Raw genomic sequence first — 72,089 nt, 5'->3', positions numbered from 1 at the left:
CCACTGGCTCTTCTGTTCCAATCACATGCATTGGCACCATCTCCTTTAACTTTGACATCATGTTAGACAACGTTCTATGTGTTCCATATTTTTATTTAAATCTTATGCCCACCAACAAAATCACTAATTCCCAAAATTGTTGTGCCATTTTCTTTCCCACCTTCTGCGTTTTGCAGGACTTGGCTTCGGGGAAGATGATTGGTTTGGGTAGACAACATGATGGTCTTTATTATATGTCACCTTTGCAGAGGACTCTTGTCTCCCATCAAGTTTCCCACACTTCCACTTTGTGGCATCTGCGCCTTGGACACCCCTTACCATCTTGCCTCAAACTTGTAGCTCTTTCACTATGTTCTAGCAATATTTCTTGTAATGATCATTGTCATATCTGTCCTCTGGCCAAGCAGACCAGATTACCATTTCCCATAAGCTCAATAACAACTAAAGCACCTTTTGATCTATTACATTGTGATCTTTGGGGTCCATATAGAATTCTTACATATTTTGGGGCATGTTTCTTTATTACTATTGTGGATGATTTTAGTAGATGTACATGGGTATTTTTAATGGCCCACAAATCTGAGACTTAACATATTTTACAATCCTTTATCACTTTTTCCAAAACTCAATTCCAGGCCATAGTTAAAACTATCCGAGGTGATAATGGATTTGAAATACTCTCCATGAGAAGTTTCTTTCAAAACATTGGCATTGAATTCAGCGCACTTGCATCAAAACTCCACAATAGAACGGGGTCGCTGAACGTAAACACCGTCATATTTTCACAGTTGAGCGTGCCCTGCGTTTTCAATCTAACGTCCCCTTACCCTTCTGGGGTGATTGTGTCCTTATTGTTGTTTATCTTATCAATTGTCTTTCTTCACCTTTACTTTCAAAAAAATCCCCTTTCGAAATCCTCTACAAATGTTCGCCTTCCCTCACTCATTTAAGCATTTTTGGGAGCCTTAGTTACGCCACTAATATTCATCCCACCAATAAGTTCGCTCCACGAGCCCGCTGGTGCATTTTTGTTGGCTATCCAGTAGGTCAGAAGGGTTATAAACTTTACAATTTGGACACCAGCAAATTTTTGGTCAGCCGTGATGTCAAATTTCATGAAACCATTTTTCCTTTCTCCTAACCTTCGCACTACACCCTTTTTCCTCCTCCTACACCTGTTGAACCCACTATAGACCCCTCTCTCACTTACTAAAAGTTCACTCGACCACATGTTGACCACACTCTCACCTCCCCACCCTATACTGACCCTGCCCCATCCCTCACCCTACCCCCACCACCAGCTTCCTCTCCTTCTGCAGCCTCTACTCCCAACACTAACACTGTTGTTTCTTCCATTCGCCACTCTACCTGTATCACACACCCTCGCCCTGGACTAAGGGCTATCATTTGTCCTACTAGGTCCCTCATTCTTCCTCCCTTCTTTATTCTACCAAAGGTATACGCTATCCCTTGTCTCATTTCCTTTTCTACTCTCGTTTTTCTTCCACCCACTATTCATTTTTAGCTAACATTACCAGCCCATCTGAACCTACCACCTATTCCCAAGCTATCCTTGATCCCCATTGGTGACAGGCTATGCAGATGGAGTTAGACGCTTTATAGCAAATGGACACATGGGATTTAGTTCCTCTCCCAGCTGGACATAAACCTATCGGTTCCAAATGGATTTTTAAGCTTAAGTACAAATCTGATGGCTCTCTTGAACGTCACAAAGCCAATGTGGTTGCCAAAGGTTACACCTAGATTAAGGGTGTTGATGATCAGGAAACTTTCTCCCCAACTGCCAAACATACAACTCTGTGTTGCCTTCTTATCGTTGTTGCTGCCTGCGATTGGTTCATTCATCGTTCAAAATGCATTTTTTCATGGTGCTCTTGATGAAGAGGTCTACATGGGACCTCCTCCTAGTCTTCGCCAATAGAGGGAGCATCTTGTATGTTAGCTTAAGAAATTTTTATATGGGCTCAAACAAGCATCCCGCACTTGGTTTTCCACTTTCTCGAACACTATTCAACAGGCTCGCTACCATCAATCAAAGGCTGATTATTCTTTGTTCATCAAGGTCTAAGGTACTTCATTTATAGTTCTCATTTATATTGATGACATACTTATCACAGGTAATGATATCCAAAAGATGGAACAACTCAAATCTTTCATTCTTAAATGCTTCCGCATCAAAGACCTTGGAGATTTAAAATACTTTCTCGCCATAGAGTTCGCATGATCAAAACAGGGAATCTTTATGTCACAACGCAAGTATGCACACGACATCTTACAGGATTCGGGACTTCTTGGAGCACGACCATAATCTTTTCCAATGGAACAAAACATAACTCTAACTCCGACTGATGGAGCATTGTCGAAAGATACAATTAAATACAGGAGGGTAGCTGGTAGATTGATTTATCTCATCGTCACTAGACCAAACATTGTTTATCCCATCCAAACTTTGAGTCAATTTATGCATGAACCACGAGTAACACATTGGGATGCATCTATGCGAATTCTTAGGTACATTAAAGGCACCCCTGGTCACGGTTTGTTATTCTCGGCCAACAACAATCTTGATTTGAGAGCTTTCTGTGACTCAGATTGGGGTCGATGTTGTACTACAAAAAGATTAGTTACAGGATATTGCATTTTTCTAGGAAATTCACTCGTCTCATGGAAATCTAAGAAGCAAGCTAATGTGTCTAGATCGTTTTCTGAAGCAGAGTACCGTGCAATGGCAAACACTTGCCTGGAACTAACTTGGATACGTTATATATTACAAAACCTACGAGTTCCTCAAAGAGTTCCTGCTTCATTATTCTGTGATAACCAAGCTGTCTTGTATATTGCAGCAAATCCTGTTTATCACGTATGAACCAAACATATTGAAATAGACTGCCATATTGTTTGTGAAAAATTGCAAGCTTGTATGATCCAACCTTCTTACGTGCCTACGCTTCTTCAACTAGTAGATATATTCATAAAGGCTCTAGGAAATAATCAGTTCATAAAGCCGCGAAACAAGTTGGGTGTTCATAATCTTCACCTCCCAACTTGAGGGGAAGGATTAAGGATATCTCCGTAACTAATGTAAAGATTGTGTATATCTAAACTAGGTAGGTCTTCTCTATCACGATAATTTAAGCTTAGAAAGAGGCTTGATTTCCTCATTTTATTTAGTATAAAGATGTACTATATCATTGATATATATAGAAATCCTCTTCTCCTTTCATTACTTTTCTCATTCAATCTTCTTTAGAAAATGAGGTTTTTGGGTTTGGATCTCCCAAATATATTGAAAATAGTGTTTTTTAAATAATTTAAGCCCATTCAAAAAAAAAAAAAAAATGACTGGTCCAAGTTTGGTTTGTAAATTTTTTGAAAATACTATTTTTGTGGAAAATTGATAACAATCTCAAAACGACTACTAAATCTTCATTTTAACTTGGATTTTTGACGAACTTTATATCATTATAAATGTATATAAATATACTAGAGACTAAAGTTGACCGTTTTTGAAATTCATGAAAAATTTCTCATAAAATGTCGTATGGAACCAAAATTGTTTTTTGGGATCACCATGGGGAGAAAGGGGTTTTGAAAGAATATATGAACCCTATCATTAAGGCTCAAATTGATCTAGAAAAGATAATCACGAGCTTGTGGCTCAGTGGCTTGTCCACCGTTAGGTAAGGCTCTGTGGGGTTCAACTGGGTTTGCTCTCCAGTTTGAGTCTGGGTAGCTACAACACCTCACTGTGAACAAAAATTTATTGAAACGCGTGTTAAGCTGGTCTAGCCACCCCGTGAAAAGAAAAAAAAAGAAGAAAAAAGATAGGTTAAGGAGTTTGGTTAGACTAAAGTATGTCCAGACACATTCAATTTTTGGTGAAAGCGGGCAATTCAGAAGTTCTGGATCATCTGCCATGTTCGTCAAAGAGGAAGGGAGGGAAGGGCCACGGGGGTTCCCTCGAAGTTTTTTAAAATTTTACTATCACCCCCATAACTTTTAAGAATTTATCTTGTATGTGTAATGCTCCTCTAAAATTTTAAAAAAAATTCTAAAGTTTTTTAGTTGTATAAGCGCAAAATTGTATATAATAATTAAGTATTAAAAAAATTCTGATATGATTTTATTTTATTTTCTAATTTTTCATGACATATTATTTTTCTAATTTTTATTTTATTTTATTCATTTTTTATTTTATTTTTTTCATTTACCAAATATGACTGGCTTCGTCCCTTGTGTTCATCATTGGGCATCGTTCCCAAAGAAGGGTCAAACATTATAGACAGTTAAAATGCGAAGTTTATAATTGTCTATTGGAAACAAAAATAAATATTGTTTAAACTCAGTTTAAGTTATAATAAGAGTTACACAAGTCCGTCTAAATTCGATTTGAAATTTTAGATTGTATGTCTAAGTCTGACTGGAGTTAGGTCCGAATAACCAATAAATTCAGTTTATTTACTTATTTATTTTGTAGCTAGATTGATTAATTTGTTAAAAATAACCTTTATTAATAATTTTTTTGATAAAATTATTAAGAATGTCAAAAAAAATTATATAATATGAGAGATAAAGGAGAAATAAAAATTGAGCAACCAACGTGCCGCTTCAATGATAAAAAAAAATGATACGTTATGTTTGGTTACCACTTTTCAAAAATACTTTTCAGAAAATTTTACTTTCTTATTTTTCGTGTTTTTTTGTTTTTACTGAATTTTTTTAATATTTTGAGCAATTTTTTTAATTTTTAGACATACCTAACATAAATATACCTAAAAAGTAAAAAAAAATTGAAAAAAATCTTTTAAAAATTCACTAAATACCAAAAATACAAAAAAAATACGAGAATTCAATACATTTTTTGTAATTTTATGTATTAATTAATTTTTAAAAATATTTTTTCACAAATTTTTTACTTTTTAGATACATCTAAGTAAGGTGCATCTAAAAAGATTAAAAAAAATGTTTAAAATTTTAAAAATATTCACTAAAAAAAAAACACGAAAATTAAAAAACTCAATTTTCAAAAAACTTAATTCAAAAAACTCAAACCAAACACGTTTATATTGTGTACTTGTGAATATAATAATATATATAATGAATATGATGTAACAATCAAAATTATTTTATTATCATTAATGTATATTTAATGTATTTTTTATACATTTATATATAATTTTAGCTTGAGATTATTCAAGTTGTTTGATATCTTTATCCACATTTGAACGAATTTAATTCAAATTTCTAAATTTATCTAAATCCACACTAAATTCAAAAATATATTGCCTAAATTCTAAAAGTTTTTGGATTGGGTTCACCTTATTCGGATTGAGCCCATCCAAAAAAAAACACTCCTAAAAATAAAAGATATAAAACTAACTGCCATAAATTAAAAAAACCATAGAGTTTTGAATAACAAAATTTGATTACGGTTTTTAGCAGCCTCTCTGATAAATTAAAAAAAACCCTAGAACCCAATATTTACCTCTATCCACACTCTACAGCTCTCTCTTATCATCTCAAACTTGCTGTCTTACGAAGATTGACAGGTTAGTAACTTTTTTTCATCCATGGAAGTATTGATTGTGAATGAAAATAGGATTGATTAATAATATGGCAATAACATTGCTGTGTCCCTCTTCATTGAAGAATTTTCATTGTCAAACGTTGTTTACATTAAAGATATTCATCTAACTACTTTTTCACAAAATATATAATTGGCAAATACTAACGAGTCTCCTTAGAACTTTGTTTAATGCTGGGATTATTCTAAAACGTGTATTGAAAATTGCTGAAAGTATTAAAAAAATATATTGAATTCAGTTGAAAAGTATTTCATATTTTCTAATTTGTCCTTTTTCTTATAAACATTTGCTATCATAACCTTTCGTTCGAAGATTTTATTAGAAGTTTGTCAAAAATTTTTTTTCTTTGCTTCGTTGTTTTCAAGTTTGAAGAAAGAAAAAAAGTTCATTATCCTAGACCTCTATAAGTCTAGAATATTCCTCAATTGTATTATACAAAATAGTGTAGAAATAGATGATTTCGTATTGTGGATGCTCTTCGTTTCAACCTTGAAATCTTGAGAAAGAAGAATACTAAAATAAATTTGCAGAGTAAATACAATCATGGTTATCAAAATCATTACTTAGATTGTATGATCTTACAATTCTAAATTGCTAGCAAGATTGTGAGTAAGATTGTGTAGGATTATAAGTAGGATAGTTGGTTTAGTGATTTTTTACCTTATTTTTTGTATGTATCATCCTAGTTTTATTTTTACCTCTTTTAAATGTAAAATCTTACGATAATTGATTTGATTCTCGAGATCCACTCACTGTTTGTACCTAAAATCTTCGTTTTAACAACCTTGAATACAATGTAGATGCTATTGGAAACTATATTCTCTACCTAATTAAAAGTGATCTTTAAGTCTGTCAAGTTTTCTTTGACATGAGTAGGTTGTTCAATTCTATAATCAAATTACGTAAACTTAATTTTTTTATTTATTTATAGAAATAAGTAAATAATGGAAACAAATCATATCATATTTTCTCTATAAGAATATATATATATATATATATATAATTATTTCTCCTTCTACATCCAAATTGGAAAGAATGGTCTAATTCATACATATATATTATTGGATTAATTTGTGAAAGTCCACACTTAGGGGGCAATATATTATTTGATCCAAAATTTAATCTTTTTGAGTGATATGGTCAATGGAAAAAGCGGCCGAAAAAATTGTTGGAAAGTCAGTAGTGGGTGGCGGTGAGATGGACAGATATGTGACATTTAGATATACAGGTTTAGATGCAACTTGAGTGGGTTCGAATGGGTTGAGAGGTTATTTAAACTCAACCCGAGTGGTGCTAAGAATTGCTTAGGCCCGCCCAAGCTTGAATTGTAACCCGAGGATGTCTATTCAAACCCGTCACGAAGTAGACCCGAATTGTACATAAATTCATTTTTTTGGTGCAACTAGGTTAATTAATTTGTTATAAGTAAACTTTATTAAGATTTTAATATGAAATCATTAATGATATGAGAAATGCTCTGTTGTGCAATGCATATCGTATGCAATCGTATCACAAAATTACGTAAGTTTTCACGAACTTACATAAGCAATCTCACAAAATGAGTAAGTTGAACACAAATTTGTGTAAGTCTTAAGTTTTCATGAATAATTTATATAATGTGAGAGAGACGATAAAGAGAGAGAGAGATAAAATTATATATATATATATATAGAGAGAGAGAGAGAGAGAGAGAGATTAAAGAACCAATATACCATTTCGGTAATCTTTACAATTTTTGAGTGAGAAAATAAAAGAGTAAGATTCTGTGTTGGGTTATTTGTGTATATATAATATGTATATATATTGAATATAATCTAATGATCTAAATTATTTTAACATTATTCAACGGCTAATAGTTTATATTTATATTTATTATTTTTATATATTTATATATATATATATAATTCGGGTTTTGAATTATTTGAGTTGTTTAGTGTCTTTTTGCAAGCTTGTCCAAATTTAATTCGAGTTTCTAAATGTTTGTTCAAGCCCGCATCGAATTCAAAAATATGTTATCCAAGCCCTTCTAAAAATTTGGACTGTGCTTAGGTTAAGCCCATCTAAGTTGCACCCTTAGATTGTTTACATTTGAACAAATAGACAAATAAGTAAGTTTTTGAACAAATAATATCTCCTTGGGATAATTACTATCCAGTCTCATTTAACGAACTCAAATATCTATAGGTCCTACACATCTTTTGTATGCACCGATAAACCATAATAGTCTTCTTTTGCCTTCATCCTCCTCCTCTCTCTCTCTCTCTCTCTCTCTCTCTCTCTTTACAACATTTCTCCAAAAGCCTTACACTACCACCACCATCGTCGTCCACTGATCACTGCTATCGTCGTGACCTACCACCAGTACCATCATCTTCCAATGCTACTGTCGTCATTGACCTACTATGAAGCACACGTACAGATATGGGTACGAGTATTGGTATTAGTACGATACGAGTACGTTGATACGGTAAAAATTTTAAAAAGTAGGGTATGAGTGCAGCTTGGTACGCTTCTAAACAAATATTTATTTTTAATTTAGAGTAATGCAAAAATTAATTAAATAGTTTTATTTGTTAAGATCCAACCTATAATTAACATTTAATGCCAAAAGTAAAGATATAAATCAAAATGCCAAAAGATTAGATATAAAGCAAAATTAAATGTCAATATATTAAATAATTTACAAATCATAATTTAATTTTAAAATAATGTTAAGCATAAAATTAAAAATAAAAAAAAAATCTAGTAAAAGGAATTTTATCTCTGTAGTAGAAGAAAATATTGTTTCAACTAAGATAAGGTACAGCTTGGGCATATAGTAGGGTAGGTCTGGGTACGCCAAAAAGTAAGAAGAAATTTTTTTTTGGGTACGTATTTCATGTATCCGGTATGTATACAGAAATATCATACGAAATACCATACGCCGGTAACTACATGGTACGGGTACAACATGTTTTTCGAAATACCCATACTTCATGGTCGACCTACCTCCTCTATGCCTCTTTATCTGTCTCATTATTTTTCAAACCAGATATGCTGAAAAAAAAAAATAGTGATAAATTTATCATTTTTTATTATGTTTGTGTATGTTTGGTGTGAGTGTCTTATGAGTAAGTGTAAGTGTAAGTGTAAATTTGAATAAGTGAATTGGTGTCTGTAATTTTTTACAAATCATCCAGTGATAAATTTATCACTTAATGCATCTTTAATTCTTTTATTGATCTTTATTGATTTGTGATGGTGAAGATTAATGTGAACTATTTTCTAGCACAACTTTATTTTTTTTCTTCTCATCCTCTCTCTCTAATGATGTGGTGGAGGTGAACATTTGTTTTTGTTGGAAAATGGTAAAAAAAAAATCACCGAAAGTCGCTTAAGATTAGAGGTAATTGCCGATTGTTAGAAATGACAGTTGGAGGTGGCTACCAGAAGCCAGAGGTGGCTATCAATATCCCCAAAATACCCTTACATTATCTCATTCAACACCTCAACCATCGCACTACTATCATGATCCTGCTGCCAGCAATTACCTTTAGTTATCGGTGACGACTTTCGACCTCCGGTGGCCACCTCCAATCTCCGGCAGCCACCTCCGACCGCTGTCTCTAACTACCAGCAACTACCTTTGATCTTCGGTGACTTTGGATGATATTTTTCCAACCATTTTCCAACAAAAACAATGTTCATCTCCACTATATCACCACTTCCTTAGTTCTACCAGCAACAAAAGAGAGAGAGAGAGAGAGAGAGAGAGAGAGAGAGAGAGAGAGAGAGAGAGAGAGAGAGACATAAATATTTAGATATGATGAGGAAAAATAAAGTATTTACCAAAAAATAATTCACATTGTCTTCACCATCATAGATCAATACCAGATCAACAAAAGAATTAAAGATAGATTTAGTGATAAATTTATCACTGATTAATTTGTAAAAAATTACAGATGATAATTCACTCACTCACATTTACATTCACACTTACACTCATTTACTTGCAAGACACTCATCGTATATACACACATAAATAAATATTGATAAATTTATCATTGAAAAATAATTTTATAGTAGATCTAGTTTGAAAAATAAAGAGATAGAGAAAGAGAGAGGTAGAAAGGAAAAACAGAGGTAAGATTTGTAAAACAATATTGCTTGAAGTCATTTGGAGTCGATTGGTCGGCAATGGTAGCGATGGTGGTAGTAGTGTGAGGTTCTTGGAGAAAAGCTTTAGAGAGAGAGAGAGAGAGAGGGTGTAAAAGAAGAATATTAGGGTTTATTGGTGCATTCAAAAGATGTGTGGGACCTATTGGTATTTAAGTTCATTAAATAGAATTGGACAGTAACTACAATATTACGAATCTAAACTTAACTATTTAGAACTATCGTGTGGTTCAAATTTATTTTACATATGGACCCCACATTACATAAATTTATCGGTGAATTATAGCCATACTCCCTCAAGTTTGACACTTGTTTCATTTTAGTCCAATTAAGTCCCTCAAGATTCAATTCCAAATCAATTTAGTCCTTGAAGGAATATAGAAAAAATAATTAATTACCTAAAAGTCCTATTTACATATTTGGTGGTAGCTTAGGTCCTGTCAAAAAGTTTTTGAACCAATTAGTCCCATTTACAAGTAAAAAGACATTTTGCCCTTTAATTCCAAAACTGAGAATGTTCTCAATTTCAAAACTGAGAATGTTCTCAATTTATAATTATCAAAACTAAGAAATTTCTAAATTTTTTTTCTAGTATGAACTGAGAATATTATTAAAACTATCAAAACTAAGAAATTTATAATTATCAATTTTGAGGAATTTCTCAATTTTTTTTCATGATTAAAATTGAGAATATTATAAACTGAGAAGGTTCTCAATTTCAAAAAACCCTAGATCTCTCTCTCTTTCTCTCTCTCTAATGGCAGTGGCATTTGTGAACTCAGTGAAAACTGAGATCTCACAATCAATGAACTCATTGGAAGATTCCAGGAGCACGTTGATCTCAAAGGAGGATTCCTTCCAACTCGATTCTACGGAATTAGAGTGAAAAGCTAGCGAGAAGCCTGCAAGTCCTTCTAAGCTCCAGCTGCCTAAAACCTTGCTCTACACCCATACATAGAAAAAACCATAAATGAGTCTGACCAATGGCTTTAGAAAGGAAAATGAAAACGAACCAAAGGCGACTGACCCGGTGGGTTTGGCGGTACCGGTGGCGTGATGGGTTTCTTCCACGGCTTTGCTGGAATCTTACGGACTGAATGGAGAGTAGAATGAAAAGAGGACAGAAGGGAGAATGAAGATGACATCGAGACAACTTGCCTGGAGTTTGTTGGAATGGTAGATTGGTCTATTAAAAAATTAATGAGACTTGAAGGAGCAAATAATTTTACCTAGAACTTAATGGATTATAAGTTCACAAAATGGGATATGTATGTAAATGGCCCTAGAAATAAACTATAAACCTAGAAGTTCTATTAATTACTATAAGGCCCTATTTCCCTATTAATATAATTATATAATCCCTGTAAAATTGTGTGTTTAAAATTGATATCAGAGCCTGGTTTCTCAACCTTGCCAATATAAATATATGAGTATTAAATATACTGAAGAAGTTGAATCAGATAATTTAAATAGTAGTATTTCACTACAAATAATAATTAAACAAAATAATACTATAATCAAGTTAGTAAAAGAACTTAATGATAATCTTAAGGAAAATCAACTACAAATTATACACAAAATTCGACATCTACTATTAAATAAATGTAAACAATTAGCTATTGTAGAAAGTAAGTAAGAAAAAACCGCAAACAATTATCTTTATCCTTATAGGAAGGATTCTCCAAAGGAACCTTTTAAATTAATATCACCAGAAAAACGAAAAATTAATGTCTAATAAAATAAAATAAAAATTAAAAAAAAAATAAAGTTATTGTTATAATATGACAAGACTTAAGCGGCAAGAATATAATAATTAAAATCTTAAGGCCAATATTGTAGGAAAATGTTTGAGGGCCATAGTTTTTGTGGCCACAACGGCCAAAACTGTCAAAACGACGTCGTTTTGGGTGCAAAACATGCCAAAACGACGTCGTTTTGACAGTTTTGAGCCATTGTGGCCACAAAAATTGTGGCCCTCTAGTATTGTTGAATATTGTAAAGCAAAAAGGATCAAAGTGGAACAAAGTATAACATATAAGGACCAAATTAACAAAATTCAAAGGATAAGACCAAACAAGGCTAAGTTTGGAAAGTCCCAAAAAAGTCAAAAAGTCAAAAAGTTATTCAAAAAGTCAAAAAGTTATCACTATTCACTAAAAGTCAACAATTATGGCTGCACAACTCTCAATATTAATTTTCCCCTACATATTAATTTATTCATTTTTTTAATACACATTTTTCCATAAAAAGTCAAAAAGTTAACCCAAATATTCATATTTTCAATCTCAACTTTTCAGTCTAAAAAGATAAAAAGTGCACTTATTTAGGACACCCCAAACAACCCCTAAAACTGTGAGGAAACTAAGAGGGATCATTGATGTAATTGGCCTTAAATTTAATCTTCACTGCCCAATCACCAACCTAGAAAATTGGCAGACTTTTTTCGAACAGTAATTATCCCTTGAATTTGGTTTATTGGCCCAAGTTGCACCCTTGGCTTTGTTTGGTTTAGTTTTCTAAAAATTATTTTTAAATGGGGCATTTATGCATAAATTTTAATTTATGAATTTATACTCTATTAAGTTCTAATTAAGATTTTTTAGACCTTCAAATCTCATTAAATTTTTAATAGTTGGATTGTTTATCATTTATGATTATCTATAAAGAAACATGATGATTTGACATTTATTTTGATTTTCAAAACTTTAAAATATCAACTTTCAAATTTAAAAAAATAAAAAAAAATTATGTGCAATTTTTTGAAAAAATTGTAAAAAAATATTTATTTTTTGTGCAAAACTGAAAATTTTGTACCTATAACATAATGATGGAACATTAATGTGCAAAACTGAAAAAAAAATTTAAAAATGAAAAAATTGATAATGTTATGAGCTTTAAAATTGAAAAAACTGATAATATATTCAGTTTTATTGGATAGTCGAATCAAACCAATAAGTAGAAAGGCAAAAAAGTTTAATCTCATGTTCTGTTTTTTTTTTTTTTTTTTTTTTTTTTTCTATTAGTTAGTGAAACAATTATTTGGAACATTACTATGCAAAATTGATAATATTCTTAGTTTTAGAAATTGAAAAAAATTGATAATATTCTCAGTTTTACTAAATAGGACTTATTAGTTCAAAAAATCTTAAATATGACCTGACTTACCATAACATTTGTAAATAGGACTTTTAGGTAATTAACTCTTTTTAAATAGACTTTTGTTTGTTTTTAGTGATTTTATTTCATATTTTAGTCAAATTTTTTTAATACTTTTTAGATATATCAAGATTAAATATATCTAAAAAGAATAAAAATTGACTAAAATATGAAGAAAAAAAATTACTAAAAACAAATAAAAACTCGAAAAAAAATACACACACATTTGTGTTTATTTTTAGTGATTTTTTAAAAATAATTTAGCCAATTTATTTGTCTTTTTAGATGCATCATCTAAAAAATACAAAAGATTGATTAAAATATTAAAAAAATCATTAAAAATAAATGAAAAATGGTCTAAACAATTTTAAAAAAAATTAAAACAAACAGACACATCTAAACTTTGATTTGTTGGAGCAAGGATCCTCTCCTTGGCTTTTTATTTTGGTGGGTCATTAGGCCTATTTTTGAGTCCAAATTCGATAATTTGAACCATTCGTATTTTAGAATTTGTTATGTATAATATATGTATAAAATTAAGTTTATCGAATATCGAAAGAATTAAAAATCATTTATTACAAAAAATTTAATAAACAATTTTATTATTTAATAAAACTTTTAATTCACGTAATTTTTGATATTTAATTTAATTAATTTTGTACAAATATAATATATATGACAAATATTAAAATATAATCTATTCGAATCATAAAAATTAAGTTAAAAAATAGACTCAATAACAATAACTCACCAAGTAAAGGGCCAGAAAAGGATCCAAGATAGAATCCTTGCTCGATTTGTTGGCCAAAAGTTTTAGAAATACACGTGGCTTACTCTTTCATTATTCAAAAAAAAAAAAAAAAAAAAAAATCTAATTTAAAGAATTTTAAATGTTTAGGGTTTTGTGGGTGATTGAACGGAGTTATACTTGCTGTCTGCAATTATAATCTCTCTACTGGGTTTGTATTTTCAGAAGGCAGTCGTCATGGCGATGTTCGTTTATTCGTATTCTTACACCGAAGACATGCCTACCGTGAGTTCTTCTCCCTTTCTTTACTTGCTTATTTTGTGATTTTCTTTTTGAAAAATAATATACAAACTCATTTTTTGTTATCTATTTTTTAGATTTAAGGATAGGTAAGTGATATAATTGATTGATAATTAAAGAAAATATGAGAGAGTGTTACTTTTAGATCAAGTTTGGCTACTCAAAATAAGTACACACTTTTTATTTTTTTATCTTTTTTTTATCATATCACTTCTCTATTTTTCTGCACATCTTTTTATAAAAAGGCAAAAAATATACTTATTTAGATCATCCTAAACCACCTCTAATATTCTAATGACTGTCACATTACTAGCAGTAAAAATTGAAAGTTTGTTTGGCATGTGTTAAAATAATATTTTACCACTATATCTTATTTGGGTACGTTACCTCCATACTACATCATTTTAATTCTAATAATATTTTACATTTTTCGTAAAAAAGTTAAAAAAGTATATCAATCTTACATTTATCAAATAAACCCCTGGGTCTAATTTTTGATTCTGAATAAATTTTTTTTTAATCGCATTTGTTCTAATCTAATTTTTTGTTTTGTTTTGGGGGTATAATTACTCAGTTGGAAGGAGTTAAGAAAGAAATATCAAAGATAGTTGGGTTGTCTGAAATCAAGTCACAACTAAACGAAATCGTCTTGAAAATAGAGGCCAATGAGAGGCGTTGTAGCTTGGGGTTCAGACGTCCTCCTCCAAAGCTTTTCCATATGGTTTTTCTTGGCAATTCTGGAACAGGTATGCTTGTAGATTTCGCTTTAATTTTTCTTTTTATTAATTATAGATTGTATGATTCAAATGTTAGAAAGAAACAGTCTATAAACATGCAACAGAGAATGTTATTTCTAGTTACTATAAAAATTTAATCAATCAATTTATTTATTTATTTTGGAAAATTACAAAAAAATTCTACAATTTGATCTATGTAACAAAATAAACTTGAATTTTTAATTTTGTTGATTTAAACTTAAACTTCTGATTTTTTTATATTTTTTTCAATCTAAACCATCTGTGTCTATTTTTTGATAGATAAAATCTACGAAGTACAAACACTTCTAAGAAGGTAATGTGTCCGTATTGGACACTTTCTGACATGTGTCCGACATTCTTCAAAACATGTCACGTTTTATGTTTATTTTAAAGATCTAGACACTCACTACAATAAATTACACATTTGGCAACTAAATTTGGCGACCAAAAGAAATTTAGGCTCCAAAGTGACATTTTTAGCAACTGAAAAATTTATGAGTCGGTGTTGGTTTAAGGTTTAGCTACTATATTATTTTAGTCGAGATATATTATTTATTGGCGACTAAAAAAAATTTAGTCACTAAATATGAAGTAATAGGCGACTAAAAAAATTTTAGTCGGCGATAGTCTAGATTTTAGGTTACGAAATCTTGTTTTAGTCGTCGTATATTTGTAATTGGCGACAAAAGGAAGTTTAGTCGGCAAATAATAGGCATATTTTTTGGGTTACTCTTTGCCGACCAAATAATTTCGTTGGCAAATATGAACTTTTGGTGACTAAACAAATTTAGTTGTCGTATATCAATTTTTGCCAACAAAAAAAAAATAGTAGCCAAACGATACTTTTAGCTACGAATATGTTAGTCACCATTAAAAAATCTTTGGCTACAAAAGGTTTAGTCATTATTTACATTACCTTTTCCGACAAATAGTAGTTTAGTCGCTAAAGGTAGAAAAAAAAATTTAGAGGGAAAAGAATTAATATTGGCGCCCCTTCTCTTCCTTGTAGACTTGAACACTTTTTTCTCTTTGTTCTCTCTCACACACAAAAGAACAGTCACCACCAAACCTCACCCCTGCTCACCCCTGATGCTTGCTACCGTCGCTGGCCACCGTCGCTCGTCACCGTTGCACATCATCACCGCCACTGCTGCAAATCACCACTGCCACTGTCGGAAATCATAGGTTTTTTCTAGACAAAAACGGCCTTTTGAGGCAAGAGGTTTACCGCAAACCCTCCGTAGACCACGACACGCCTTGGATGTCTTGGACGAACTTAGAACGTTGTTAGAGGGGGTGAACTCTTCATAAAACTCGCCAAGGATAGGGAGGCCGCTAATGCGACGAAGGTCCTATAAAGAGATCCCAAGTTCGCCGTAAATGGTGTTAAAGGTGTTGGTGTCTGGCGACCATCGCTCTAAAAATCCTTTGAGTAGGGCGACATTCCTAGCATAAGAAAATTGGGATACATAGATTGCGGCATAAATTTCACACTTCTTTAAAATAGGAGAAAATGTGGAAAGCACGTCATTCAACCAAAAAGTCCATATAGGGGATTGAAGATGCGTAGAGATGCCGCGGACATTAAAAGAATTATTCCATTTCAATTTTTCATTTTTCATTCTCCTAAGAAGAGTATTAAATTTAGAGCAATCAAGGTCTTCAGAAAATGGACAAAGGATCGAGACAGGGAATGAACCGATTGATTTGGAGTGCCTTTTCTCAAGAATCTCGCAGCAGTTTCGAATTTCTGTATAAACCAAGTCTTCGGAAGCCGTATGTAAATGGATGTAAGGGTCCAACTCGGCGGGTGATAATAAAGCAGTGATAGGTTTGTGCCTAATTATTTTCGGACCAGATTTATCCAATACATCCCTCTCTTTACGTCGAAGATATTCAAGTGTCTTTTCCAGGTTGCCTAAAAAAAAAATACTGCAAATCTATATGAGGCTGTTGCCCAAAGTAGAGTTGCAGGAGTCATTTGGAAAATACAAGAGCCAATAAAGAGGTTGGTAGCAGTACTAGTTTGCTATAAAAAGAAGAAAGGGTTGGCCTATATTAAAAAAGGGTGCTTTCTGCTGTGTTGGTAAAGGACAATGAGACAAATATAAATGCAAGGCACGGTGTATACCCGATATAAGAAGGCTGCTTCTTTTCTAATTCAAAAGAAAAATGGACTGCTCTAAAAAAAAAAAAAAAAGAGAAGAAAAAAAGGGAGCTTCAGCTTCTGAAAACAGGGGTTGAGACTTCATTAGTAACAGGTGTTTTTTGTATCAGAAAGGACATTACTTGGGCTATTTTAAAGTCATGCTTGCATGACTCCAAAAAAAATAAGGCAGTAAACAGATCTTTACCATGACAGACAGACTCAAAACAAAAAAAAAAGAAAAAAGAAAAAAAGAAAAAAAAAAGGCAGCAGCCAAAAAAAAATTTTGGCTGCAGTTTTTACATGCTTGTCTTGACTTCAAGAAGGGTCTTTGTTTGACTATTTGGGTTTGTGGTCTAGCAAAATGGGATGTCTTTATTCATATTTAGGCCACATCTGTTAAACAAACATGGCAGTAGGTTATACACACCAAAAAAAAAAAAAAAAGGTTCAAAGGTACGTGTAGGAAAAAGTTTTTACTGGAGGGCTAAGTAAAAAAGATGTCTCAGCTTTAAAAATTTCTAGTACTGGCTTGAATCCTTGTCTTTCAAAAAAAATAAAACATAAAAAATTTTGTTGTTAAAAGAGGAGGTTCTAGATTCTAAAAAAAAGGGGGGGGGGGGGGGGGGTTGCTGCTGTTTGAAAAAAACAGAAAAAGAAAAAGAAGAAAGACAAACAAAAGAAGGAAAATTACCTGATATGACCTTCTTGTGTCTTCTTAAAAATATAAGAAGAACAATTTCTGCTGGAAATATGAAGGGATTAGAAGGGAGTCTTTTGTATCCTCCAAGAACAAATTCTGCTGGAAAGATGAAGACCTAATATGCACTATAAAATCTGCAGGAGAAAAAAAAGGTTGCAGGGAAAAAAAATACATGGATAGGTGTTATGTAAAGCAAAAGGTCTTGCTTAGGAAAAGATGTAGTGGTCTTCTAAAATACTCCAAAGAAGCAAGAGTTTGAAGCAAGAGTTCATGTAGGATTTGAAATATATTTCAAAATTTTGACTAAAAATTCTTATTTCAAGAGTCTCCTCTCATAAGGAAGAGTCTCATTGAAAGCTTGAGAAGATTATGAAAGTTTATTCCTATTTATAGAAAAAGATTTTTCAAAGAGAACCTACAAAATTCTATGTGGGATTCAATCAAATTATTTGAAACATATTGATTGGAGGGAGAGTTGAAAATTTCATTTCCCTCCAAAATTAAATATAGCATTCAATCAATTTATTTGGAGGGAATGTTTAAAAAAATTAATTTCTTTAAAATAAGTGACTTTTTTTTTAACAATTATGACTTTATTAAATATTATTAATAAATACTATGCAACAATTTTTATTTTAATTTGATTATTTATATATATTTTTATTTATTTATAATTTATAATTATATTTTTTAATTATATAATATTAATTATGACATCACGGTTCGACCGCTTTGACCCGACGGTTGAACCGGTGACCCGTCCACCTGGTCCCTTTTTCGGTTCGCTCACCGGTCCGATTTTGAAAACATGGGGACTAAGAAGCATGGATACGGACACGTGACACGACACATGTACGACACGGACACGCCGACACGTTAATTTTCAAAAAATGCAGGACACGACACGAGGAGGACACGCATGAAATACATAATTTTATATATTTATTATCTGTTATATATATATGAATATATCATTCAAAGATAATAAAAAATACAATATGACACTAATTCTTATAAATTTATATGGTTTTTATTTTGTTATTGTATCTTAAGTTATTTTGTTCAAACTTATAATTAGTTTTACGTATGTCTAATCGTTAGACATGTGTGTTTAAACGATTGACACGTGTGTCCTTCAAGTGTCCAAAGAGTGTCCAAGTCTTTCAACAATAGGACACGTTTTGAAGAGTGTCGGACACGTGTCCTGAGAGTGTCCAAAGAGTGTCGGTGTCCGACACGTACCCGACACGGATACGTCACCTTCCTAGAAGTGTCCGTGCTTCTTAGCATGGGGATGTTGTAGCTGATCACTTCCTATATTGATCAACTTGGTCAGTAGAAGTGTATAAATAAAATGATGTTGTATCATAGCGATATTATTTAAGATACTCAAGTGACACGTGGAGCCTACGAAAGATGACACTTGTAGAGCTTACAGCAAAGACACCACACAGGAGGGTCGATACGGTTAATCAGATATACGATTAATCACCCAAATTCATATGGCGTTATTTTGAAAATCAAATTGAGGATGAGGCCCTCTTATAAATATGAGGGATCGGAAATCAGAGGTTAGAAGATTAGAGAGAGAGAGAGAGAGAGAGAGAGAAGTCACTACAAGTGTAAGAGAAGCTAATTTGAGCCCACTAAATTAATTAGGCCCAATAGTCTAAGGTTGGTGGGCCCGAATTTATCGCAAGTCCAAGATTGGTGGGCCTGGATTTATCGCCATCAAACGGGCTGAATCGCTCTAAGCCTCAAAAGGGTTTGGATCCACGAACTTAGAGACTTGGGCCCGGACTCGAAAGGGTATTGAGCAAGCCTAGAGATTCGAGGCACTCGGACTCGAAAGGGTTCGGATCCACGAACCTAGAGATCCGAAGCACTTGGCTTCGAACAGATTCAGATGCAATTTAGAAGTCGCTTCGTTAATGAGTCCCAGAACACTTGCGGGCTCGGAGCTTTCCGGGATCTACGCACCAGAACCATGGGCGTAATGGAGTTCGAATAAAAGACCTGATCCCGAGGACGGTGAGTGAAGATAAATTTACTCTTCGGTTAAACTAGCTTATACCCGAGTCGAGGTGGCACGATCTAGGGGGTCCCTGAGACTCGGCAATATTTGCGGCAGGCGTTCTCTTGAATCACCCCTGACCCTTATGTGGCAGGACGTCCTCTGGGACTACTCTTGACCCTTTGGGATGATTAGGGATCATTGGTTAGGTATGGCTAAGAAGAAGGGTTTGCCGAGAGGTTGATCTCCTCTTCGAGGATTTTCCTCATCCTTAGAGAGGTCACCTCCTCAAACAAAGTGGTTAGAGAGAATATTCCCCATGTGACTTGCACATGGGCTCCATTCTACATCATAAGGTGCTTATAAATAGCACCCACCCATAGCTTTACAAGGGATGGATTTTTTGGAGAGAAAACTCTTGGGAAAGAACTAATTTCCCTTCTCCATTATCAACCTTGAGAGTGAAAGTGAGAGATCTATGGGAGAGCCTTGCCATTATTCTCTCTCTAACTATTTTGCGTTCTTCTTCACCCAATCTCTTATCTCCATCATCTCATTTCTTTTGTGTTCTTAGTTGAGACTATTGAAGAATCTAAGTCTCTCATCATCTTCTAGAGAATTCAAATTTTTCTTCAAGGATCTTCGAAGATCTTCTAATTTTCCAACAACTTTCTTGAACCCTCTTATACAACAAGAAAGAAGAAGTCAAGAGCTTACACTACACTACAAGTATTTGATACAATGGTGAGCATTAGGTAAAGGGTTCCAAACCCAACTATTGTATTTTTGTATATAAGGGCTCTAAATCCCTACAATTTCAATAAAATATTTCTTTTTCTTAATTTGTCTTTTGGTCATGGTTTTTTTGTTCTTCATTAATCAAAGGTCTCGTTTAAATAAAATTTGTAATTAACAATCAGAAATATAGATTAGAATTTACCATAAACCTACCACCACTACCACCTCACCTACTCCACTAAACCTAACCCACTACACCACTACCACCTCCACTTCACCTACTCTCCACCACTCACTCCTCACCTACTCCAGAATCATCTCCTATATAATAGGCATTCTTGTACAAAATATAAAGACAACAATCTTGTAATGTATCAAGACATCAATCAATAATAAGATCATCAGAAACATTTATTCTCTCTGTATTTTTCTCTTTATACATTGATTTTTTACATGGTATCAGAGCAAGGTTAACAACCTAGTCATTCTGCTTCACCGGCGGGCGGCAGCCTCGCCTTGGCCGCCCGCCGGACCTCTACACATACCTTCCATCCGCTGCCACGAATCCCATAACTGAATCATCGGAATAGTCGCTGTCGTCCACGGCTTCACCAATTTTCTGCTGACCAGCAGGCTGATGCCCTCCTCAGATGCATCTGCATCGCCTCCAAACATCTGGCTCAAAAGTTCTTCTGGCATGCCACCTCCAGCATGTGTTATCCTGAATTCCAAATGCACAAGCTGAACAGATTGTCCTAAACGATCTTTGGTCAAATTAGCAGCAACAACGATCTGGCCTCCATTTGGTGTAAAAGTCACCGACATTAACAAGAAATCGGCTAGGACCTGTTGAAGCCTCAGACTATCTCCATACAGGGTTTCAGACATGGTCTCTTCTGTTAAATTATTAACTATTCTAATACCTTTCCCATTGCTCTTCATTGTTACTTGGCTAATGGAAGCAACCAATACTTCATGAAGAGTAAACTGAACCATCTCAAGATCGGAGTACCCGTCAATGATGGAATCAAGATCTGTGTCATCAAGAATTTTATTCATCTGACTCTGGCACTGGGCACTGGTACACAGAAGCTGTGTCTGTCCTTCTCCCAACTCCGTTCCCTCCATCAATCCACTGCTTCACCGGCGAGTCAAGCTGGCTCATTCAGCCTTTACAGCTGCACCTCCATCAGAAGGATCTGCAAAACCTTTGGCCTAACCATGGTTCTCTTTTTTCATCTCTCTTTCCTTCTCTCACTCTCTCGGCAGCTTTAACAAAAACAAATAAAATAAACAATACTCACCAACAACAAATAACATAAATAAATATATCAGCACATGCATCGAACCTCCTCGGGCCACCCATTCACTATTCTTATTTTAACATATTTTCCATTTTAACATATTTTAACATCTTTTCCACCCAACACCATCATCACATTTTCCACTTTTTTTTTTAAATATATATATATATATCTATTTTTCTTTTTCTTCTTTCCACATGGCGAAAAAAAAAAAAATAAAAAAAAAATAAATAAATGCTGTCTGTCATCTCCATCATTTGCCTTCATTTATTCCACCCACCAAGCGCCTATGCTTTCCCCATTAATACATTTTTTATTTTTATTATTCTTATTATTCTTCCCACCTTTCTGTTTTTTTTTTTTTTTTTTTCATTATCTATTCCTCATCACCATGCTCTTCAACAACAACAGAACACAAAATAAAATAACATAAAAATAAACAAACATAAAAAAAAAAAAAAAAAAAAATTACAAATTTGCACACCAACTCATATTTTATTCATCTTCGGGATCACTCCCGATCACAATTTTACACATAAAAAAAAAAAAAAAAAAAAAAAACAAACACAAACAAAAACAACGGCTTTGTTTTCTTTTCTGCAGACGGCCACACACCGACATCCCTTCTCTACTCTGCCGCCGGTCTCTTCTTCTTGCCTCCGTCCTGGACGGCCCTTGCCGGTGTTGCCTCCGTGTTTCCCACTCCACTGGGCATGATCACTACTCCCTGCTCCTCTACTGCAGCATATGGCGGCCCTCCAAATCGGAACATCACGGTGGCCTTCCGCTTCAGCTCCTTGTTTTCTGCCCTTAGCACACTTATCTCTGCTCGCGCATCCTTATACATGCGTTGGAGCAGAGCCAGTTGGGCGTTTACATGCTGCACCTCATTTGTCCTACTCTGCAGCCGGTTCGACAAATTTGTAACCGCCGTCATGCTTTCCACACATGCCTTCAAAGTATACTGATTGGCCTCCACATCTGACTGCATTGCCATTCTTTGCTCCACCGACCGCATCGGAAAGTTCAACGGAGCAAACTCCGGGGCGCTTGGTTGAGTTTCCAGTGCCACCGCACCAGTTCTCTCTCTCGTTGACTCGTTGAGGTCGGGAAAGAGGGTGAGCAGCCCGCGGGAAAGACGATGAAGCCATTTTCTGGGCACCAGAGTGTTACACAGTATCTCTCTCAGAAATCTCTCAGAATATCTCTCGCAGGTTTTTTTGCCTCAGCCTCAGCCTCAGCCTCTGTCTTATAGCCGAGGCAGCCACGCGCATCGCGCGCCTCTTACCACCAGCCGACAAACGGGCACGCAAGCCAAGGCGCCCACGTGCCTCGCCATCATGTCCGGCACACCTTTTGATGAATTGGGCACGCCTTTTGACAAAATTGGGCACACCTTTTGAGGGTGCCACTTTTCCAAGGGTCCGACAAGACTCTATAAACTGTCCCGACATTTGATACTGGTTAGCTTTTTCAAGGGTCCGACAAGACTCTGTAAACTGTCCCGACATTGATTCCGGTTAGCTCCTTTATGGGTCCGACAAGACTCTGTAAACTGTCCCGACATTGATTCCGGTTAGTTTCTACAAGGGTCCAGCAAGACTCCGTAAACTGTCACAACAACTGTCACAACATTGTCTGCTACAACGGTCCAACATGACCCCATAAACTGTCTTCTACAACGGTCCGACATGACCCCATAAACTGTCTTCTACATCGGTCTGACACCACCATACAGTGTCCTCTACAACGTTATGACACCCCCATACAGTGTCCTCTACAAAGTTATGACACCCCCATACAGTGTCCTCTACAACGTTATGACACCACCTTTCAGTGTCTTCACCAACGGTCTGACACGACCATACAGTGTCTCCTATCCTTTTTTATTTTTATGTATTTTTCTTGTTTTGTTCCTCTCTTCAAACTCAAGTTGGTTAGTTTCTATCCTTCTTGAGTTTGCGGGGGGCTGTTAGAATTTACCATAAACCTACCACCACTACCACCTCACCTACTCCACTAAACCTAACCCACTACACCACTACCACCTCCACTTCACCTACTCTCCACCACTCACTCCTCACCTACTCCAGAATCATCTCCTATATAATAGGCATTCTTGTACAAAATATAAAGACAACAATCTTGTAATGTATCAAGACATCAATCAATAATAAGATCATCAGAAACATTTATTCTCTCTGTATTTTTCTCTTTATACATTGATTTTTTACAATCGGAAATAGAAACTTGCTATTCAAATAATCAACATTGTTTAGTCCCAAAAAAAAACTAAACAGTAGACATTTGTAACATAAATTTTGAAATGTGTTGAAATACTTCATGTTTCCAAATTTGTGTCTACAAATTCTGACACACCTAATGGGACCTACTTCTCTTCCCATCTTTTGAAGAACAAAAAAAAAAAAAAAACATATATATACATATATATTTGAAATCTACTGACGTATTATTTTGTTATAAGAATGCTGAAGCAACTATCAAGAGGGTAACCTACACTCTGGTGGTTCTGAAATCCCGAAGGGTGGAGATAGCACCCGTCACCTTAGGGGCTCCGGAGCGAATGCTCTTGGCTGTCCCAAAGGTAGAGCTAGCGAAATCCTGGAAAGATGCACTTCTTTCCCCAGCACTTGTCGCCTAAGGGGCTCCGGAGCGAATGCTCTTGGTTGTCCCAAAGGCAACTGGCATCATGAAGGTCACACTTCTTCAGAAAGCTGAAAACTTGAAAAAGATTGCTGAAGATTATGAGAAGGCATTGAAGTAGTACGCAATGGTGAGGGCCACAACCCAAACAAAGAGCTTCCCAATCTGGGCAATGGAGGCTAATCGAGTTGCAACTACGACCTTTGTTGCAGCTTTAGCAGGGGCAACACAAAATGTTGTAGCCCAGCTACTCACAAAGGTAGAAGACTGCATCAAAATGGCACAGTTTGCCCAGATGAGGGCCTTTACTAAAAACATGGCCATCATTAGGGCCATTGGGAGGAGGGTGATGACCCAGACTCCTATTGATGGAAAAACAATTGCCTCTGTTGATAAAAAAACAACTGAGGCTTACAAACCAATAGTTCTGTTCAAAGCACAAAGTTTGCCTATTCAGAACCCCATCATTTATGAGGGTCTAAATCAAAAAAAGGAGCACCCGTTGGCCCAACAGGGTTTGCATCAACATCAACTCGAGGAATTTGCAAAAATGCAAATGCATCCTTTTATGCCCCTAGGGCTTGACTTGATATGTCATCAAATGGTCCAGTTTCGAAAAGACAAAGGCCAAGAAAAAATAAGGCCTTAAAGAAATTGGAACGAAGAACAGTGGCGACAAATGTTATAGGAGTTGTTGAAAAGGTTCTCTCGAAAGATGAACGCCAAAAACAAATGGAAAGTCCTGTCTTCACTGGAAAGCCAAACCTCTCAAAGGCAGAGGGTAAATAACCCTTGGAAAATATTTTTGATGACTGATGTTGAAAAGAATGGTGAAAATTCGCAAGGCCAACAGGACCAACAAGGTCTCATGGACAAAGTGGTGGCTTTACAAGAACAACTTAAGAGAAGAGAACAAGAAATGGCTGCTATGTTGTAGCATATGCAACAGTTACAGACCCAAATGGCAGGAACAAGAAGTGCACCCAAACAAATGGCACAACCTGTTGTGGCAACATCTATAGGTGTACAAACCACACTAGCCCCAGGGGGCAATGGTCCTTGTTACTCTTATCTTACCGGTGGTGCCATGAATTCAATGCTCATGCCTATGATTGATGATATGGTAAGGAAACAAGTAAAGAAAATCAAGGAGAAAGATGATGAGAACTTTTGAATAATTACAAAGCCTTACCTAGCATGCGTAGATGCTGTTTCATTTCCTTCTGGTTTTTCCTAACCAGATTTCAAAAATGTTTGGTGGGACAGAAGATCCAAGACAACATATGGCTCATTTTCTTTCAAGATGCAGGCCAATAGCCCAGAATGAGGTCCTTTGCCTGCAGTTATTTGTCCAATCACTCGAAAGTTATGCGTTTACATGGCATGCCAACCTTCCTGAGGAATCAATCTCCAATTGGGATTCCATGGTGAAGGAGTTCCTTAAATAGTTTTGCAACACACAAAGGCAAGTCAGAGTACCAGAGCTGATTGAGACCAAGTAACATGACAATGAGCCTGTCACAGATTTCATTACAAGGTGGCGAGCTTTGACATTTGCCTGCCCTCAAAAGTTCACGCAATTAGAGTTAATTCGGATGTGCCTTAACAACTTCAGACATGAGCTCTCTATGACTCTTATGACTCAAAATTTTGAAGGATTGAACGATCTATGCACTAAAGATCAACATATGGAGCTGCATTTGTCTAAGAGTAGGAGGTCTAGAGCAGTTGAAAGGGTTGAGTCCTTGACTGTAGCCATAGTTGAAACCAAAAAGAAGGGTCCCGTTGTAGTTGAGGCTAAAAAGCCATAGGAATTCAAAAAGGTGACTATGAAAGAAAGGCTGGAGAAGAAATATTCTTTATAGATGATTTGGTCGAAGAGTTGTTTGAAGATCAGTTGGAGCAAAAGTTGATTGCTCTCCCTAAGGTGAAAAGACCACATGAGGTTAGAAGAACGAACGATCCAAAGTATTGCCCCTATCATCGTTTGAATAGCCATCCAATAAAGGAGTGCTTTGCTCTAAAAGATAGAATTTAGGAATTTCTGGACTCCAAGATTATTGAGCTCCCTCCTTAAGAGAAAGCATCTGTTAACCTAATCACGATCAACAATCATAATAAAGGTGAATGAGTCATTTATCAATCGAAAAGCATGAAGAAAAAGCGAAATGCCACAGTGGAAGCTAGAAATGTGGTTGTTTCTACAATACAACAAAGACCAAAAATTTCAAAGAAGAAAAAATCAAAAGTTTCCAAGAAACAGAAAAAGGCTAAAGTAGGTAAAAGAAAAGGAAAGGAGGACCCAAGAAAGGAAAAAGGGGAGAAGTGGGTTCCTGATGAACAATTAGAACAATGTCTCTTTATCCCAGTCACATTAGAGGAATTCATGCCTTCAAAATTTGAATCTTTGGGGTTGCAGACATATTTTGATGAAAGGAGTGAGGAAAAGTTTACTTTGGCCCCTTGCCTAACCATCATTGTTTTGAGTGATGACGAGGAAGATGAAGATGAAGATGAAGATGAAGTTTGTTAGGGAAGGAGATTGTATCACATCTCCTATCTATACACCTGACTCTCCAGAGTATACACTAGCTCCCCAGAATACGCACCAGCCTCACCAAAGTATATACCAACTTCTCTGGAGTATACGCCAGCTTCTCCAGAGTACACGCCAGAAGCCTTTTCTCTAGAATATTCGCCAGTACCACCAATGAACTATCAAAACATTCCAGAATATATAAGGGGAACAGAACAAGAAGATACTGGGTATAGGCTTGACTCTGAGCTTGTGAAGAAGGCGAAAAAACAACTGCATTTCAAGGATGATAAGGTGAATGACAAGTGTAGGTCAGATGATGAAGTATGGAAGCATTCAAATAAACAAGCAAAGTCATCTCCAATTGAGGATCCTAATGAAGATTGAAAACTTGACTTTTCTCCTAATAGTTTGCCATACACATCTCCAGCCAGGACATACGATAGAGAAAGTGTAGCAAGTGACCACTTTGACTTTCCTTGTAATGTAATCATTATGGACATAAATTTTGAAGAGCGAGAAATACATATCATTTGTAATCCAAGTGATGATAAGAAAACAAGAATTGAAGCTAGAAGGAAAGCGGAACATTAGGCAAAAGTAACAGTCTCTTTAAAAGATGAGGGTTTTGAAGCCCATTAAAATTTGGTTATTGAAAGAAATCAAATTTTTGGACACCCTTTCCTTAATTGGGTCGAATGGGTCTAGTTTCCATGAGGATATATAGTACCTCGTTTTCCCTTATATAATGGGATAGGTTGTCCAAGGCGCCATTTGGTTTGTTTCCTTGCACAATGTGGAAACACAGTAAAAAGCCAGGCGTTACTTCTACTACAGTTCGTTCTTTCTTTGGATAGGTGAGAGCAGATTGGTACTTCATCCTTCCATCTAATTCAATCCCAGATTGGGACACCATGGCTGATCGATTCTATAGGACATTTTATAAAAATGGCCAATAGAAATTGAGATGTCAGAACCTTTGGAGGACAAGGGTACATCTGCTCAAACATATGGTCTCATAGAAAGCACAATTGAGGAGAAGATTGAAACTACCCATGATCTTCGAGAGATGGGCACTTATCGCCCAAGGGGTATGTTCCTTTCATAGGTAGAGCAAACACCATTTCCCGAGGGATGCGAACTTCCAAATTTTGTCCTATATGAGGGGTATGGAGATCCTCAAAAACATATTAGGCATTTTTTGAAACAGTGTGGGGAAACAGCTCAAAATCAAGCACTTTGCCTGAGACGGTTCCCTCCTTGTTTGGAGGGGATCGCCTTTGATTGGTATTGCTCCCTTGAAGGGATTGTTGTGCCTAGTTGGGAGGCCATGAAGAACGGTTTTGTAGAATCCCAATGCTTTTATAGGCATGACTCTTGGTACCTAAGAAATGGGAGAGTAATGCAGTTCTAGGAAGATGAAGAAGTGACTGATGATGATGATCACTCTATAGCTCGACCAGTTAACATGGTCTAAATAAGTGATGGAATAAAAGAAGTTAAGGTCAATGAAAAGGTGGTTGCTGAAGTATACCAGACTTACTTGACCTACCGGACGAAATTTCGAAATCCTCAGGACCCTTAAGCGTCAGAAGTTCCACAGGTTTTGTTAGAGGAAGAACAAGTGAAATACGATGTACTAGCTCATCTAAAGAAAATTCCAGCATTGTTGAGCATATATGATGCACTGAAAATGTCTCCAGAGCTTCGAAAGTCTTTACTATATGCCCTGTCTAAGCTAGAGGACTTCCACAAAGAAATTGTGGGTAGAATTCAAGAGAAGACAACTACATGCATGGCTATGGTAACCTTTGGTGACAATGACATGTGTGCTGAAATGGCAGACCATAATCGGCCTCTGATTATTACTGGCAAGGTTTTAAAAAGCGGTCGCAACCGTTACGTAACGCCGTTACGTAACGGTTTTGGCGGTTACCGCCACCCGTTACGGCCGCTTTTGCAGTGTGATTGAGATTCACAGGTGTGTCGGCCGTAGCGGCTGCCATGGCGGTTGTAACAGCGCCGTAACAGCCGTAACGGCCTGTTACGCACCATTACGTAACGGTTCCAAACTGTTTCTTTCAAAAAAACACACAAAAAAAAAAACTGAAAATGGGGGAAGAGAGATAGAGAGAAGAGGGAAGATAAGAGAGAAAATGGAAGAGCAAGAGATAGAGAGAGAGAAGAGGGAAGATAAAGAATATGTTATTGATTTGTTGAAGCTGTAAGACCTATGTTATTCTATTCAGCTGCTATCACTCAACCATTTTGTTTGTATGTGTCCATCTATATATTGTTTGAAAATAATAATAATAATAATTGTGGTCATTATTTATTTGGCTTGTTGAAAATATGTATATTTATATATATATATATATATATATATTTAGGCACTTATTTATTCCCTTACTTTTGTTATTGTTTATCTTATATATAATAGTTAGTGACTGATTTTTTGTATAATATAAAGTCATTAATTATTAAAATAAAATGTAAAAAACTCAGTTTATAGTGATTTAAAAATATCAAATATATTGGATCATACTTAAAAATTTACAAAAATTGATCAATATTTATTTTTAACCCAATAAATATGATCATGGAAAAAAAATATGCGTATCGATAAGTTTTTTTCAAATTGTGCGAAAAATAAAAAAATTCACGGTTCCGGTTACCGGAACCGTTACACTACGGCCTTTACACCCCGCAACCGCAACCGCGCCACCGCCACCGTTACGGCGACCGCAACCGCTTTTCAGAACCTTGATTACTGGGCTTATCCATGGTGTGAAAATTTCTCGAATTCTGGTTGATGGAGGGTCTGAGGTAAACCTCTTGCCTCGAAGGGCCTTAAACCTATTAGGGGTTCGAATTTCACAACTTTGCCCTAGTCGTTTGGTCTTTTAATAATAAAATTTTGATGGGCTTCAAAACCCTCATCTTTTAAAGAGATTGTTATGTTTGCCTGATGTTCCACTTCCCTTCTAGCTTCAATTCTTGCTTTCTCATCATCACTTGGATTGCGAATAATATGTATTTCTCACTCTTCAAAATTTACTCCACAGTGATGACATTACAAGGAAAGTCAAAGTGGTCACTTGATACACTTTCTCCATCGTATGTCCTGTCTGGAGATGTGTATGGCGAACTATCAGGAGAAAAGTCAAGTTCCCAATCTTCATTAAGATCCTCAATTTGAGATGACTTTGCTTGTTTATTTGGATGTTTCCATACTTCATCATCTGACCTACACTTGCCATTCACCACATCATCCTTGAAGTGCAGTCGTTTTTTCGCCTTTTTTACAAGCTCAGAGTTAGACCTACACCTAGTATCTCCTTGTTTTGTTCCTCTTACATATTCTGAAATGTTTTGATAGTTCATTAGTGGTACTGGCTAATATTCTGGAGAAAAGGCTTTTGGTGTGTACTCTGGAGAAGCTGGTGTATACTCTGGTGAGGCTGGTGTGTATTCTGGAGAAGCTGGTGTATACTTTGGTGAGGCTGGTGTGTATTCTGGAGAAGCTGATGCATACTTTGGAGTGTTAGGTATATAGATAGGAGATGTGATACAATCTCATTCCCTAACTTTTGAACAAACTCCATCCTCATCTTCCTCGTCATCACTCAAAACAATGATGGTTAGGCAAGGGGCCAAAGTAAACTTTTCCTCTCTCCTTTTATCAAAATATGTTTGCAACTCCAAAGATTGAAATTTTGAAGGCAGGAATTCCTCCAATGTGACTGGGATAAGGGGGCATTGTTCTAATTGTTCATTAGGAACCCACGTCTCCTCCTTTCCCTTTTTTGGGTCCTCATTTCCTTTACATACTTTAGCCTTTTTTTGTTTCTTGGAAACTTTTGGTTTTTGCTTCTTTGAAATTTTTGGTCTTTGTTATATTGTAGAAGCAACTATATTTCTAGCTTTCATTGTGGCATTTCGCTTTTTCTTCATGCTTTTCGATTGAGAAATGACCCATTCACCTTCATTATCATTGTTGATCATGATTGGGTTAACAGATGCTTTCTCTTGAGGAGGGCACTCAATAATCTTGGAGTCTAAAAGTTCCTGAATTCTATCTTTTAGAAAAAAGCACTCCTTTATTGGATGGCTAATCAAACGATGGTAGGGGCAATACTTTGGATTGTTCGTTTTTCTTACCTCATGGTGGTCTTGTCACTTCAGGAAGAGCAATCAACTTTTGCTCCAACGGATCTTCAAACAAGTCTTCGACTAGATCATCTGTAAAAGAATATTTCTTCTCCAACCTTTCTTTCATAGTCACCTTTTTGAATTCCTTGGGTTTTTTGGCCCCAACTGCAACGGGACCCTTCTTTTTGGTTTCAACTACGGCTGCAATCGAGGACTCAACCCTTTCAACCGCTTTAGACCTCCTTTGCTTAGCCAGACGCAGCTCCAAATTATTAGCTTTAGTGCATAGATCGTTGAATCCTTCAAAAGTTTGAGCCATAAGAGCCATGGAGAGCTCATGTTGGAAGTTGTTAAGGCACATCCAAATTAACTCTAATTGCGTGAACTTTTGAGGACAGGCAAATGTCAAAGCTCGCCACCTTGCAAGGAAATCAGTAACAGGCTCATTGTCACGTTGCTTGGTCTCAATCAGTTCTGGTACTCCGACTCGCCTGTGCGTGTTGCAGAATTATTTGAGGAACTCTTTCACCATGGAATCCCAATTTGGGATTGATCCCTCAAGAAGGTTAGCATACCATGTAAATGCAGAACTTTCAAGTGATTGGACAAATGGCTGCAGGCAAAGGGTCTCATTTTGGGCTATTAGTCCGCATCTTGAAAGAAAATAAGCCACATGTTGTCTTGGATCTCCCGTCCCATCAAACATTTTGAAATCTAGTTGAGAAAAACCAAAAGGAAATGGAACAGCATCTGCCCATGCTGGGTAAGGCTTTGTAATTATTCGAAAGGTCTTATCATCTTTCTCCTTGATTTTCTTTACTTGTTTCCTTACCATATCATCAATCACGGCCATAAGCATTGGATTCATGGCACCATTGGTTAGATCAGAGTAACAAGAACCATTGTCCGCTGGGGCTAGTGTGCTTTGTACGCCTATTGATGTTGTCACTACAGGTTGTGCCATTTGTTTGGGTGCATTTCTTATTCCTGCTATTTGGGCCTACAATTGTTGCATTTGCTCCAACATAACAGCCATTTCCCGTTCTCTTCTCTTAAGTTGTTCTTGTAGGGCCACCATTTTTTCCTTGAGACCTTGTTGGTCTTGTTGGACTTGCGAATTTTCACCTTCCTTTTCAACATTAGTCATCATAACTACAACGACTTTGTTGACATCTCTCAATTCATCATTTTCAATATTCGTTGACACAGATGAGCTAGATGAGACAGAATCATCTTGTTCGTATAAAGGATTACCAATCCCCACAACATTACTTACATTTGAAGCATCTGGCCTTGATGCTTTGTTTTGAGCCTCACGGCTCATAGACCTTGTTACAGACACTTTTCTTATTCCCTCCATAGATAGTTCGATCAAGGCTGAAATATTTTCCAAGGGTCATTTACCTTCCACCTTTGAGAGGTTTGACTTTCCAGTGCAGACAGGACTTTCAATTTGTTTTTGGTGTTCATCTTTTGAGAGAGCCTTTTCAACAGCTCCTATAACATTTGTTGCCACTATTCTTCGTCCCAGTTTCTTTAAGGCCTTATTTTTTCCTCGCCTTTGTCTTTTCGAAACTGGACCATCTAATGACATATCAAGTTGAGCCCCTAGGAGCATAAAAGGATTTGTTTGCATTTTTGCAAATTCCTCCAGTTGATGTTGATTCAAACCTCGTTGCGTCAATGGGTGCTCCTTTTTTTGATTTGGACCCTCAGAAATGATTGGGTTCTGAATAGGTTAACTTTGCGTTTTGAATAAAACTATCGGTTTGTAGGCCTCAGTTGTTTTTTTATCAACAAAGGTGATTGTTTTTTCATCAATAGGAGTCTGGGTCATCACCCTCCTCCCATTGGCCCTTATGATGGCCATGTTTTTAGCAGAGGCCCTCCTCTAGTCAGACTCTGCCATTTTGATGCAGTCTTCTACCTTTGTGAGTAGCTGGGCTACAACATTTTGTGTTGTGCCCGTTGAAGCTGCAACAAAGGCCGTAGTTGCAACTTAATTAGTCTCCATTGTCTGGATTAGGAAGCTCTTTATTCAGGTTGTGGCCCTCACCGCTACGTACTGCTTTGATGCTTTCTCATAATCTATAGCGATCTTTTTCAAGTTTTCAGCTTTCTGAAGAAGTGTGACCTTCTTCGTGACGCCAGTTGCCTTTGGGACAGCCAAGAGCATTCGCTCCGGAGCCCCTTGGGTGACAAGTGCTGGGGAAAGAAGTGCATCTTTCTAGGATTTCACTGGCTCTACTTTTGGGACAGCTAAGAGCATTCGCTTTGGAGCCCCTCAGGTGACGGTTGCAATCTCCACCCTTCGTGATCGTGATTTCAGAACCACTAGAGTGTAGGTTAGTCCTTAGTTGCACAAAGCGAGAGTGGAGGCGGGAGCGAGGAAACGTGAGCTGATAGAAGTTTCTTAGGTTGGGAGTGCCTTGGGGAGCGGTAATATATATATATATATATTTATTAATAGTTATTTTTTAAATATATTTATTATTTTTATTGATAATATTTTTAATTTATTTTTTATTTTTAATTGATATATATATATATATATTATACATAAAAAAAATATAACAAATAAGGAATAATAAAATATGTTAAAATAAATAAAAAAATAAAAAATGAATGATTTATTTTATAGATTTTATTAGATTTTTTTATTATATATGATTTAATTAGATTTATTATTATATAACAAATTATATTATTTATTATATGTTAAAAACGGGAGTGGACTCTCCAGAACACAAATCGAAGAGAGAGAAGAAGAAGAAGAAGAAGAAAAACGAGATCAACATCGATGTCGAAGGCAAAGACAAGCGAAGGCTAGGGCTAGAGCGAAGGTCGAAGTTGGTGAGACCAGGTTTCTCTCTCTCTCTCTCTCTCTCTCCCTCTCATTCCTTTACAATCCCACCTTGGACTGAATCGCGTTTCTCTCTCCATAGAAACGCGATTCTTACATGTTTCTCTCTAGGAAACGTGAAATCGCGATCCTTACTTAGAATCGTCACCTGGTTGCACAATTCCTGCAACTAAGGGTTAGCCTCTTGATAGTTGCTTTAGCATTCCTATAACAAAGGAATATGTCAGTAGGTTTCAAATATATATATATATATATATACATATTTTGTTCTTCAAAAGATGGGAAGAGAAATAGGTTCCATTGGGTGTGCCAGAATTTGTAGACACGAATTTGGAAACGTAAAGTATTTCAACACATCTCAAAATTCATGTTATAAATGTCCACTATTTAGTTTTTTTTGGACTAAACAGTGCTGATTATTTGAATAGCAGGTTCCTATTTTCGATCTGTATTTCTGATCGTTAATTACACATTTTATTTAAACGAGACCTCTAATTAATGAAGAACAAAAAAAAAAAAAAACATGAACAGAAGACAAATTAAGAAAAAGAAATATTTTATTGAAATTGTAGGGATTTAGAACCCTTAGATACAAAAATACATTAGTTGGGTTTGGAACCGTTTACCTAATGCTTGCCATCGTATCAGATGCTTGTTGTGTAGTGTATACTCTGAACTTCTTCTTTCTTGTAGTGACTTCTTTAGCTTTTAATTTCTCTCTCTAATCTTCTGACCTCTAATTTTTCGATCCCTTGATTGTGTGATGATCCCTCATATGTATAGAGGGTCATCCAGGTGATAAGAGGGCCTCATCCTCAATTTGATTTTCAAATTTCAAATTGAATGATAATGCCATCTGAATTTTGAATGATAGCGCCATCTGAATTTGGGTATAACCATATTTGATTAATCGTATATTTGATTAACTGTATTGACCCTTTGGACTTCATTCTGCATGGTGTCCTTACTGTAGGCTCTACAAGTGTCGTCTTTCGTAGGCTCCACGTGTCACTTGAGTATCTTGAATAACGTCATTGTGATGCAACGACGTTTTATTTATGCACTTCAACTGACTAAGTTGATCAATTTAGGAAGTGATTACCTACAACAATCCTATCATAGGCTCTATGCGTGTCATTAACTGATTGACCTTATTTGAAATTTTAACATAAATTTGGTTGAAATTTATATGCCAACACACATCGCCATCGCCATCCCCATCGCCACCGCCGCAAATCACCGCCATTGCTGCAAATCACAAGTTTCTCTCTCTCTCTCTCTCTCTCTGTCTGTCTCCTTCTCTGTCGATCTTGGTCTGTCTCCCTCTCTGTTGATCTCTCTCTCTCTCTCTCCCCATTTGTCACACTCGCTCTAGGGTTTTTTTTTTATGATTTTTTTAGTTTAATTTGTGTTGATTTCTTAAATTGGTTTGGTAGAAGTGGTTTGATTTCTGGAGTTTTATGGGTTTGATGTCCAAAATGGGTTTGACTTTAGTGGTTTGATACTTTTCCCCCTCTTTTTCCTTTCTCTCTCATTAGTTTGAAAGCCCTAATCCGTTGATTGTATATTTATTTGCATGTATGGCTCCTAAAATGTGATCGTATATTTATTGTCATGTATTTTGATTATTTGAATTGGAATTTGATGCTATGATGCTATAATTGTATTTGAATTGGAATTTGATGCTATGATGCTATAATTGCAATGGCAAATAATTTATTTGGTTGGGCGGGTGCAATTGATTGGTGGGGCTGGACTCCTACTTCGACCTTTGTCTTTCTAGACTCTGCTTTTGGGTGCAAATCATATTTGATAATTCTACTGACCTTTGCGATGCTGTCCAATGTAGTCGCATATACAAATCATTGTTTCCTAAATTAACACAAAATAATTTGTAAGCATTGTTAATATTATATTATACTGTTAATATAATACTATATAATACTATATATATATATCATTGTTAATACTATATATGATAGTGTGAATATAGTAAATCGACAGAGGCTTTCGGCTGCTTTCGGCGCCTCCTCCTTTCGGCGTCCTTTTTATTATTTTATTCCATTCCATCATCATGATGTCTTGTATCAGAACTCCTATATAATGGAGTCTCTAATTTTGTTTCAGGCAGAGTGTTAATAATACAGAAACCTCTTTCAATATTACTCTCTCAATTCTCTCAATTTCTCTTTCATGGTATCAGAGCACAGGTGTGTGTCCTAAGTCTCTGCATCACTACTGCGTACCTCGTCCTTACCTAATACACAGATTGGACAGTACCATCACCTTCGTCTCTTCACGACGAAGCCAACGCCACCAGATTCATCATCATCTGCCGCCGCACGCGCCTCCACGCGCCGCCGGAACATTCGGCCACGCGCTCACTCGATTCAGACGCGCTCTACGCGCTCCTACACTGTCCGGTGCTATTGTGCGCCCCGGCTTCATCTGCTAACGTGAGCCGCGTGTTTCTGACGTCAGCCGACGTCAGCCCTAGCTGCTTCCGTGCGCCTGTGCCTCTCGCCTGCTAACGTACGCCGCGCCACTCTCTGCTAACGTGCGCCGCGCATCAGCCTGTTTGACCAGATTCGTTGACTTTTCCTTTTTCGGCCTTTCTGGTCATATTTTTGGTCAGTTCACTCCTTTTCTGACTAATTTCGACCTTCTGAATTCACTGGTAAACTCAGTTTTTTCAGATTCTACCTCATTTGTGCTATTTTTCTCTCATGGATCGCCTAGACTCCACTACCCACCCTATTTCCGCTATTCTTGACGGGACTAATTATGTCCTATGGGCACAAGCTATGTCTGGCTTCCTCAAAGGAAAGAAACTTTGGCGCATCATTACTGGGGATGTGTGCAAACCCGTTCCCGAGAATACAGATTCCACTGCCACAGACTCCACTGCCAAATATATCGACCGACTGGAAGATTGGGATAGTAAAAACTATCAGATCATCACTTGGTTTCGCAATACTTCTATTACATCTATCAGCCTTCAGTTTGGTCGGTTCCAACTTGATTCTGCTTCCTCTCCTGCCAAAGCCATCTGGGATTTTTTACACGAACGCTATCAGACTACTGGCCTTGCTCACCAATATCAGCTTTTGAGTCATCTTCACGGTATGCGCCAAGAAACCACTCAAACCATTAATGATTTTCTCTCCCAAATGTATTATGCTTGGGATCAGCTCGCTCTTTCTGAACCTCCATGGGACTGTACTAAGGATGCTACCCTGTTTACTACTTACCGTGACCAACAGCGCTTGGTTCAGTTTCTCATGGCTCTCACTCCTCGCTTTGAGCCAGTACGCGCATCTCTCCTTCATCGAACTCCTTTACCCACTCTTGAGCAAGCAATTTCAGAACTGTTGTCCGAGGAAACTCGATTTGGTACTCTCCATCCACATCCTGTGGACTCTGTTCTTGCCACTCCCCAGATTCGAAGTTCTCCTTCCTCACCTTCACCACAAAGGTCCAATGCCTGCAATTACTGTCACAACCGCAATCTTCCATCGACTCACCTTCTGGTTAATTGTCCAGTTCGTCTTTGTCGGTTTTGTAACAAGACTGGCCCTGGTCATCTCCAACAAGATTGCTTCCGCAATCCCGCCCGTGCCTCTCGCAATGGTCCTTCCACCGGGAATTTTTCTCGCAGCCACTCTCACCGTTCTGGGACTCCGTTTAAACCAATACCTGCTCAACGCACTGCTGCTGCTGCCTCCGAGGATTTACCTTCCTCTGCCTCTATAGACCCTTCCACTCCAGTCTACTCTCAAACCGATGTCGCAGCCATGTTTCAACATTTTTGGCAGAATTCCGGTACTCCTCCATCTACTGCTTTATCTGTCACCGCAGGTAACACTTCTTGGTACTTTGATTCCGCTTGTTGTAATCACATGACCTTTGACCCTACTATTTTTACTCCTCTATCTTCTCCTCCTCATGTTCCTTCTATCCATACTGCTGATGGGTCTCTTCTGTCTGTAAGTCATGTTGGGTCTGTTTCAACCTCTCACTTATCTTTATCCCATGTCTATCTTATGCCTGCTCTTACTTTAAATCTTATCTCCATTAGTCAATTATGTGAGCATGGTCTAACTGTTACCTTTTCTCGTACTGGTTGTTTGGTGCAGGACCCTCGGACGGGGCAAACTCTTGGGATAGGCCGTAAGCATGGACGTCTCTACGAACTCATCCATCTTCATGTTCCAGACTCCTCTCAGATCACAGCTCCTACCACTACTACCACTGCTACCACTACTCCTCCTTTATCTCCTTTTCATCTTTGGCATTGTCGTTTAGGCCATCTTTCTGTTGGTCGTTTAAAATCTCTAATTTCCAGTGGTTGTTTAGGTCATGTAAGTTCTGATGTTTTAGATTGTGTGTCCTGTCAACTTGCCAAACAACCTGCTTTGTCGTTTAATAAAAGTGACTCTGTTTCTCTTGCACCATTTGATCTCATTCATTCTGATATTTGGGGACCTTCTCCTACTCCTACTATGGGAGGTGCACGTTATTTTGTTGTTTTTATAGATGATTTTTCCCGTTTTACCTGGTTGTTTCTTATGAAAACTCGCTCTGAGCTCAAACAACTTTATTACAATTTTGCTACAATGGTTAAAACTCAATTTTCTAAAAATATTAAGATTTTTCGCTCCGACAATGCCATGGAATATAAAGATCTTGACTTTCTTTCCTTTCTTCAGAGTCATGGTACTCAACCTCATCGTTCCTGTCCCAGTACGTCTCAACAAAATGGACGTGCTGAACGGAAACATCGACATATCCTTGACACTACTCGAGCTCTCCTACTGTCTTCCTCTTGTCCGGAACATTTTTGGGGCGAGGCAGCTCTCACTGCTGCTTACACTATCAATTGTATCCCAACACCTGTCATTCACAATCACACTCCTTATGAGCGTCTACATGGCACTCGTCCTCCTTACACCAACCTTAGGGTCTTTGGATCTGCCTGTTTTGTTCTTCTCCAACCTCATGAACGTACCAAACTTGAACCACGTTCTCGCCTTTGTTGCTTCTTAGGGTATGGTATTGAACACAAGGGGTATCGTTGTTGGGACCCTCTCTCCCAGCGCCTCCGTATCTCTCGTCATGTAGTCTTTTGGGAACACAAAATGTTCTCCTCTCTCTCTCTCTTCCGTTTGTCCGTTCCCTCACCCTCTCTGTTTTTTACTGACCCTTCCACGGATCTGTTCTCTGATGACCTTCCTCCCTCACCCTTGCAGGCCTCTCCACCGCCCCTGCCGGACTCTCTCGAGACTGCCTTGCCTTCTGGTCTGTCCCAGGCCCCTGCTCGCTCTGATGGTCCTGCTCTTGCTTCCTCGGGATCCTCCTCTCCTGGTGAGTCTCTCCCTCTGGCTCCTCCTGCCTCTACTCGACCACACCGGGTAACTCAACCTTCTACTCGTCTTCGTGACTTTATTGTTGGTTCTACTGCTTTTTCCACTTATGAACCGACCTCCTATCGTGAGGCTCGCTCTAATCCTCTTTGGCAGCAAGCTATGACTGATGAATTGCAGGCTTTAGACAAAACTCACACTTGGGACATTGTTGATCTTCCTCCTGGCAAGACTGCCATTGGTTGCAAATGGGTCTACAAAATCAAAACTTGTTCTGATGGATCTATTGAGCGCTACAAAGCCCGCCTTGTTGCAAAAGGCTTCAACCAAGAATATGGTATTGACTATGAAGAGACGTTTGCTCCTGTTGCTCGTCTCACCTCTGTTCGCAGCCTGATTGCGGTTGCTACCTCCCGACACTGGGATCTTTATCAAATGGACGTGAAAAATGCTTTCCTCAACGGTGTTCTTCTTGAGGAGGTCTACATGCAACCTCCCCCTGGATCTACTTTTCCCCCTCATAAAGTCTGCAAACTTCAGCGTGCTCTATATGGTCTCAAACAAGCTCCGCGCGCTTGGTTTGCCAAGTTCAGCTCCACTATTCATGACTGTGGTTTCACCTCCAGTTCTTATGATACTGCTCTTTTTATCCGCAACACTGCTCAAGGGACCACCTTGCTTCTCCTTTATGTGGATGATATGATTATCACCGGTGACGATCTTGATGGTATTAAATGCCTTAAACAGTTTCTTAGCCGTCATTTCGAGATGAAAGATCTTGGTCCTCTCAGCTATTTCTTGGGTCTTGAAATCTTTCATGATTCCACGGGGTCTTTTCTCTCTCAGGCTAAATATACGTCTGATCTTCTCACCCGTGCTGGTCTTACGGATTGCAAGACTGCCTCCACTCCCCTGGAGTCTCAGAGTCGTCTTACACCTCTTGATGGCACTCTTCTCTCTGATGCTACCCTATATCGTCAGCTGGTTGGCAGCCTTGTCTATCTCACTGTTACTCGTCCTGATATTGCCTATGCCGTTCATATTGTCAGCCAGTTTATGTCAGCTCCTCGTACCCCTCATTATGCCGCCTTAGTTCGTATCCTTCGTTATCTCAAAGGTACCTTGTTTCATGGACTTCATTATTCCGCCCGCTCCTCTCTCCAGCTTCGTGCCTTTTCCGATGCTGATTGGGCTGGGGATCCTACTGACCGGCGCTCTACTACCGGGTTCTGCTTTTTCTTGGGTGATTCTCTTATTTCTTGGCGCAGCAAGAAACAATCTCTTACTGCTCGCTCCAGTACCGAGGCTGAATATCGTGCTCTTGCTGATACTACTCAGGAACTTCTCTGGCTTCGTTGGCTTCTTAATGACATGGGTGTTTCCCCCTCTGGTGCTACTGCCCTCTTTTGTGATAATCAAAGTGCTCTTCAAATTGCTCACAATGACGTTTTTCATGATCGCACCAAACACATTGAGATTGACTGTCATTTTATTCGTCAACACGTCACTCATGGTACTGTCCATCTCCATCCCATCTCCTCTGCTGATCAACCTGCTGATATCTTTACCAAAGCCCATTCTCCTGGTCGCTTCGTTGAACTTGTCTCCAAACTCAAGTTGGTTGATGTTTGTCCTCCTTGAGTTTGAGGGGGGCTGTTAATATTATATTATACTGTTAATATAATACTATATAATACTATATATATATATCATTGTTAATACTATATATGATAGTGTGAATATAGTAAATCGACAGAGGCTTTCGGCTGCTTTCGGCGCCTCCTCCTTTCGGCGTCCTTTTTATTATTTTATTCCATTCCATCATCATGATGTCTTGTATCAGAACTCCTATATAATGGAGTCTCTAATTTTGTTTCAGGCAGAGTGTTAATAATACAGAAACCTCTTTCAATATTACTCTCTCAATTCTCTCAATTTCTCTTTCAAGCATGGTGTTGATACAAAGAAAAATTTCTAACCATTCTAGTTAATACCCCAGAGAAGATGATGAAATTAACATACACTCTACCTACATTATAAAATGAGTGGCATATAAGAAAACACATTCTGAACATGATTGTCTTTACACATGAATTACTGAAAGAAAAGTTTCTAGCAAAAAAAAAAAAAAAAAAAGTAAACTAATGTTTACATAAGATGATGCAAACAGCAGACAAGCTTTTAACAATCCAGCACAGAGATTGTTCACATGCATTACTAACATGGTTTATTTGCATCACCAGTGTATCTTCCCAGACACAATTTAACCCCAAATCTGCTAAATTATAATAACTAAAATATTACTGGATACCTTCCAATGTAACTCTCATTCACCCTTCGAAAATCTACAGCAAGTGCTGATAATTTCCTCTGTGAAGCCAGACCAGTTTTCATGTTCAATCTCATTTCATACCTGAAAAGAATAAACACCATCAGGAAACTGGTTGGTTGTACAAGTATAATAATATATTCAAAGTGTAAGAGTCATATGGTTCATTTACAAAATTCTTGAGCTCTGCTTTGACAGTCCCATTGACCATGTCTACATATGGATTCTCAAGGCGGCAAGTGATCAGAACTACTTCACTTGGTTGGATTCTGAAGGCGGCAAGCGATGGGTATGTGAAGTACAGTGGGGTGAAATTGCCAAAAATAATTGAATGGATCATACCTACATTTTCCACTTGGGTGGATTTTCGATAATTGTCATGAAAAGAGTAGATTATAAATGCAAATGAGGTGGTATCTTCTGATTATCTTCAAGTGGGTTAGATAAAACTTAAATGTTCACTTAAAAAAAAAAAAAAAAACCAAAAATAAAATAAAATAAATAAATAAATAAATTGAAAACAAACCTTGAGTCACATTCATGTATAGAGGTCTACCAATTTATATTTGCTTTTTCTATATAATTGGATCATAATTCTACCTTCAAAGAAATGCATTTTCACTTAACATCAACAAGAATCATACGAAAAACAAATTAACCAACAAAAAGAAGAGAGAATAGAACTTACTTGAATCTTAATGTGTAGATGGAAGAGAGAGGAGTGAAGAAACTCCTAATGGAATGCAAAGAGAGAAAGAGAAAGAGAGGGTTGAGAGATTAAAGGTGTTTCTGGGATTAAAAGGGTGTAAAGTTTGTTGTCATTTATTACTGGAAATGAATGTTTTTTGGATCCTTTAATTTGGACCAATAACCATGTTTGCTCCTTTTCAACATGGAGATTTCTTACTATGTATTGTTCTCGGGAAGTTAACATCTCCTTTTTAACTGCTTAATCAATGTTGGAAGCATTATTGCCATTTATTTCCCTTTTGAGTTAGAAGAGAGGTAGTAGTCATACTCACACATGAGGAAATACAGTTGTTTTAGTCTTCCGTTCTAGACTTATGTCTTTGGAATTCAAATATGAATTTAAGAAAATTTTTGACCTTTGTATGGCCGGTCTATTATGAGTTTGGTTTTATAATTTGGATATTATTATATAAAAAATTGTGTATATTATTTAAAACAAAATTAGATCGATTTGATAATTATGACTTATTATTTGTTGTAATGAAATTCCCTATTCATGCTTTACTTTCTCTCTTATTTTAGCACTTTATCATTTTCTTTTAATTATGTTGTGACATAAAAAGTAAGCGATAATACTAATTCACATTGGCACCTATATGATAGAAGATTTATTTAGTGGTCATATATTCATTTTAGTATGATGTTGATCCTAAGTTCACTAATAGGATTTGGCCTACACTTTAGAAAAAGCTTATAAAATAGAGAATAGGACAAATAGGACCTGTGGCCACATACGGCATGTAATTCGCATGCGTAGTTTGAGAGTTAGAGCCAAAAATGCCTTAAACTTAGTTGAAAAAGGGCTTTTGGGAGGTGAAGATGCAAAACAACCCCTGAACTAATATATGGATGTCACGGGCAGCATCCTCGTGACATATAGGACCTGTTGCCATAGACGACATGTAATTAGCATTTGTAGTTTGAGAGTTAGAGCCGAAAACGCCTTAAACTTGGTCGAAAAAGGGCTTTCGAACATAAATGCAAAACAACCCCTGAAGCACTGTATGGATGTCACGGTTGGATGCCAAGGGCTTTCGTAGGTTCCTTGTCGGGAAAACTCCCTTATCTTATACCCTACATTCCTCAACTTTATCTTGGACTACATCCCATAATTCCATAAACAAACATTGCCCATACCATGGATATATATCTTTAGTAATTCCACTTGAAAAGTACTACCACATCATAGAATTACCTCCATATGTGTCCCCTTGTTTAATTCCTCAACCTCACATTGCAAAATCAGATTCTAAGACTCCCAAGTTATATATGTCTTGCACTCTTCAACTCCCCAACAAAATCTAAACACCCATTGTTATTGAAACCCCTTATGGATGATTTCAGACAACAACAGTTGGAGAGCTTTAGCCCCTCTTATGCAGCCTCATATACAAATATGAAGTATAGCGATTCTGGTTTAGACCTAACCCATTTGATGTTCTGGATCAAAGTTTTATTGTCTTATACAATTGTTCATGTCTTATTTCTCCTTATTCCTCATTGAGTTTGGTTATGGGAGTGTCATGGTTGCTTTTGGAACAGGTCGGGAGTTAGTTTTTCAAGATGGTTCTTGTCCAGATTTTGGCTTCTTCGCTTGAGTGACAGTTCTTGCGCTCGAGCTGTCTTTGAGGACTCTCAATACTTTTTGCAAGCCTGCAAAGATACTGGGAGTTGGCATTCTACGCTCGAGCAGTGTTGGCTTGAGCGGTCTTTCTTGAACTCAAGCAATGGTCTTCTGTCTGCAAAACTTCTGGGAGTTCGTATTCTTTGCTCGAGCGGTATCACTTATTGTGTCTGGTCACTTGAGCGACACTTCCTTCGCTCAAGCGGTCTGCACATATTTCAGTCTGTAAAAGTTACTTTTAGATCACTTTTTCATATCTCTCTCTCCCTAAACATTTTAAAAACCCTAGATCTAGAGCTTCTCTCTCTAAAACTCACACTTTCTCTACAAATACACCCTCATCCATTGATTGCTCAACCCTAGTCTCTTTGTTAAAAAGGTAGAGCTCATCTAAAGTTTCATTCTAATCAGAACAAAGTTGTGTTTCGGCGTTTTTGAAGTCTCTCCATTCTCTCTCGTCTTCTAAGCTTGAGGTAGGGGTTCTTCGCATTTTCTTATAATTTTTAACTTAGTTATTTGCTATTTCTAAAACAATATTGTGATTTGGGAATTTTTGGACAAATCTAGGATTTTTGGTTAAAAATCAAAAGAGGGGTTTTCAAATGGATTCTTGAAAATGGTTGTGGGATTAGAAATGAGGTTGAGTTGTGATAAAGTGGTTGGTTTTGATACTTGGAATTAATTTAGGAAGAAAAAGGGGTTTTTGCCCTAAATATCTCAAATGTTGATTTTGTATAAACAATTGGAATTGATGTTGGAAATGTGAAATTGGGTTGATATTGATAAGGATGGTGGAGTTGGGTATGTATCACCACTCACTCCTTGGAATTTGAAAAGTTTATCTTTATGGAAATTAGTTATCTGTTTAGAAATATCTATTTTGGGCTATCAGTGGAGGATAACTATGATTGTTCTAAAAATTGCATGAGAATTATTAGAATTGAAACTATTTTATCATCCATGGTATTGAGCATTGTTGCATATTTACTACATTGAAAATGTGCATTGTTTGAGAAAAAGAGGTGAATCTGGGAAGTGTTGCCTTGTTGAAATAAGTTGGCCTCCAAGGTGAAAGTCCTAAAAATCGCGCGTTTACATGGGTACCGATCCCGCGGACGAAATTTTCGTGAAATGGCAATAGTACTGTTTGTATAGCCTACATTTACATTTTTGGCGACTAAAGGTTTAGTAGGCAAAAACAAATCAAACTTTAGGGGACTAAAAGTTTAGTAGCGAAAAAAAATCGAACATTAGCGACTAAAATATTTAGTAGCTAAAACACAATAACATGAAATAAAAAAATTATTTGTCGACCAAAATTTTAGTCGTTAAAAATAATTGAAAGTTTTGGTGAAAAGAAGTTTTAGTCCCTAAAAATGTTATATTTAATTTTACTTTCATGCTTTTGGTGACTAAAAAAATGGTCAGCAATTGAATAATTTGGCGACTAAACTTTTTTTAGCCGCCAATAACCTTTCCCGACATTTGTTCACTGACTAACCTAGCGACCAAAACTTTTAGTTGCTAAAAACTTTTGCCGACTAAAAATTTAGTTGCCAAAAGTGCTATTTGTTGTAGTGTCTCTTTAGACACTTGGAGGACACACGTGTCTATTGCTTAAACACAAGTGTCTATCAATTAAATGCAGATAAAACTAATTATAAATTTGAACAAAACAACTTAAGATACAATAATACAATAAAAATTATATAAACTTATAGGAATTAGTGTCATATTGCATTTTTTTTATTATCTTTAAATGATATATTCATATATATATAACATATAATAAATATATAAAATTATATATTTTATTCGTGTTCCTCATGTGTCGTATCTTGCGTTTTTTAAAAATTGACGTGTAAAAGTGTTCATGTCATATCCGTATTGTGTCACGTGTCGGTGTCCATAAACCCAACGAAAATTGTATTTTAAATATTCTATCTACGCCTACATTAAGTTTAATGATTAAAATATTATTTTTTATAATTAAAAATAAATTAAAATATTAAGATTTAAATTGATAAAATAAAAAATTTAGAATTTATTTTGTTAGAAAGATTAAATTTTGAATATATATATATATTTTCAATATCATGCCTATGTATGGCATTGCTTTTTAATTACAATAATCTAAGAAAAGTTTTGTATTACATTCAACAGGAAAATCAACAGTGGCTCGAATTGTTGCACAGCTCTTTTATTTGGCAGAATCCTTACCTTCCTATCATGTTATTGAGTTGCAGGGATCAAGTAATTCAAGCCAATGTGTATGTCATTTTTTTTTTTAAAATTATAATTTTTATGTTTCACTTTGATCGTTATTGTTTCAATTTGAATAATTTAATTCTTATACTTTAGTTAGTTTCAATTTTGTCATTCCATCAAAATTTTTATTAATTTTTTCTACGAAAATTGACAAATGTTTCAAAATCATTAATTTTATTTCTGACTTGAATAAAAAGACTAAATTAAAACTAGGCTTAAATTATAGACTAAATTGTTCAGTTTGAAACAATAGGAACCAAATTGAAATTTTAGTCAAACTATAAGGTTTAAAAGTATAATTTATCCTTTTTTAAATGATATTTGGTATTGGATAAATTTCACAAATTTTCCCCACTGTTATCTCAATATGATTACACACAATCCCTGTTAATATATAATTAATGTCAGCTGATATATTTAAAACTTTTGTCATTGCGATATAGATACATTTCAATGTCGGTTGGAATGAACATTACATATAGATCAGCCGGTTCCCAATATGATTACATATGAACATTACATATTGCGAAGTTCACAGCCATATAGCCGGTTTGACGGCTATATAGCTATTTTTTACGTTTGATGATTTAAAAAAATTGATGACAATGGCCGTAATTATTCCCAATACATATCACTTCATATTTTTTTTGATTTTGTTAGATATAAAGTTTTTTTTTTTTTTTTTTTTTTTTCATTTAGGAAATTCATGACCGCAACACTTGGATTCTCAATACCTATTGCTTGCTATGTATACAACAAATGGTACATATGATCAAACCATAACTAACAAAGCATTGTTAACAGATTGAAGATGCAAAAGGAGGAATCTTGCTTGTCAATGTACGCGAAGACAAACTTAAACATGAGGTTCTAGAAGAGATTGTATTAGCAATGGATGAAGGTGAAACTGCAGTAATATTTACAGGACAGCAAAAAGAAATAAACCGATGCATGTGGTCAAACAAAGAGTTACACAAGAGGTTTTCTATATCATTGCAATTCAATGATTTGACTTGTGAAGAGCTTGCCATGATACTGAAGGCAAAGATGAACAATGATCGATCAGAAGAGGACAATCCAATGCGCGGATTGAAGTTGCACCCACCTTGCTCTGTTGATATGGTTGGTAAGCTAATTGCAGAGCAGACCTCTGAGAAACTTCGGGGGAAGATGAATGCATATTTGGTTGATCCAATCCTGGTTGCAGCCAAGAATCATTTAGAAGATAGAGTTAAAGATGGAGCTGGTGAAAGTGAAAGTGATGAAAAAAACACAATTACTATGCAGGATTTGAAAGCAGGCATATGTTGTATTTTTTGTGGCTTCAACAAATTGTTTGGCTTGCAATAGTTTCATAGAGAAAAGAGTTTCATTGGTAGGAATTGAATTAAAGGAATTTTTTGGTTATAGAGAATTAATTTTATGTGTGTTTATACAAAATGACTTGACTTGTTGGGATCTTCTCTTTAAACAAATGACTCATTACTTATTAGTTACAATTTCAAATATGTTACTATAAAATCATTAGTCAATAGTAATATGAGTTGATGCAGATTATTAGTTGATCTTCTTGTTTTGAAATCATTCTGAATAAGATTTCTATATGAGTTGATGTTGGGATGTTGTTAGAGCAATTGTCATTTTTTATGGTGCAATCCTTTGTATACATAGGCAAATTTTTATTGTATATTTTTCCCTCACACTTAGTGATAATTATCAGTGCCTCTCGTTGATTGGGCTAATTTATTTTTAAGTGTTTAATATATATATATTTTTAATTTTATTTATTTGTGTCTCATTTTGATAATGAGAAAATTTTAGAACTTAAAACATATATGTTGTGTTATGAATTAACATTTGGTAATGGTAATAATACTGAGAGCAAACAAATGAGGCAATAAATAATCCGGTGATATGAAAAAGCAAGTAGTGGATAATTTTGAATTTACCAAAGTGATAAATAAGACATTTTGGTTTTTTTTTTTTGGGTGAACTATTTAGTTTATTTGTGTTTGTTTGAATTATATTTTCTTAAGATCTTTTTATAGTGATAAATTTCTCATTAAAAATTGGAGCACATTATAGTGATAATTACCTCTAATATATTTTGGGGCCTTAATAAATATTTAATAATTTTTGTATGTTTAAATATTAATTTTTTTCAACATTCATTTTTCTTGCATATCTATTTTAATAATTAAGATTATTTGGTGGTTTACTATTTGCTTTACTCTTTGGGGTTATTCGTCAATTATGCTTTTGTTTTGTTTAGCCTTTAATAAGGGTTTTATTTCTTGAGCCGAGCTTAAGTAGTAGGACGGGGAGGGAGAGAGGGGGAGAGAGAGAGAGAGACAGAGAGAGAGAGAGCGACGGATGGAGGAGGATGGCAACCGATTTTCCATCGGAGACGTACTTTTAACCAAAGGCTAGTAGTGTGGCGAACCTTATCACTATCTTCGTTGACAGCCTTCCATTTGATACGGACCCAAAGAAGCTATTCAATATGTTTTCCAAGTTCGACTTGGTTATTCATGTTTTCATCCCATCTACGGCTTGGTTATTCATGTTTTCATCCCATCTAAGAAAAGCAAAGTGGGAACAAGGTTCGGATTTGTTAGGTACGATTGTGAGGTTGCAGTAGGGGTGGCAATTCAGAAAATGGATGGGGTATGGTGTAGTGATAAAGTCCTTAAAGTTAAGTATATAGACTGATAATGGAAAGAGGCGGGATACAGCAAAGGGAGTCATCATTTCGTAGGCCCAGGTGGTTGGAGGAATATCTGATTTAAGAAAGGACAAGCAAATCATTGATTTAAATGGAGTCTCAGATAATGGCCAAGGGGCAGGTCCTAGTAAGGTGTGTTGGACAATCTTCACTGTATTTAAAAGGATTTAATTCTGTTGTGTACAAAACAACAACCAGAATAAAAGAAATAGAGAAAAAGGAGAGAATATATTTGATTACAAAAATCAAACTCGAAATAAAAATAAACAAATAAATAACAGATTTTATTTTGTTACAAAAACAAAATTAAAATCTGAATAAATAAACAAATAAAAACAACACTGAAAGTAATTAAATAACTTACTTGATTTAATTTCTTGGAATTATTTTTCTGATCAAGTCCAGTGTTTAACACTGTCTCCTTAAGACAGATTCGTCCTCTCCACGGTGCTTTCAGAATTCGGACGTCTATCTCCCAGGATGAAATGATCTTCCACAAACAATAGCAGCACTACTAATTGTTTGCCTTACGAACACACTAAGTGTTTACACTCTTTCTTTTGAAAATAAAATGCAGCAAGATGAAGAATAGAAAACAGAAGTGAAATACGAAATTTCTGAATGCAAACATCAAATGAGGGTGGTCCTATTTATAGATGTGAAGGTGGCTCTTCATTTCGAATTAAACAGGTATGTAGCTCTTGGTTTTGAATTGAACAGGTATCATACCTGTTGGGTTTTGAATTCAAACAGATTTGAATCAATTCAAACAGATAGTAAAACGGGAAGGGCCCTGTTTGGGTGTGCATTAATTCCAAAACAGTTTATTTCTGTTTGAAACCGGGAAGGGCCCTGTTTGGATGAACAAAAAATCCAAACTAATTTAATTTGAATTCTGGATTTTATTTTAATAAAAAATAAAATTAAATTCAAATGTTTTTGGCCCAAAAAGATTAGAAGCCCAACCCAACCACACACCACGCACCCGCGCCCAAGCCCAGGCCCAGCCCAGCCCGCCCGACCGACCGGACGGACGGCGGCGGCGGCGCGCGCGCGCGTGTGTGGTGATTTTTTGGTCCAATGGGTCTAGCCCATTTTGCCCATAACCTCTCCCTCTAAAACACTTGGGTACCCCTTGGGGCACACCCCAAGTATCTCACCCTAAGCCTTATAAACCCTTTCAAAACCTCCCACCAAATCAATGTGGGACAAGCCAATTTACAACCTTAAGGAATTTCCACCAAAACTCCATTTCCATGGAGCACACTTTGGCTTCAATTTCCCATTCACTCGGTAATGGTTTTGAGCAATCAAATATACCACGTGAATCACAACGCGGCATAGAACGCGTTACCACTTTGACCCGAGTAAATCGACACTCGAGGCCCACCTAAAAAATAGACCGAACTGAGGAAAAAATTCTGGTTTTATCCAGAATTTTATAACCATTCCAACAATCCCCCACATGAATGGAATTTGATGACAACGGAAATGCAACAAAATGCAGACTTTAACGAAAGAGTATAAGTCGAAAATATCTTGCATCAGGATAGGTAGTTTTCGGCTTTGAACCTTCCCTAGTGATAACCTATCGGACTTACTGGCTAACCAATGGACGCGATGCCTTGAATTGTTCAGCCGTTTGTGTAAGCCAAGACAATAGATTTCACACAAAATATCTTCTAACACATCGTGGTTCTCACTGTTGTGTTCATTTTGGCCTTGAACGCGCCTGGTTTTCATAAGTGTTTCTAGAGAATTTAGCCTTTGCATTCTCATAGAACCGGCCCCAGTTCAACACTCATATAGGTAATTCTTATTGTGAGTATCTCTTTATACTCGTCTTGATTTTATGCCTTAATCAAGATATAAGTAATCATTAAAAGCAAAGCTTATCCTTATACCCCTGCAGACAACATATGTTGCAGATATCACTCTCACCATAGGAATGGGTAGGAATTTTAATCCCTTGGTGATTTCTGGCGAGCCATACATAACTTAGTTGTCCCTTTGAACTTAGTTCTTGGGATCTCCAGTCATATAAGTAGGGTTACCATTATGACGACTCTTATGTAATAGGCTTTAATCCCATCCCCTTTGATGAACTATACACTAGCTCTTTTGTCAAACCTTTTGTTAACGGATCCGCAATATTCTCTTTAGATTTTATATAATCTATTGAGATTATTCCGTTTGACAACAATTGCCTTACGGTATTATGTCGACGACGAATATGTCGTGACTTACCGTTATACATATGATTCTGTGCCCTGCCTATTGCAGATTGACTATCACAATGAATGCAAATAGCCGGCACAGGTGTTGGCCACATTGGAATGTCTTCTAAGAAGTGACGAAGCCATTCTGCTTCTTCACCTGCTTTGTCTAAAGCAATGAACTCGGATTCCATTGTGGATCGTGCGATGCACGTTTGTTTCGTGGACTTCCAAGAAACAGCAGCGCCTCCTAGAGTAAAGACATATCCACTAGTGGATTTTGAATCTTTAGTATCCGATATCCAATTGGCATCACAATAACCTTCGAGTACTGCTGGATATCGAGTAAAGTTCAAACCATGATCACGAGTAAATCTTAGATATCTAAGAACTCGAATGATCGCTTTCCAATGGTCTTCTCCAGGGTTACTAGTGTACCTACTCAATTTACTGATAGCATAAGCTATATCAGGACGAGTACAATTCATTAGGTACATTAGGCTTCCAATGATTTGGGAGTATTTTAACTGAGACACTGCATCACCTTTATTTTTCGATAAATAAAGACTGATGTCTACAGGTGTTCTAGCTAAATTCAAATCATCCTTGATAAATTTATCAAGAATTTTCTCAATATAATGAGATTGAGATAATGCATATCCGTCAGATGTTTTAGTAATTTTCATTCCTAATATAACATCTGCGACCCCCATATCTTTCATATCAAATCTTTTGTTAAGCATCTGCTTAGTTGATTTGATCATGTTTTGACTGCTTCCAATGATAAGCATGTCATCCACATAAAGACAAACTATGACATATCCTTGGTCAGTGTTCTTAACATAGACGCACTTGTCACATTCGTTTATCTTAAACCCATTAGTAAGCATTGCATGATCAAATTTTTCATGCCATTGCTTAGGTGCTTGTTTTAATCCATAAAGGGATTTTACAAGTCGACAAACTTTCTTTTCTTGCCCTGATACTACAAACCCTTCGGGTTGTTCCATATAGATCTCTTCATTTAGATCACCGTTTAAGAAAGCTGTCTTAACATCCATTTGATGTATTTCTAAATTAAACAACGCTGCTATAGCAATAAGCATGCGAATGGATGTTATTCTTGTCACAGGGGAATATGTGTCAAAATAATCCAGACCTTCCTTTTGTCTGTAACCTTTAACAACAAGTCTTGCTTTATACTTGTCTATTGAACCATCTGCTTTCATTTTTCTCTTGAATATCCATTTATATCCAAGAGGTTTAGAACCTGGTGGAAGATCCACCAATTCCCAAGTATGATTTTGCATAATGGATTCAATTTCATTATTAACAGCCTCTTTCCACAAAGGTGCTTCAGGACCTGTCATAGCTGCCTTAAAGCTTTGAGGTTCATTTTCTAACAAGTATGTCAGAAAATCTGGACCAAAGGATTTTGATGTTCTTGCTCTCTTACTTCGTCTTGGTTCATCATTAGTTAAATCCTGTTGATCGAGACTATTACTAGTCTCTTGTGTTTGATTGTCATTAGTCTCTTGACTTTGTGTACAATCATAAGTTCTTTTCTGTGAACTTAATTCCTGTCCTTTCTTGTAAGGAAAGACATGTTCAAAAAACACAGCATTCCTTGACTCTATAATAGTGTTCACATTTATATCAGGTATATCTGATTTATAAGTCAGAAACCGATATGCACTACTATTCTGAGCATAACCAATAAACACACAATCTACTGTTTTTGGTCCAATTTTAGTCTTTTTAGGAACAGGTACTTCAACTTTTGCCAAACACCCCCACACTTTTAAGTATTTGTAGGAAGGTGGTCGACCTTTCCACAATTCATAAGGAATGCTTTTGGTTTTCTTGTGGGGTATTCTATTAAGAACATAATTAGCAGACAATATTGCTTCCCCCCACAAGTTCTGTGGTAAGCCTGAACTTAGTAACATGGCATTCATCATTTCTTTTAGAGTTCTATTCTTCTTTTCAGCAATTCCATTTTGCTGTGGAGAATAAGGGGCTGTAGTTTGGTGAATAATGCCATGTTGTGCACAAAATTCATTTAATGGTGCATCATATTCACCACCCCTATCACTTCTAACCATTTTAATGGTTTTACCAAGTTGATTTTCAACTTCTGTTTTGTAGAGTTTAAACATTTCTAAGGCTTCATCTTTACTTCTAAGTAAATAAACATAACAATATCTTGTGCAATCATCGATAAATGTTATGAAATACTTTTTGCCACCTCTAGTTTGAATAAACTTTAAATCACATACATCAGTGTGAATTAATTCTAGAGGTTCGGTTTTTCTTTCAACCGATTTAAATGGAGCCTTAGTTAGTTTCGCTTCTACACAAATTTCACATTTATGATTAGGATTAATTTCAAACTTTGGTATATAATCTAAACCAATTAATCTACGCAAAGCATCAAAATTCACATGTCCTAATCTACCATGCCATAAATTTGACTCAAGAATATAAACAAAAGATGTGTTATTCTTATTCATAGCAACTTTCGGTACAACTGTCATTACATTTAACTTAAAGAGACCATCACTCATGTATCCCTTACCAACATACATACCACTCTTTGTTAATACAAATTTATCAGACTCAAATACAAGCCTAAAACCATTTTTACTTAACAAAGACCCAGAAACTAAATTCTTCCGGATGTCAGGTACATGCAGTACGTTGTTGAGGGTCAGTTCTTTCCCTGATGTCATCTTCAAGATTACTTTCCCTTGTCCAGCCACAGCAGAAGTAGAAGAATTTCCCATAAAAAGTTGTTCACCATTTGCAGCCTCATTGTAGGTAGTGAACATCTTCTTGTCCGCACATATGTGACGAGTTGCTCCAGTGTCAACCCACCACTCTTTGGGATTTCCAACCAAGTTAGCCTCAGACACCACAGCAGAAAGGTTGATGTCATTCACTCCATCAGAGATGTAATCCAATTCTGTTACATTGGCCTGATTGGTGGTCTTCTTACTTGTACTACCATGATTCTTTTTAGGGCGGCGGCAGTCAGAAGCTCGATGTCCAGTTTTGCCACAGTTATAGCATTTTCCTTTAAACTTCTTGCTACTATCGCCTTGTTTAGGACCATCTCCAGTAAACTTCCTCTTTTTGTTATGTGGTTTATGAACTTGTTCAACCACATTTGCCTTGGACTCAATGGGATTTTTCCCATTCCTCTTTTCAGCCTTTCGGTTATCTTCTTCAATTCTTAATCTTACAATCAATTCATCCATAGTCATCTCTTTGCGTTTATGTTTTAAATAATTTTTGAAATCTTTCCAAGCCGGTGGTAACTTTTCCACTAAAGCTGCGACTTGGAATGACTCGCTAAGAGACATACCTTCTGAATGAATATCATGCAAAATTATTTGAAAACTTTGAACTTGAGACATTACCGTTTGGGAGTCTACCATAACAAAGTCCAGAAATTTACCGACGACAAATTTCTTCGTGCCGGCATCTTCTGTCTTGTATTTCTTCTCCAAAGAATCCCACAATTCTTTTGCTGTTTTCAGAGGACTGTATACATTATACAGCATATTGTCAAGGCCATTTAGGATGTAGTTTCTGCACAGGAAATCTGAATGTTTCCAAGCATCTACAGCGGCAACAACTTGCCGATCACTTTCACCCTCTTTAAGTGCTGGAGCCTCTTCATGGAGAAACCGGGCCAAATTAAGAGTTGTAAGATAGAACAGCATCTTCTGCTGCCATCTCTTAAACTCGGTACCATTAAATTTTTCCGGTTTTTCTCCATGATGAACATGGTTCTGGATAGGGACCGATGTAGGTGTAACAATAGGAGTACCACTGCCAGATGCAGTTTCAGTTGTAGTAGCCATAATCTCTGATTACAAAAATCAGAAAATATTAAAAGACAAATTAATTTTCTAGTTACTAAAACCAGAAAATAATTATAACAACAAAATAATTTTATTTTCCTTGTTACTAAAACTAGAAAAATAAAATATCACAAGAATTTTCTGTAATACCAAATAATATTCTGAATTGTTAATGACACCAGTATCATACTACTAGTAGTTGTCAAAGAAAAGAGACAGTATATTACTACTATCTGTCAAATAGCATAAATCACTATTTGTTTTTCCAACCAGAATATTAATTTGAAAACACAGAAAATTAAATACAATGAAGATACCCAAAAAGGATTCTGTCTTAAGATTGTTGGACAATCTTCACTGTATTTAAAAGGATTTAATTCTGTTGTGTACAAAACAACAACCAGAATAAAAGAAATAGAGAAAAAGGAGAGAATATATTTGATTACAAAAATCAAACTCGAAATAAAAATAAACAAATAAATAACAGATTTTATTTTGTTACAAAAACAAAATTAAAATCTGAATAAATAAACAAATAAAAACAACACTGAAAGTAATTAAATAACTTACTTGATTTAATTTCTTGGAATTATTTTTCTGATCAAGTCCAGTGTTTAACACTGTCTCCTTAAGACAGATTCGTCCTCTCCACGGTGCTTTCAGAATTCGGACGTCTATCTCCCAGGATGAAATGATCTTCCACAAACAATAGCAGCACTACTAATTGTTTGCCTTACGAACACACTAAGTGTTTACACTCTTTCTTTTGAAAATAAAATGCAGCAAGATGAAGAATAGAAAACAGAAGTGAAATACGAAATTTCTGAATGCAAACATCAAATGAGGGTGGTCCTATTTATAGATGTGAAGGTGGCTCTTCATTTCGAATTAAACAGGTATGTAGCTCTTGGTTTTGAATTGAACAGGTATCATACCTGTTGGGTTTTGAATTCAAACAGATTTGAATCAATTCAAACAGATAGTAAAACGGGAAGGGCCCTGTTTGGGTGTGCATTAATTCCAAAACAGTTTATTTCTGTTTGAAACCGGGAAGGGCCCTGTTTGGATGAACAAAAAATCCAAACTAATTTAATTTGAATTCTGGATTTTATTTTAATAAAAAATAAAATTAAATTCAAATGTTTTTGGCCCAAAAAGATTAGAAGCCCAACCCAACCACACACCACGCACCCGCGCCCAAGCCCAGGCCCAGCCCAGCCCGCCCGACCGACCGGACGGACGGCGGCGGCGGCGCGCGCGCGCGTGTGTGGTGATTTTTTTGGTCCAATGGGTCTAGCCCATTTTGCCCATAACCTCTCCCTCTAAAACACTTGGGTACCCCTTGGGGCACACCCCAAGTATCTCACCCTAAGCCTTATAAACCCTTTCAAAACCTCCCACCAAATCAATGTGGGACAAGCCAATTTACAACCTTAAGGAATTTCCACCAAAACTCCATTTCCATGGAGCACACTTTGGCTTCAATTTCCCATTCACTCGGTAATGGTTTTGAGCAACCAAATATACCACGTGAATCACAACGCGGCATAGAACGCGTTACCACTTTGACCCGAGTAAATCGACACTCGAGGCCCACCTAAAAAATAGACCGAACTGAGGAAAAAATTCTGGTTTTATCCAGAATTTTATAACCATTCCAACAAGGTGCCAAGGACGTACACAGATGTTGTGAAAGGTGATAATGACATTATTACAGACATGATTTCGATTGTGGTATTGCATGAAGGTTGTGAATAGGTACGGAGAAGCTTGGTACTTAGAATCAAATGTATGAGTATGCTGGGGGAGTTATAGAAGTTATTGATGGACAATAGATATCATAAGGTTCATCTTCGATTTGGTGGAGGTAATCTGCCCTTGTTAATCTTTGAGTCAAAAGAGGAGTTGCACAGTCATGTCAATGTTATGGCATCCTTGCTTGAAGTGGTTTGTGAAGACATTAGAATTTGGGCGGTGGATATTTAGTTAGAACCTTCACTGTTAGTGTAGACAGCCCATTTTGACTAGCCCTAAGACTTGGTCGCTTTCTTTTGATTACCCAATAATAAAAATAAGACTGTGTTTTTCGCAGAATTCTCAGTGAGAAATATGGAATTTGTGCTTCATTTCCAACCCCAAATCAGTTTTGCCCAACTATTTACATCTCGTTCAAAACTCTTTTTTGAAACCTTCTTTCCATGCTTTGTTTCGAATATTTTCGTGGTTGTGGACACCCCATTTTTGACCGCTCGCAAGGCTCAAGCGCTTTGCTCGGTACACTCGATGATGAAAGTGGTGTTGTGCGTGGTTCAACGTCTCAATGAAGGGACCATGTTTAAAGCTCCGAAACAATACCAAACCTCCCATAATCCCACTGATTATACCCAAGAAATCCATTTTTACACATTATATTACCCCGTGCTGAGTCTGAAGCAGAAAACAGGGGAACACATTGAGGCCCGGCCGTGGCTATTAAAAGCCGGCCGTGCCTTAGTAGCGAGAAACACTAATCTGGGTGGGAGCTTGCCAGCTGTCCATTTTTGAAGATTTATGACCTCTCTTGCTCAAACTCTATAAAAACGACCATATATCTCTGTTTTGAGGGTTGAAGAATTTTTAAAAAGCCTCTGCACCTTGAGAGCTCCTTCTTCTTGTGTAAGAAACCCTTTGAACAAACCTATCACCTTGACTCTATATCCATACACCATATACACCTTCACACCTAGGCCTAGGAACCTTGGTTGAGCCTTGAACACCATAATTCAAACTTTAGAGTGTGTTGAGACTGAGTTTGATTCATAAGCAAAAGCTCACTTCTTTGAGAGGTATAAGCTTGTCATCCTCTCTTTTACTTCTTGTTCTATCTGTTGCTATTTAGTTCTTGTAGTTTTGTGTTGTTTTGATTCTCCTCCAAGTGTTTGAGTTTGGGTTTGGAGAGCCACCAAAAGGGTAGAGAGGGTTTACACTCTTTCTTACACCTTTACTTATAGCTCAAACCCTTATTTTTACACTCTTTTTCTTTGCTTTCTAAATTGATTTTCAGAGTTAAAAAGAAGCTAAAAATCATGCTTTGAGGTTTCAAAGTGGAGGTGTTAGCTACCTCTCATTGTTCTTGTTTACTAGCCTTGTTTTCTCTCTTTGTTGATTAGCTTTTTAGGCTCTTTTCATGCACTTTGAGCCACTGTTTTTCATCTCTTAAGGGCAATTTTGGGGCTGTTCTAGGTTGTTTAAATAGTTCAAGCTTTGATTAGCTTTGTCTCATAAGTTTGCTTACATAGCTTGTTGTATATTGTTCTTAGCTTTTCCTTAACTAACTTCCATGTTTAAGAACCTCATTTTAATAATCAACTTGCCATCCATCTCTTTCATTTGAGAATTATTTCAACCGGTTGACGGTTATTCAAAACGTGAACTAGCAATTTACGCTTAATGGCTTGATCTCCACGGAGGTTTATTGCCAACGGTGTAGTCTCTTTTTTATGTAGAGAATCACCTCCCGTTTGACATATTTCTCACTTAGTGGACGAAATCTCTAGTAAACGTAACAATCATCTTGGACTTAATGGATTAAAGGATGGTAAAGACTAATGAATTTGGCTTAAAATGAACCAACCCACCTAAAGAAAATGAGTTATATTGCTTGGGTTCGGCTGGACGTTATGCCGAATCCATTGTGTTAAGGGATGTCTTACATCAATTCATGATGTTTCGATGAATCTTGAAGCCTCTCTACCTCCCTCTTTGAGTTCACTCTATGATAGGAAAGAGGGGTGGTCGTTGTTCATTGCATTTATTGATTTTTGTCCAAATTGTACCCGAAATCATCAAGCAATCAATTTGATCATTAATGGTTTTGAAAACAATTCCAACATTCTCTCGAGGCTTTCCCATGACAGAGAAGTGTGAGAGGGACAAACAGAGTTCAGAACACTCTGTTTGCACTGTTTTCACTTTAGAGCACGAAATAGAATTTTGCATGAAATTGAGGCACGGCTGGCCTTCATTCAGGGCCGGCCGGTTATCAATATTTGGTCAGCAGTATGTTTTGCAGAAAACAGAGGGCAGTGGCTGAAGGTGAAACAGAGCAAGCCTAGGCAAACAAAGCTATTCTTGGACATTGTGCATGCAACCCTAGTGCATCCTTGCTTACATCATTATTGTCAATTAATGCTCCGTGTATTATTGTAATTAATTAATTTATTATTATTGTTATAATTAGTCTTGTTAATTATTAGTTTGTAATTATTACTATTGTTTATTTGCAATTGTTATAGCTAGTTATCTTAAATAGTTAGTTTACTTATCATGGTTATTCTTGTTGTAATAGAGTAGTTAGCTAGTTAATTCTTCGCTTATTTATTCATTCGGTTTTGTAATAATTAGTTTAATTTGGACTTTGATTCGCACCCTCTTGCATGAGGGCAATCATGTAATAAGTTGTATGTCTTCCAACTCCACGTCTTTCTCCCTTTTACTTACTTGCTTACGATGGTTAGTATAGGACATCATTTTTCAAATTAGCACTCTTATGCTTTGCATCCATTGACTTGCATGCATCCAAGGCTCGACTCATCATACTAATCCAATATTAATGTTCAAATTCATTATTTGAATATGTGCTTTATCGCATGTCTTGAATAAAATCGTATGCCATGCTTATAGCTGAGCCTATAAAATACATAATGTGTGTGTTGCATTAGTTATATTGCATTAATTAGGACATGCATATTTTTTCAATTATTTTACTTTGTTTTGGCTCGGAGTACTAGGTGAGTAATTTTATGTTTTATTTTGCGTCGAATGTTTGTGTTACTATCTCAAAGCATACTTCCATGATGCTAATTGCTTAAATGATATAACTGTTTGAATGCCCGTGGATAAATGCTAGTTGCTTGAATTGGGATAGTTTGATTAAATGTCCATTTTAAACCCACTTTTTCAAGTGGCAAATTCACAAAATGATTTCAAATAAAACACGAAATCAAATGTTCCAATTCTTGTAAATTAGTCTATACCTTGTGTGTATCACATAGTAAGTTAGCCTAATAAATCAGAATAAAAGCGTATAATGCAAATAAAAATTACATCATGATTAGTAGAGGCCGATCTTTGATCGGACGAGTGGGATGCTCAATTCATGACCTTCCCCTCTCGTACCTAAGTTCCTGAGCCGAGACACTTTGGTGATGACGGACTAATGGCCTTTGGCACGAGTCTTGGGTTTCCTAAATTTCTCAAAAATATTTAGATGGCAACTCTGTAATCTGGCAAAAGTGTCCATTTTTAGCATTTGATTCAAACATCGATTTTCGAAAAGAATTGCCGGATTTGGACTCTTTTTGTGTTTTCATTATTTCATATTGCACTTGTGAAATCAGAAATCAGATTCAGAACCACGAGAGTCCAAACTGTGGGGCTATTCGTCTTCCGAAAGGAGCACGAAAAGTCAAGCAACAGTAGTGTTCCGAGGCTCACTTTTAAACATCAAAATGAAACTTTTTCTGAGGAAATCAAGCAAAGAATAGTGTGAAAATAGGAGGAAAGGATGATAATTTTGTGAAAAATCTTGTTTTGTGCAAAATAGTCAGCCACGACGCTAGCCCATTATTGGCCGGTCAACCAAGAAATTGACCTGCCAGCCAATACATTGGCCGACCAGATAATTTCCCAAGAGTATGACAGTTTCGGCATAATTCTTGTTGAAAACGTGTAGGTCATGACATTTCAGATCTTTTGTTGATAGACTCATGCACGAGATATACCCACCTCTCTCCATTACCCTCCCTTGGCCTCTATTGTCAAAAGGGGGATTGTCTTTTTCCAAAAAGTTGCATCCATTTCAACCACCCTTGTCACCCCATCATTCTTGTCTCTCACCTTCTCCTTGACTTAGCAGCCTTCCCTAATTGCTTATAGAGATAGAGAGGATTAGAATGTAGGGTAGAGGAATTAAAGAGAGGAATGAATTAAGAGAAAAGAGAGAGATTGAGAGAAAAAGAGAGTGAGTATTGTTGAAATTGAAAAAAACCAACCCAAAAATTTTGTGAGAGCCATATTCTTGAGCCTTAATCCAAAAGAGAGTGAGTATTGTTGAAATTGAAAAAAACAGAGAGTTGTATAACCCCCCCATACTGTTAAATAGCCCCAAAACACCATTCCAATAAGAATTTCGAATTTTCAAACTGAGAATTGAGAATACACTTCCTAAACTTCAGGGTGGTCAAAAGGAAGTTTAGAAATCAAATCATGTCCTTGGAAGGTGAATTTTGCACACTTTTCATTATTTTATTTTTCTTGCATTTTCTTTCTTCTATTGCTTTTATTGCTTCAATTTCCTTTATAAATCTGTTGTAAGCTAACAGGGAGTGGTGAGTTGAGCCATTCATATATTCCTTGTTTGTTTTTTCTGGTGTTTCCAACAAAACAGAGTTTCAGCTTGGCCTGACTGGCAGGCCGACCAATTAATTGCTTGACCAGCTTATCTTTTCACTGGCCAACCACTTTTTCTTGGACAAAACCCAGCAACCTCCTAGTGATGAGAAACAATCTCTGACGGTCTCCAAGGCCCCCTGCCTGTAGCTTCTGTTTTTTTGTTATTTATTTATTTTTTAAAATGAGAGTGTTTGTGAGGATATTCTGTTGTAATATTTTTATTCCTCTCCCCCCATTCGGATTTGTAATATTCAAAGCGTTGTAGTAATTCCCCGCCCCGCTTTTTTCAATCTCGTTCTTTTATTTACTTTCCATATTTTGTACAGTATATATGCTTGTCATCATATTCATGTTTTGCATCCATGTTTTAAGCCTTAAGATCCTGCTAAATTTGCATTTGTGGGTTTAATCGATTATTATGTGATTTTGTGCGCTACCTCATGTCTTGAGATAATTCACATCATATAGTAGAAGCCAGAGCTTTAGTTGCATTTCATGAGGGAATTGCATTAGGATCTTTTATATAGGATCATGCATATTTTTACTAGCTTTGTTTTGTGATTATTTGTAGGACATCGGTAAATATGTAAGCTTTTATGCTTTAGCATCCTGCTTACATGTGTGCTTTTTTTTTTTTTTAACCATGTTTAGCATTCCTACCATGTGGCTATTTGCTATTTGATATAACTCTATGCATGCTGGTGGGTGAAGGTTGTGTTATTTAATTTGGAATAAAATTGATTTTCATAATTGCACTATTCAAAACATTTTCGAAATAATGAAATCAAATTGTTCCAAAATGAACGATATAGTCTATATTTGTTTGCTTCATATAGTAAATTTTAGGATTTATTGATTAGAATAGGAACATATAAAGTTAATAAAAATCATATCATGGCTTAGTAGAGATTGATCTTTTGATCGGGTGAGTGGAGGTGCTCAATTAATGACATTCCTCCTTCATATCTAAGGTTCTGAGCCAAGCATCCTTGGTTATGACGAACAGTGGCCATGGCACAAGTCACAGGTTTCCTAATTTTTCCAAATATTAGGTGGCGACTCTAAGATCTGATGACGCAGTCCATTTATGGCAAAAGTTTTTGCAATAAAATAGATTTTCTATACAAGTTGCCAAATCTGGACTCTCATCTACGTTTCACATTACACTTGTGAGACTAGATCGAAGAAATCGAGGGCCTGAACTGTTTAACGCGAGGACCGAAGAAATTCGATAAAAGTTGTTCTATTTTTTCTTCTCCTTTTCAATTGGTTCATACTGATGTTTGGGGTCATTCCCCTATAGTTACCAAGGGTGGTTCGCAATATTATGTGTCTTTTGTGATGATTACAGTCGGTTTACTTGGGTTTATTTGATGACCTGAAAATCTGATTTTTACAAAAGATATTCTAATTTTCACTTCATGATTCGCACTCAATTTTCTACCACCATTAAAGTTCTCCGTTCTGATTTGGGGGGTGAGTATTACTTGTCCGAGTTTGAGGAGTTTTTAGCTACTCATGGCACTATTCATCAGTCTTCATTCGACACTTCTATTGAGTTACATGCTAAGTTTTCTGCTTTTGATGGCGTTCCTCTTAAGGATCCCACTTTGTATCGTGAGTTGGTTGGGTGCCTTGTTTATCTCACTATCACTGATCCAGATATCTCCTATGCTGTGCACATTCTCAGTCAGTTTGTTTCTGCTCCTTGTTCCACACACTGGGCTGCATTACTTCGTACTTTGAATTACCTTCGTGGCACTTTGTTGCAATGTCTACTGTTATCTGCCTCTTCGAACTTGACTTTTCGTGCCTATGTTGATGCTGATTGGGTAGGTGATCTCTGATCACAAATCTACTTCTGGCCTTTGTGTTTTTCTCAGAGATTCTCTTATATCTTAGAAGAGTAAGAAACAGTCTGTTATTTCTCGTTCCACCGCTAAGGCTGAGTATCGTACCATGGCTCATGCTACTTCCGAAATCATTTGGCTTCAGTGGCTTCTTTCTGATATGGGTGTCTCTCTTTCTAATCCGACTCCATTGTATTGTGATAATTAGAGTGTTGTCCAGATTGTCCATAATTTAGTCTTCCATGAGCGGATAAAGCATGTTGAAATGGATTGTCACTTTGTCAGACAACATCTTCAGGCTGGCACTAGTACTCTCCCTTTTGTTTCCTCCTCTCTTTAGTTGGCTGATTTTTTTACGAAGACTCACACTGTTGCTTGTTTTTATTTTTTTCTTGGCAAACTTTCGATGCTTTTTGCAATCGCATCCTCAATTTGAGAGGGGTGTGAATTGGACTGTATTTCATATTATCCATTAAGGGTAGTTTAGTCTTCTAGGTTAGTAGGGTTTATTCTATTAGATATATATATATATATATATATATTTGTATTTAGCGTTCGTTGGTTTTGATAAATTCAATAAACAATATTCCTCTTCTCTGTTCACGAGTTTCCTAATTTTTCCAAAATATTAGGAGGAGACTCTAAGATCTGATGACGCAGTTCATTTCTGGCAAACAATTTTGCAATAAAATGGATTTTCTATACAAGTTGCTAAATCTGGACTCTTATCTACGTTTCACATCACACTCGTGAGACTAGATCAAAGAAATCGAGAGTCTGAATAGTTTAACACGAGCAAGTACCCCTCGGGCGATGTTACAGTTTTTAGCAACTCCACTAGGGATATTAACAAACCTTGACTCAAACTCCATGATATGCTTTTTATTTTCAATTATATGTTCATTGCATTTTATGCATTGGTGCACCTAAGTCTCGTGCTCATCACTTGTTATCCTGGACGGCTATTCGTCTTCTAGTGGATAGATGGTCATGGGATCTAATATGGTGGGAGCACAAGCCTTGGAATCAAGATCACCACGTACCTTTTGATCCACCAGATTGGGTAGGTATATCGGTGTCTTACTAAGGTACCTTTTTTGACCAAGACTTACTTAGTGCATATAGTAAGCTCTAGTAACTTCTAACATTAGGACATGATGCTACCCCATGCTAGGATGTGTGATACCACTTGTTTGAATAATGAAACCCTAGATCATGACAAAGCTAGGACATGATAACCCTACCTTCCATAGGGGTGTTTGTTCCGTTTCCTACGATGTGTAATGTATGGGATCTATATAGGGGTTTTTAAATTTTGATGAATGGTTTGAGCATGTTAGTTTGTGGGGTTCACTTTTTTTTCGGTGGGGCATACAATGATCAGTTATGCAAATTAAGTCGAAGTGCTGTCGGAATTCTGGTTGGGGGTATTGTTTTGTTTTTGCTAAGTCTTCGTAACACCATAACTTCAGAAAAAGTCTGATATCCCACAAAGTCTACCAGTGTAAATAAATAGAACTTGTGGGATATCCGACCATTTTTGTGATTAGGAAGTGACCACTTGTTTTGCACAAGCTTTATTTTGAATGCAGTGGATGGTCCACATTTTAACTAGCAATTTGAGAATGGTTTTATTTTGAGCTTTGAATTGAGTGTTGAGTCTAAGTTTGATTCCACCAAGTCTGTAGAGTTGGGATTAGGCTTTAGTCATTCTAGCACGTCTAAGTTTGGTGATTTCGGGGGTCATGACCCAGACATCATTGTTCTTTCTGTGTCTGTTTTTTCTTTTCCTCTTGAGCCTATTTCAACCATTGAGCCAAAAAGTTCTGATGTAGTAATTTTTGCCTACATCTCTATGCTTGTAAATCATTGCATTCACTAAAATGTTGAAAACATTTTCCAAAACTTCGATAAAAACGAAGAGAAAGGAATTCCTCAAGATTTGAAAATTTTGATCGAATGAGAGGAAGAGAGGCGTGTTAAGCCTTTGATGGATGAGATAATTTTTGTTAATGTGGGTATTGAGAAGGATCCTAACTTGGTCCAGATTGGTTCTACATTGTCTTCAAAGGAGCACGAGTGATTAGTTGCGTTATTACAAGATTTCAAAAAATGTTTTTGCGTGGTCCTACGAAGACATGCTTGGAATTGATCCTGAGATTATACATTATAGGATCACTCTCGACCTTAGCACTTAACCCTCCTAGCTTTCAAACCTTGATTCAGAATGTTCAATAATCAACGAGAGTCTAAGGCTTGCATAGCCGGATTGGAAGCAACCCTTGAACTAGGGGCAAAAAGGTCGGATGTAATCGAAGAAGGCTTGCATAGTTGGATTGGAAGCAACCCTTGAACTAGGGGCAAAAAGGTCAGATGTAATCGAAGAAGGCTTGCATAGCCGAATTGGAAGTAGCCCTTGAACTAGGGGCAAAAAGGTCAGATGTTATCAAAGATTCAAATCGATTCTCAAGCCAATGGATACCAAAAAGAAAGTCAAATCTCAGAATTTGAGAGAAGAATATTTAATGCTTAAGGACAATCGAACACCTATCTACGAACCTAGGGGTAAATTCAAACCCAATTGGATGGGTCCCTAGATTATCTAGTCTATTTGGTCAAAAAGAGTGGTCATTCTCATGGATTTAGATGGCCTAGAGATCTCACAACTAATCAACATGGACAAGCTAAAGCAAAATACTATCTTTGAGAGGCTCGTTGGGTCAAAAATCCGAAGGGGTGACCCAGGCATAAGTTAGAGTAGAAAAATGAAAAAAAATAGAGAAAATGAAAAATGGAAAACGAAAAAAATTGAAGAAAAGCTCACAAGGTCAAAAACCTAGAAGGGCGGATTTGGCAAAAGTTAGAGCACAAAAGGAGAGTGTTAATACCCGAGGGAGCCTTACCCCCAGAACTACGTAAGGCCTGATTCCTATCTCTGAGATACATAGGCAACTTCATCTTGAAGTTCGACCCCAACCATTTTCAACTTGCTCGTCCCGTCCATGTTTGATTGGTATATTTTTACTCAACTCGGCTATCTTGTCCATGTTCAATTGGGTTATTTTTATTTGGTTCGATTGTCCTATCTTTTCTTTTTAATTGCAAGAGAAATTAAGTTCAGATTTGAGATTGTGCATCTCAAAAGGTTGATTCCATGTTGGTCGGGTAGTGGCCATTTGCGAAAACAAGTCTTTATAATTTTTAATGAAGTTGACTAATTTTCTCGAAACTTATTCCATCTTTTCGAAAATCAAACCATTTCTTGTACCTAAAAAGAAAAATTTTCAGTGTTCACAACATGACTTACATGATGTCAAAACATAGAGGGGAACAAGCATACTAATCTAACTCTCATGTTGATCAAAATATTTTTGCAAAAAAGAAAAAGAAAAAGTCAAAGCAATGAACTAGGAACATAGTCGAGTCAAGAATTTTGTCTTCTTCCCACACTCTCGATTCTCATGTTCATGTTTCAGCCGGCCAGCTAACAATTTAGTCAACTGCCCAAGTTGTTAGTTGACTCTAGGTGCTTCCTGTTTGTTTCAGCTGGCTGGCCACTTGTTTAGCTGGCCAACCAATTTTCTAGCCAGTTCATCAGTTCATTTAGCTTGCTGGTTAATGAATTAGCCAGCTCGTCAATTTTTCAGCTGGTTGCACAACATATCAGCCGGCCGGTCAATCAATCACTACAAGAATCATATGCTATTTATCGAAAGGAGTGAGATTCATTATTTTGTTATCGACTTCAAAATTTCATGAATTGTGGTTTGACAATATACAAAATCTTATCTACATAATATCATGTTTCTTACCTGGCAGATTGGCAGATAGCAATCAAGTGATGGAAGAATTGCACAATCCCAAAAAACCATTTTCCTTGAACTATTTCTCCAATTTTATGAGCAAAGGAAAAGGTCAACCAATATCAACCTTGTATCATCTATGACTTCTTCAGATTTGAGGTAAGGGAAGACAGATGTGAGAGGCGGCGATGGCGAGGAAGTCGGAGATGACGGCAAAAGAGAGAGAGAGAATTGAATTTCAATCGGGTATATGATATATATGTATATATATATGTAGGAGTAGTTTGGATATTTTACAGTAACATGTTCTTATGGACAAAGTTTTGGATGTTTGGACAAAGAAATTTTGATTTTGGATCTTTAGATGGAAAGCCTTTCTTATAAGGCCTTTTTGTATATGTATATATTTTTTATTTACAAATAATATACATTTAGAGTTGGAGTATGTAGAACAGTTAGAAAAATACTTCCTATCCATCATTAGAATTGTTTGAATTTCAGGTTAAAAATAAAATAATAAAAAAGTTAACAAATTTTATAAAAATATTAAAGATTCTCTCACACATATTTTTGTAAAAAGTTAAAAAATAATTTTAAATATCTATTTTTTTTACCTCATATTTTAATAAAAAAAATTTAAAAATTATTAAAATATTATATTCCCAAACAAAACCTTATACTTACTCGGTTTATCATTTGTCACAATTTGGTGTTGGCGTAGGTCCGATGAGTTTTTACTCACGTGTTGATATGTCTCAAATGAAATTGGATTTGGACCTAAGGTTTGCTGGTCAGTCCGACCCGCCTATGAATCTGAATTTTGTCTTCAATTATAAATTTTAAAAATCATAAATTAATATTTGTAGAATTGAGAAAAGAATACACAACAACCACTCAGGAGATTCGTGCACTAACCACCAACCACTAATGAGCACACTATCACCATCATATAATATTTTAGGTAAATTATACTTTATCCTTTTATGCTCGACTCATTTTTATTTTTATCTTTTAAATTTATTTTTTTTGACTTCGATTTTTTATATTTTAATTTTTTTAAAATTAATTTTTATTCAAAATTAGACAGAAAATGTCATGATAACTGTCACATAACATAAAAATATATTATTATATTAGAATTTAAATTTGTGTCAGATGTGTGAATTATATATAAAAATACTTTTATGCCATGTGGTTATTAATGTGTTATTTTCTGTATAATTTTTAACAGAAGTTAGCTTTAATAGTAAAATGGGAAAAACTTCAAGCATAAAGAGTCAAAATGAAAAAATAAAAATAAAAAAATTTAAAAGCCAAAGTAAAAAATGAGCCAAATATAAAGAGGACAAAGTACAATTTATCCTAAAATGTTACAAGTTTTTCAGAAGTGGAGCAATTTTCCAACCACTACGCAAGGACAGCCACTCCCTTGTGTATTATCAAATTGACAAATCTTACTACTTTCGGTCAGAAATGAAACTTACAAAATAAGAATTTTTTTGTCTCGCCATTTCTCATATTTTTTTTACCAAACTTATGAACGAATGTGGAAAAACAAATCATCTATTCTTTTTATTTTTTAGTATTTCTTATTATTTCTAAGTAAATTACTCAATACAAACAGATCGTTAACCAATAAAATAATAACAAATGAGTTGCTAAATAATTTTTAATTTATAAATATGATCATTATAGTATTACTATTGAAATTTATATTGCCAACCAACAATCTTACTTGTTTAACTCACAAAAAATATGTCTAACTCATTTTTCATAAAATTAAAATTCCATCTAAAGTCTATAATTTAAAGATTTTCGTTTAATCAAAAACTTTTCATAATTTTCAAAACTCTACTCGGAATATATTTTTTTCAAAATTCTTTCATCCCAAGGAGTTTTTGATTTTACTCCCGATATCTAATTAAACAATTGTCTTCTAGTCAAATATCTTTTAGGGGAATTTGGAATTTCATTCAAAATGGAAGACTTTATCACCACTTCCTTATCTACCATTTTTTTCCCATAAAATTTGAAATTCTCCCAATGTCAATAACTTAAAAGATTCTTATTCATTCAAACACTTTTCATAATTTACTTAAGTTAGAAGGTTTTTTTTTTCTTTCTAGAAGTTATTCTTCCATCATATATTTTCTTTGGGATTTTTACTTAAATTTTGGAAAGACAATCATTTTCAATTGACCACTAAGGTAGGAATTCAAATTTAAACTCAAATCTTTTAATTTAGGAAACTACACCCTAATTACCATTGATTGCTCAAATCGAAATCAAGATTGAATCACGGCCTAAAATGACCCCTCAAATTTTGGAATTGAATCATTACCTAGAATAGACTCAAATTACCTCATAATCAAATCCCTAGATTTTAGAACCAAATTACTACCCTTCTGATTGATCTCCAGAATCAAATCAAATCAAATCATTTCCATTCGAGACAAGATACCACATAAACACATAATTTACATTCATGCCTACTTTGGGATAGGGTTGCCATATCCTAATTAGAAATAGTGTAACAAACCCGACCTATGATTAACTTATAATCTTTGATTCAGAAGGCTTAATAAGTAATTAAAATAAAATTCTACGTTAATTGCATGTGTTATATGTTATTTGCATTATATCTGTCTATTGTAGAAAGATTCGTCTATGTTTCTGTTTCAGTATGCGAATTGAAGGCCTTAGCGGCATCTGATCATGAAATTGGCTTGGTTTATGAGTTATTTGAAATTTTTAGAAATTTATGGCAAGTTTAATTGAAATTCGATTCGAAATCAAGTAATAGAATAAACTAATCCCAATTAGTTATCTTTAACTCAAGTTAATTAAGCTCTACTAATTAGCCTATATAAGGCCAATATCAATTCATTCTTCATGTCTTTGAGCCTAAAATATATATATATATATATATAGAGAGAGAGAGAGAGAGAGAGAAGGTAGGAGATTGAACTCAACATAGGAATTGATAGAGAAATTTGGGAGATTAAGAGGAAGACCAAAGAATTGCTCAATCTTGAAAGAATTAAACCTCTACACTTGAGATATCAAAGCTTGAGGTAGGAATTCACTGCTTTGGTTGTGTAGTTGTAGCACTTAGTGTCTGAACTCAAGAGGTTAAAGTGGCTAAATAAGATAATGTAGCTTAAAGAGTAAAGTTTGGATCAACTCATGCATTGCATGCATAATTCATGAAGTTTTGAAGTTATTTTCAAAGAAATCCTACATGCATGTTCATATTTTAACCTTCTTTGGAGAATTCAACATGTTTTTGAAATAAACTTATGATTTGATCATGATTTAGAAGGTTTGAGTCCAAGACAATTCATGCATGTCATATTCTTTAAGTTTCAAGTTTTGGTTTTTGTACAATTGGCAAAACTTTTGGGCTTGAATTTGTGAAATGGTTTGTAATTCTTCATATGCTATGGGTTTCTCAACGTTTTACTAAGTTTTGGCCCAAAAGGATGTGTTTTGAAGCTTTGAAATTGAGTTTTGAACTTGAATCAGCAATCTGGAAATTCCAGAATTTGCACTCTCTACTCGAGCGATGGAGTCTATGCTCGAGCGGAGAATGCGAGCTCTAAGTACTTTTGTAGAATTTGGAGGTTGACCCGAGTGGCAGAACCTGTGCTTGAGCGACCGCCCTTATTTTTTACCATCCACTCGAGCGACAGAAGTTGCGCTCGAGCGTAAAATGAGAGCTCCCAAAAGTTTTATAGACTTTTGCAAACCGCTTGAGCGTAGGAAGTTGTGCTCAAGCGGAGACCCTATTTACTTAGTCCTTGGCTCGAGAAACCGTCAAGCATCTATCGAGTAAAAAATCATGCAACCAGTACTTTTGTAGATTTTGCAGACCGCTCGAGCGGCCGGTGTTGCGCTCAAGCGGACTGCCATGTTTTTGAAAATTTGGCTAAGTGTTCTAAAGTACATTTTGGCGTCCACATTGCATCTTAGGCATTCCTAAGCCTTTATTAAGATATAATAATGAGGATAAAGATTAGAAACACACCAAGATAGAAAATGAGTGAGTTAAACGTTTTCCGAGCATGTGTTTCAATATGCATTTGTTATGTGTTTGTGTAGGTCACGAGCCATAGGCTATCCGATCTGTCTGCTCTGTCCATTTGGCTATCAGAGCTATCTGTGAGTAACAACTCTATAAAGTTATGTTTAATTATAAGTATTTTCAGAATGTTAAGATATGATCTATTTTATGAAATGCTATTTTATGAATAGTGAATGAGTGTCCAATTTTTTGAAATGTATTTGTGGCATTCTTAGTTCACATGGCCTTCGCTCGGGGAAACAACATCGTGATCATATGGCCCTTACTTGGAGGAAACAAAACCGTGGTTTATACATGGCCCTTACTTGGGAAAAACAATACCATGGCTACTTGTGCACAAGATACGGACCCTTGGGGTCATCGGTACTGACATGCATATGGATCCCAGGACCAAGATGACATAAAAAGCTAATGGATGTACCACATATAACTACTCTTGACCTCTGGTTATGTATATGAATCTGTTTCTGATATGAACTTTGATTTTTGAAATTGTTTGGACATCATTCATAAATCCTTTACTCCGTTGTTATTCACTAGGTTCCAGCTCATTCTATTATTCATATATGTAGGTGATCAGGCGCGGGACCAGGCTCAAAGTTGATGACCTGGAGATCTGTTTGAGTCAGCTAATTGGTGTGCCTCCTAAGGAGGTTCTAAAATGTTTTGTGATAGAGTTTTGTGAACATGATGCAAGTTTAAGTTGTTTTATTTTGTGTGTTTGGTCAATTTCTTTGGGTTTATGTATATCTGTGGTGATGTAAGACTGATACTCTAATGATGTCACATATGTTTGTAAATATAAGTTTTAAAATTTTTGTCCCATGTATGTCTACATAGCTCTATAGACGTTATATGTTTGTATTCGCTTCTGCTAGCCCCTATATTTTGTTTGATTTGTTTAGAGGCCTTTGGTAATCCCAAGATTACTGA

General features: G+C 36.1%; 1 protein-coding gene across 1 annotated transcript; it reads left to right on the top strand.

The window, feature by feature from the left end:
* The first annotated feature begins 13,765 nt into the window (after nt 1-13,765).
* On the top strand, nt 13,766-47,742 carry LOC114280119 (uncharacterized). The gene is made up of 4 exons (XM_028222469.2): nt 13,766-13,950; nt 14,540-14,711; nt 46,073-46,179; nt 46,982-47,742. Exons 1-4 carry the CDS (start codon nt 13,903-13,905, stop codon nt 47,525-47,527), a joined length of 873 nt encoding a protein of 290 aa, XP_028078270.2. The 5' UTR covers nt 13,766-13,902; the 3' UTR covers nt 47,528-47,742.
* The last annotated feature ends 24,347 nt before the right edge of the window (nt 47,743-72,089 follow it).

The sequence above is a fragment of the Camellia sinensis genome, chromosome 4 (assembly GCF_055761805.1).
Source record: "Camellia sinensis isolate YWXY chromosome 4, ASM5576180v1, whole genome shotgun sequence".
Classification (NCBI taxonomy): Eukaryota; Viridiplantae; Streptophyta; class Magnoliopsida; order Ericales; family Theaceae; genus Camellia; species Camellia sinensis.
Note: the sequence above shows the minus strand (reverse complement) of the source record. Positions and strands in the feature narration are given on the sequence as shown.

Bases quoted from the DNA above. Each gene is read 5' to 3' on its own strand.
- LOC114280119 (XM_028222469.2), top strand. From the start codon at position 13,903: ATGGCGATGTTCGTTTATTCGTATTCTTACACCGAAGACATGCCTACC. The intron at 14,712-46,072 runs GTATGCTTGTAG...TACATTCAACAG, and splicing joins TCTTGGCAATTCTGGAACAG to GAAAATCAACAGTGGCTCGA. The intron at 46,180-46,981 runs GTATGTCATTTT...CATTGTTAACAG, and splicing joins CAAGTAATTCAAGCCAATGT to ATTGAAGATGCAAAAGGAGG.